Below are 72,089 nucleotides of genomic sequence, written 5' to 3'. Positions count from 1 at the left end.
TTATAATATACATTTGTGGTCCGAAATGAGGTGATTTCATAGCTTCGCAATTGGGCGGTGCTTCTTCGTGCACGAAGCTGTCCCGGAGAACATGAGCATGGTGGGCGCTCCCGGAAATTCCGATAACAGCATATCTGCATTGCAGACCCCCTGAATAATGATCGAGTGAAATTTCTTCCTGTTGTAATAACTTTGCTCCGACTCCGACGGCCTAGAAATGCGGACGTGACATCCATCGATGGCACCGATAACGTCCGGGAGTCCCGACCTGCGACGAACCAACCCCAAGAACGCCCGCTTGCTCCGCTCCTTTTCGTCGCGGTCAGGCCAGCAGACTTCTCTCGCACTTATGGAGATGATGAAATCCAAGACGGTTAATTGCGGCGTGGACGGTTGATTCGCTGACACCCAACTTGTCGGCAATATGATACATAGTTTGTTGCGTGCCTATGTACGTTAACGCAGTAAGAAGCGTTTTCTCGGCCGAAATTCGGGGACGTCCTCGGATACCTTCTGGGTAGTAGCTCGACGCCTCGAACTCCTCGATCAGGACTCCACACGTGCTTCTTGAGAGCCGGAACAACTTCTTGAACTCAAATTCAACGTACATTGGCACGACACTTTCAACGTACAAAGGCACCCTTTGCCGATCCTACCTTTGCAGCTTCGTTAAATGGTAAACTAATGCGAGCTCATCACCGATGAAATCTTCGTCGGCGTTGTCACTACGGGATGATCTCGCGAAAAGCAGGCTGAACAGCGATGTAGTCACTACGAGGAGTTCTTCGGCAATCATGGTTACACGCGAAGAACGCGCAAGCGAGCAGACGACGCCGGCGCTCCCTCCACAGCATTCGATTTTACGAACTGCGGCTCGCCTTCAAATTTCAGCCCACCTGACAATGACGCAATTTGCTCTCAGAACCGGAACTAGCTGGCTGCCAGCGGGCTCCCAGAACTCCGAAAATCGAAGAGGCCCAGTGTGCAAGGGCGTCCGGGGGAGTTGCGCCCAAGGACGTTATATAATTTTCTTTAACCTCCTTGGTTGCGCCGTCCTCCTCGCCCTTCTTTTTTTCTCTCTCGCGTATGGAATCTTCCACGGAAAGCAAAATACGCCCCCTTCCCCGCCGCTGGGAAAAGGCACTACGCCTCTATCTCAGTAGAAGAAACGATGATGAAACGTTAACGACAAGAACGGCCTTTCCCATGGAGGAAGGAAACTGAGGAGAGGCCACGGAGGAAGGAAACTTCCTCCGTGGGAGAGGCCCTACCCCCTCCGCGCGCTAGGAGAAAAGTGTGGAGGAAATGACGTTGTAGGTTCTCCTCATTTCTGCTATCTTTTATTTCTTTGCCCTAGCGGCCACGCCTTTCGGGCCACAATGGCGGCTTTGTTTTGGTTCTGTGCGCTCACACGTGTTGCTCCGTAGGTTTCGTGCCGTGGCAAAGGCGCCGTGCGGGAAGGTTTGCGTTGGTCTCCGTGTTTTGTTGCGCTGCGTTATCTAGACCGTGCTCTACCGGATGTTGCTGTTGCCAGGTGGGACAGGAGGAACTGAAGTTCGTGAAATGAACGCGCATGCAACGCTGTACGCAATTTACCGCGCCACGGAAATGGCAACGGAAGAAGGAATATCCGTGGGAAATTTTGCCCTCGCTAACGTGCCATGCAAGGCCGAAACCGATGTGTTTCACAATCTGTACAATGAACGCCGTGCAGGTCAGTGATTCCTGCTTTTGACAGCGCATATGATGCATTCGCGGCACGTAGAACGTACGTTATCAATGCATAGTTCGTGTTCAGTAACAACTTGCTTTTGTGCATATTAAAACACATGTTGCTTAACTGCTGCTTGTTCCTCGCGGTACTCGCGACAGCACGAAGTCTTTTGAGCAGAGCGCGTTCGAGCTTCAGGCACACCTGCACAGGTGTACCTGAATACAAGTGATGATAGAGCGTTACGCAGAATATGTGCATTTTACTGCGATCGGCACCGTGCGCCTGCCAGCCGACGCTTCATCCTGGAAAACGGGAAAGAAGCGGCTGCTTTGACTTAAGGAACGAGTCCTCCCTACCGCAGGCGTATCTGTGCGCGCGAGAAGTGCAGGGAAGTGGAGGCTAGCGGATGCGCTGCAAGAGTCGGCAAGGCTCCACAGAACGTACGCCTGCGAACACATCAAACGGCTGTTCCATGGTCGCATATGTAGGCCGGTTCTACGCGCGTACTGTTCTGCACCGTCCGCCGGCTATCGCAAAACTTTGGTTCCGTGAAGCTTCACTTACCGTGGCAAGAAGGCACCTCAGGCCGCAGTCAATGAGTCTAAACACGGAGTCAGAAATTACATTCCGCCTCCTCGCCGGCGCGCTGCCGTAGTGATGCGCAGCCACCCGGAGTTTGTTCAATAAACACAACGATTCCTCAAACGAGAATGTGTTTGTGCTCATAAACTCCCAGTGGATCGCAAATGGGTCGGTGTGTCGCACGTGTCTCCAGTGCGTTCTTGCAGTGCAGTGAGAATGCGTAAATTTTTTTCGTATCGCCAGACGTCTAGCTCGCAAGACCGACTGAGAGCCCGAGAAAGCCCAAGCAGAGAAAAGCAAGTATAGAAGGCAGCGATAGCGTGACCATTTTTAAAAACACGCAAGAACTGCGCTGCGGCCGGTACCTGCGGTTGATGAGAACAGTTCAGTTGGCTGGCCTTGTAAGACATGTTTATTTTTAGAAAAGCCGGTAAAAGCAGCCGATTCGACCTCACGGCTCAATTTGCGAAATCCATTATGAACTTCTTTCAACATGGTTTTGGCAACGCTAATGCAATGACACATCGCGATTGTTCAGTATTGCTGCGGAGTGCGCGCGTCCGAGCAGCCCGGTTGCGAGCAGCGCGGGGTGGTTTCGCAATAAAGGTAAACAAGAGAGGAGAGCTGGCCCGATAGGCGGGGCAACGCCATGAGCAGCGCCAATTTCCGGCTTCACTTTAGCTTCACAAAGAGTGACGTTAGGGCCACTCCTTAGTTTCCTTCCTCCGTGGGCCTATCCTAACGCGTTGTCCCATGGCCTCCGAAATTTGCATGCGAAGCTGACGCATGCGAATCTGGGAGGCCATAATTGACCACTTCTTCGCATAAAAAGACAAAAAAAAAAGTAATTCCAAGCGACACAGTAAAAAATGTAAACAACGAACTGTTTTTTTTTTACATTTTGTACTGTGTCTCCAAACCAAAGAACCATACTGTTTGAGGAAAAGAAATGAAAATATTAAACAGCCGCAACACACGCCACTAAAGCCACCACCGCCGGCATAACGCAGAACCAACAGTTGGCAACGTTCATTAGCGCTTTTCCGCTTCATCTCCGCAACAAGAGCCGCCATTATAGAGGCTAGAAGATTTGACTAGTGTCTTGAGGAGGCGCCCTCGCCAGCCGCCGCGCCGAAACCTGTTTCGATGCTAGCGTAGGTGGCGCTGTTCGCGGCAGGCGGGTTAACGGCCAGTGCTCATTGACGGCGCCTGACGCACCCGCCTATAGACCGTTTCATCGGGCGAGGAGGACAGGGCGCGCGGAGAGCCTTTCCTCCTCTCGGGCTTGGGCGATCCGGCGCGGCGCTGCTTGAAAGTATTGGTGTCGCGTGCTGCGGAACGATTTCGAGATGCTTTAGATCTTACTTTGTGAAATTTATGCCATGTTCGTTCATACAAGGTCGTCAGGGAAGCCTTTCGGTACATCGATAACTACTGCAGGCAGAAATATGTCTTGGGGGCGCAAAAATGTGACACGCATAATCAGCCACGGTGTAAGCGCATTATCAGTCACGGTGCGTGTATTTGTTGTGTACTATATTGCTTATATCGATGTTAATTCAACAAAGAAAACCGGCATCTCTGTATTACCAGCATTAAATGGTAAATCAGCTCACTGTCTGATCGACTGGCGTAGGGAGTAAAACATAAGAGCGCATGCTCGTGCACGGCCAACCTAACCCTATCGGAAAATCTAGCATGGTGGTGTTACGTTTCGCCTAAGACGCGCGGTATAGCCGGCGCGGATGCAACGGACGCCGGGGCTTCGTTCCAAGCAGCGGACATTTTGGCCCGTTCAGCGCCGCCGATACGCCTCCCCGCCAAGCGCGTCCAGGCGTGTTTCAGTGCCACGTGTCTTCGTGTGTGCGTGTGTGTGTGTGTGCCACGCTTGTCAAAGCGCAGCAGCCGGGGAGAGGAGCTCCCCAAGTGTGAAGCGAGGAGGTCTGTCCGGCGCCCGGCCGGCGGATGCGTCACTACACTCGTCTCAACTTGTCTCTCAGCGTGTCCGTGCCCAATCACGTGCGCATCTGACGAGACGTTCCTCCTTGCCCTCAGCTGCGAGACTATAAAAGCAGCTGCCCCCGGACGCCAGGAGAGAGGCTCCGATTTCTTCTGTCGAGTTACGTGCTCTCCCGTCTCTCCCTTCGGTCGACCTGACCGCCCGCTCTTTTGCGATGTTAGAATAAACCAGTTGTTCTGTTACCAGTCGACTCATGCTTTGCCGGGACCTTCGGATGCTTCCAGTGCCCCAGGCCGCCAGGCCAACGCTACCCTTGGGGCTTGCGACCCGTTTGCAATAACGGGCGTCAGCGCTGAGTTTGCAACAACTCGTGCCAGCGGTGCGATTCCAACAACTGGCTGGTAGCGGTGAGATCGCGACAACGGAGGCCAGCAGCGAAGATATGCGGTTGACTGTATGCTGAGCAGCACAACGACCATCCGGGAGCAGTGCAACGAGCCCTGTGTGATGACTGGTTGCCTGCAGCGGAACGACTGCGCTGAATTCTTGGCTGCGAGGTTTGGTGAGTGCGGGACTTTCTTCTACTGAGTTTTGCCAGGCTTTTGTTAGTGTCAGAAACAGAGCTGGTAATTGTGGTTGTTGTTGCTGCCGGGTTACATTGCGGCAAGACAATAGTAGGCAGTAGAGAAAGCAGCATTCAGAGCAGCCATGGATTTGAAGTCGTTGCGCAAACCGATATTGCTGGAGCTTGCAAGAGAGTTGGGTCTGGATGTCTCAGACAAACTCAGAAAACCGGAACTGCTAAGGGCTATTCTTGAGTTAGAGGCTGAGGATGACGAGCTGTCGGAATGCCTTGAGACCATTGAGGAGCGGGCAAAAAGACAGGAGCGCGAACTTAAAGAGCAAAAAGAAAGACATGAGCTCGAACTTAAAGAGAAAAAAGAGAGACAGGAGCGTGAACGTAAAGAACAGATAGAGCGAGAGCAACAAGAAAAAGAGCGCGACCGTCAACACGCTTTGGAAATGAAGCGTCTCGAGGTAGAGATGGAACGCGCTCGTAATGGAAGTCAGGCACACGGTGCAGGAGAACGAGTATCGTTCAAAATGACTGACCTGATGCGGCCGTTTAAGCTTGGAGAGGACATTGGTTTGTTCCTGGTTAACTTTGAGCGAACGTGCGAGAAGCAGGGGTTCTCTCGGGAAACGTGGCCACAGCGCTTGCTCACTTTGTTACCCGGCGAGGCGGCCGACGTAGTCGCTCGCTTGAATAGAGAAGAGGCAGAGGATTTCGACAAAGTGAAATCGAGTCTGCTAAAAAAGTACAGGCTGTCAGCGGAGGCGTTCCGTCGGAAGTTTCGGGAAAATGAGAAAGGTAAAAGTGAGTCATATACAGAGTTTGCCTACAGGCTTATGTCAAACATGCAGGAGTGGCTCAAAGAAGAAAAAGCGTTGGGTGATCACGAGAAAGTTCTGCAGTGTTTCGGGCTGGAACAGTTTTATAGTCGGTTACCTGAGAACGTGCGGTACTGGGTCTTGGATAGGCCAGACGTTAGTACGGTGGCTAGAGCCGCTGAGCTAGCCGAGGAGTTTGTGACGCGTCGGGCTCGCGGAGCAAAGGACGGTCAAAAGGGTGAATTTGGCTCGAAGTTTGACAGGCCGAAGTCCACACCCATGAGAGCAAAGGGGGACACACGTAGTGCGGATGCGAGTGAAAGCAGTCCGACCGAACGTAAGGAGACGGCGGCAGCCGAAGCCGAACGCAGAAAGCGGTTCGAGACGAGGCAAGTGCGCGTGTGTTATACGTGTCAGAAGCCGGGTCACTTTTCGGCGCAGTGTCCAGAAACAAAAACAAAAGTCGTGTTTTTGTCATTATGCAGCACTGACGAGAACATGAAGCTTCTCGAGCCTTACATGCGAGACCTCCTCGTAAACGGGAAAGAGTGCCGAGTGCTTCGCGATTCCGCAGCTACGATGGATGTAGTTCACCCCTCTTACGTAGAACCCGATATGTTCACGGGCGAGTGCGCATGGATCAAGCAAGCCGTGGAAGCTCATAGCGTGTGTCTGCCCGTAGCAAAAGTGCTTATTGAAGGACCTTTCGGAGCGCTTGAGACGGAGGCCGCAGTGTCATCTATGCTGCCCCCCCAGTACCCGTACCTATTTTCGAACAGGTCCGATCACCTCCTGCGCGAGAAGGGGCTTTTGTTTGGTGAGGCTAGCGTTCAGGCCTTAACCAGATCGAAGGTTCGGGAGCTCGCTGCAAAGGCGGTAGTTGCGGGGCCGACGTTGTCGTACGATGAGAAAGGGTCAGAGGCGCAGCAAGCTGATATTCAGAGCACGCCCGAACTGAATAAAATTGAGCCTGTAGCGTTGAAGGCACCAGATACTGGAGAGGAAATGCCCGACACGGGAAAGTTAGAAGAGCTATCTGCAGATTTGCTCATCGCGCCTACGTCAGATGGACTTAACAGGTTGCTAAAAGTCAGCCGGTCGGCTTTGATAGCCGAGCAAAAGAAGGATGGCAGCCTAGAAAACATACGCTGCATTGTCAAGGAAGGTATCGCCAAGAAAAATGCTCGCTTTGTGGAAAGAGGTGGGGTCCTGTACCGGAAGTATCTAGACCGCAGAGGAGTGGAGTTCGATCAGCTGATCGTGCCTCAGTGCTACCGTCAGGATCTGTTGCGCTTGTCGCATGGGGGTTCGTGGTCCGGACACCTAGGAGTTAAGAAAACTAAGGACCGTCTCTTGCAAGAGTACTATTGGCCAGGGTGTTTTCGGGACGCAGACCACTTTGTGAAGACATGTGACACCTGTCAGCGGGTGGGCAAACCAGGGGACAAATCGAGGGCGCCGTTAAAGTTGGTACCTATCATTACGGAGCCTGTTAGACGGCTCGTTATTGATACAGTGGGACCTCTGCCGGTAACAGCCACGGGGTACAGACACATTTTGACTGTGATCTGCCCAGCGACAAAGTTCCCTGAAGCAGTGCCGCTTAAAGAACTAAGCTCAGTTGAGATAGTCAATGCACTACTGTCCATATTTGCGCGAGTTGGTTTTCCTGCGGAAATCCAGTCAGATCAGGGCACGGTGTTTACGAGCGCTTTGACGACAGCCTTTCTCGAAAGGTGCGGGGTAAAGCTGTTACACAGCTCAGTGCACCACCCCCAGTCGAATTCCGTTGAGAAGCTCCACTCCGTCATGAAGCGCGTGTTGAGAGCCTTGTGTTTTGAACAACAAACTGACTGGGAGCTGTGTCTGCCTGGGGTGACGTTGGCATTAAGGACCGCGCCGCATGCGGCTACGGGGTTTTCGCCAGCTGGGCTAGTGTACGGTCGCTCGCTGCGTTCTCCGCTTCGCATGCTTCGAGAATCGTGGGAAGGCAGGGGCGACGACCCAGTCGTGGTGGAGTACGTGCTTAAGCTCCTCGAACGCTTAAGAAGGGCACAGGAGTTGTCAGGTGAAGCAATGGCAAAGGCCTAGCAGAGGGCCAAGGTTTATTATGATCGGACAGCCAGGGCCCGTCGTTTTGAGGTGGGCGATGAGGTCATGATATTGCGCACGTCGCTAAAGAACAAACTCGACGTGCTGTGGGAGGGCCCAGCACGGATTGTTCAAAAACTGTCGGACGTTAACTACGTGGTCAGTCTGCCAGGAAAACGGAAAGCACAGCAAGTTTACCACTGTAATCTGCTCAAACCCTATAAGCAACGGGAAGCAGTAGTGTGCATGATGGTAAACGTTCCCGAAGAATCTCCGGTCGAGCTTCCGGGACTAGGCTCAGTGACGAACAGGAAAGACACCGATCAAGTCATTAGTGACCTAATCAGTAAAGCATCGCTGTCGCCTGAGCAGAAAACCGAACTACACCAGCTCTTACAAGAGTTTCAAGGTCTGTTCTCTGAGAGGCCTGGTAGGACTTCTGTCCTTACTCATGACATAGAACTTACCTCCCCAGAGCCAGTACGATCCAAGGCGTACCGGGTGTCACCCCGCCAGAGCGATATTATGGAGGCTGAGGTAAAGAAAATGCTACAGCTCGGTGTTATTGAGGCGGGTGAGAGTGATTATACCTCCCCTTTGATATTAGTTGAGGTACCGGGCAAGGAACCTCGTCCTTGCGTCGACTACCGCAGGCTTAATTCCATCACTAAGGATCAAATTTATCCGATCCCTAACATCGAGGAGCGCCTTGAGAGAGTGAGTAGCGCTCAGTTTATTTCCACCCTAGATCTTGTCAGGGGTTATTGGCAGGTTCCACTTACAGAAGAGGCTAGTAGGTATGCGGCGTTCATTTCACCAATGGGGACATTCCGTCCTAAAGTTTTGAGTTTTGGTTTGAAGAACGCGCCATACTGCTTTTCAAGCCTCATGGATAAAGTGTTGCGGGGACAGCAAGAATTCGCTTTACCGTATCTAGACGACGTAGCGATATTCTCCGCATCCTGGCCTGAGCATATGGCCCACTTGCGGGCAGTGCTAACCCGCCTGCGCGATGCGGGCTTGACAGTCAAGGCTCCCAAGTGCCAGTTAGCACAGGCCGAGGTTGTCTACCTCGGTCACGTGATTGGTCGGGGTCGTCGCCGCCCCTCTGAAATAAAGGTGGCCGCTGTGCGAGACTTCCCGCAACCGCGCACGAAGACCGATATTCGGTCGTTCTTAGGTGTCGCCGGCTACTATCAGAGGTACATCCCCAGGTACTCTGATATCGCGGCTCCCCTGACGGATGTTCTAAGAAAGACAGAGCCGCAAACAGTCGTCTGGGATGAGACAAAGGAAAGAGCTTTTAGCGCCCTAAAGAGCGCCCTAACAAGCCAGCCTGTGCTACGATCGCCCGACTACACAAAAGGGTTCGTTATTCAGTGCGATGCTAGTGAGCGAGGCATGGGCGTTGTACTGTGCCAACGGGAAAATGGAGAAGTAGAACACCCCGTCCTGTATGCTAGTCGTAAGCTGACGAGTCGTGAGCAGGCGTACAGCGCCACCAAGAAAGAGTGTGCGTGTATCGTGTGGGCCGTTCAGAAATTGTCATGCTACCTAGCCGGCTCGAGGTTTATCATTGAGACGGATCACTGCCCTCTCCAATGGCTGCAGACTATCTCTCCCAAAAATGGCCGCCTCCTGCGCTGGAGCCTCGCTTTGCAACAATATTCCTTTGAGGTGCGTTACAAAAAGGGGAGTCTCAACGGTAACGCCGATGGCTTAAGTCGAAGCCCCTAACGTGGGAATCAGCCTCAAAATTGTTTGTTACTGATGTTTTTCTTCCTGAGGCAGGATTTTTAACATATTGCTTTTGTGTAGTGTTTCAAAGTGATGATGTGCTTTCTAGTGCAATTTTCCGATTTGTGGACGCGTTCTGAGTGCTGCTAAACTACTGTAAGGAACTAGGCAGTAGTAAAAAAGGGGAAAGAGCCTGGCAGGGCTTAGTGAGGGTTGTGCCGTGCTTGCTGACTGAGCGGTTGAGTTTCGGCGTAGTTCTAACGCTTGCCGGGAACGAGAACAAAAATGTCAACTCTCCCGAAGTCACTTTGCAGTGTCCTGTGTGAACCTGAACGAGAGAACGAGGCCTTCTCTGTGCGCTGCGCTCAAGAAACGCCGAAGGACGACCGACTTCGGTTATGAGCATCATCAAGCGACATCCCTCCGGACAGCGGATGCAGTCCCCTGACCATCGGGATCTCCTTCCCCCGGCGGGGCGGTCTGTTACGTTTCGCCTACGACGCGCGGTATAGCCGGCGCGTATGCAACGGACGCCGGGGCTTCGTTCCAAGCAGCGGACATTTTGGCCCGTTCAGCGCCGCCGATACGCCTCCCCGCCAAGCGCGTCCAGGCGTGTTTCAGTGCCACGTGTCTTCGTGTGTGCGTGTGTGTGTGTGTGCCACGCTTGTCAAAGCGCAGCAGCCGGGGAGAGGAGCTCCCCAAGTGTGAAGCGAGGAGGTCTGTCCGGCGCCCGGCCGGCGGATGCGTCACTACACTCGTCTCAACTTGTCTCTCAGCGTGTCCGTGCCCAGTCACGTGCGCATCTGACGAGACGTTCCTCCTTGCCCTCAGCTGCGAGACTATAAAAGCAGCTGCCCCCGGACGCCAGGAGAGAGGCTCCGATTTCTTCTGTCGAGTTACGTGCTCTCCCGTCTCTCCCTTCGGTCGACCTGACCGCCCGCTCTTTTGCGATGTTAGAATAAACCAGTTGTTCTGTTACCAGTCGACTCATGCTTTGCCGGGACCTTCGGATGCTTCCAGTGCCCCAGGCCGCCAGGCCAACGCTACCCTTGGGGCTTGCGACCCGTTTGCAATAACGGGCGTCAGCGCTGAGTTTGCAACAACTCGTGCCAGCGGTGCGATTCCAACAGTGGGTACTGGAAATAATAATGGGTATAATGGAAATCATAAGGGGCATGATGGAAATCATGGTGAAAATAGTGGGCAATGCTGGGAGGCTGTGCCCACCATGGTGGGCAATGCTGGGAAGCAGCAAACAGTATGGTGGGTGTAGTGTAAAGGATGGTGGGTAACGTTCTACTATGCTGGGAGGCTGTGCCCACCATTGCAGGCCCCCGCAGGGGCGTCTGCGTAAGCAGGCGTTTGGTGTGTTGCGACACCACGTACCCGAGCACACGAGGGTTGGACCCTCCCGCGTGTAGCCGTGCGCGGCTTAGCCGTGTCTAGGGAAAAGGGGATCCTGGGGGTTGAGCCGATGCTGGGTGTCTGGACCTTTAAGGCCCCCCGGCGGAGGCAACACACCTCTTCGGCCTCGGCTTCACATAGACGGCACCTCCAGGCTGACCCACCTGGAGGACATCGGCAGTCGCCTTTTCCTGTCTCTCCCTCCTCGAATCTTCGTCTTTATCTCTCACTTTTTGGCCTTTCCTGTCTCCTTCTCTCTTCTTTTTACTTCCTTTCTCCTGGCGGCAAGGGTTAACCCTGTGTGGCTATCCAACCTTGGGTACACCATATTCGGTTATAGTGACGGCGTACGACTGGCGTCGTGCAGACTTGTACGCAAGCTCTGCCGCGTCCCCTCGTTGGGCTCCGTGGTGGGCGGTCGGCGCTGTTGCCGAACGCATACATTTTTTCATGGAAACTTCTTTCCCCTCCCTTACTGATCGCCCTCAGAAACGAGGGCGCACCGAAGATGTCTTCAAGTTTTTCGGACGCCAAACCCAGAACTTTCCCCGCTTCCATGTTATTCATTCCGAAAAGCCAAACAAAGCAGTGCGAAACATCTCACCATTCCTTGTTTCAAAGTCCCTAACTGATATTATTGGTCCAGGTTACAAAGTGTCGAGGATGACAAGCGGCGACCTCCTCTTGGAGCTCCGCGATGTAAAGCAGTATGAGAAACTACCGCAACTAGTGTCATTTGGAGAGACCCCCATAACAGTTACCCCGCACCGTACAATGAACACCACCCGTGGTGTTGTGTCAGATGACGATTTGCTTGAGCTGACGGAAGCGGAACTACTGGAGGGCTTCAGCGAACAAAATGTGATCAATGTCAGAAGAATTAAGATGAGGCGGGATGGAAAAGAGATTCAGACGAAGCACCTAATAATTACTTTTGGATCAAGTATCTTGCCCGAAACAATCGAGGCCGGGTACATCAATCTCCGTGTCAGGCCGTACGTGCCAAACCCACTCCGATGTTTCAAATGCCAGCGCTTCGGCCACAGCTCGCAGAGCTGCCGAGGCCGCCAAACTTGTGCAAAATGCAGTGCCCACGAACACGCCTCTGAAGCCTGTGACAACGCTCTCCACTGTGTCAACTGTGACGGGGAGCACGCCGCATACTCGCGGTCGTGCCCCTCCTGGAAAAAAGAAAAAGAAATCGTAACGATCAAAGTGAAAGAAAACATCTCATTCAAGGAGGCACGTAGGCGGGTTGCATACCTTCCTAAGGCCAGCTTTGCCGAAGTGGCGCGTCAGGGGGCAGCGTCACAACGGCCTCCGGCGGCTGTCCGACCCACAAGCCGTGAGTCGGCAGTCACGCCATCTGCCCCCGCGGCGGCTGCAGCTAGCGCTGCTCCGTCAACCGAGGAGAGGGGACCACCGACCCCGAAGGTGGGCGCAGCCGAGGCTGCCTCAACCTCCCAGGTCCCTTCCAGCGCTGGCAACAGCCGGCGCAGCCAAATCCCGCAGGGTGCCCCATCGACCTCCGGGCTGGTGGACGCAAGGGTCTTGCCTTCCGAGGCAGGACTCACTCGGAAAACTTCTCGCTCTCAAGAGCATGTGTCCGGCGCCTCACAAGAGGCAATGGACACTACACCTATCCTCAAGGCGCACCAAGCGCCTAAGGAGCGGCGAGGCTCCCTCGAACGCTCCAGAAAGGGCAGAACTCCCGTTACAGGGCCTCGAAAGGGCTCTGTAATTTAATCTCTGTAATCTCTATAATCACTACTTCTGTTTCTGTACACACAGCACTTATTGACCTCCAATATGGATACACAAATAATTCAATGGAACGTCAGAGGCCTTCTTAGAAACCTTGACGACGTGCAGGAACTCATCCACAAACACAATCCAAAAGTGCTGTGTCTACAGGAAACACACTTAAAATCTAAACACACAAATTTCCTGCTACAGTATGTTACGTTTCGCAGAGATCGCGATGATGCTCTCGCATCATCGGGCGGTGTTGCCATTGTTATTCAGAAAGGCATAGCGTGTCAACGTTTGCAGCTACAAACGCCCCTTGAGGCAGTGGCGGTTCGTGCTGTTCTCCTCAACAAACTTATCACTGTCTGCTCGCTCTACATACCCCCCCATTACAAATTAACTAAACATGAATTTCAGTCCTTCATAGACGAATTGCCAGAACCTTACGTTGTGCTTGGGGATTTCAATGCGCACAACAGCCTGTGGGGAGACTCTCGTATCGATGCGCGAGGTCGCCTCGTTGAACAGTTCCTTTTTTCGTCCGGTGCGTGTCTGCTGAATAAGAAGACACCCACATATTATTCTCTCGCAAACAGAACATTTTCTTCAATTGACCTCAGCCTAGTTTCCCCTTGTATGCTGTCTGAACTCGAATGGGAAGTCACCAAGAATCCTTACGGAAGCGACCACTTCCCCATACTGCTAAAAACACATAAAGAAAAAGAATGTCTACCACAGGCTCCTAGGTGGAAGATCGATACAGCCGACTGGGAGAAGTTCCGAAACTTAACAAATATCTCATGGAATGACATGTCTTGTTTAGGAATTGATGCTGCTGTGCAGTATCTCACAGCCTTCATTATAGACATGGCATCTAAATGCATATCAGAAGCACATGGCTTGGCATGTAAACGGCGGGTCCCGTGGTGGAACGAAGACTGCAGGATCGCTCGTAAGAAACAAAACAAAGCGTGGGGGTTGCTACGCGCTTCTCCCACTGCAGAGAATCTAGTCAACTTTAAGCAAGTAAAATCCCAAGGCAGGAGAACCCGCCGACAGCCAGAAGAGAAAGCTGGCAGAAGTATTTATCGAGCATTAACTCGTTTACAGACGAGGCCAAAGTCTGGAACAGGGTAAATAGAATTAGAGGGCGACAAACATATTCACTCCCTCTGGTAAATACACAAGGCAATACACTACAAGATCAGGCAGACTCACTTGCGGAGCACTTTCAGAGCGTGTCAAGTTCAAACAATTATTCGCAATCTTTTCTCATACATAAAGAAATAGAAGAACGTAAGCCTTTAACAAGAAAAAGCCGAGAGAATGAGCCTTACAACCGTCCTTTCAGTATTGCCGAATTGAGAGCTGCCTCGAGCGCATGCAAGAGCTCCGCACCAGGATCTGATAGAATCATGTATGAAATGCTCAAAAACTTACAAAATGACACCCAAGTTACACTACTTACACTTTTCAACACTATCTGGGACGCAGGGTACCTTCCGACCGCATGGAAAGAAGCCATTCTGATCCCTGTTCTAAAACAAGGCAAAGATCCTTCATCAGTGGCAAGCTACCGCCCGATAGCCCTCACAAGTTGCATGTGTAAGGTATTTGAAAAAATGATAAATCGGCGAATGATCCATTTCCTTGAAGAGAACAAAATGCTTGATCCCTGTCAGTGTGGCTTCCGAGAAGGGCGCTCCACAACCGACCATCTTGTACGTATTGAAACAAATATCCGGGACGCATTTATACATAAACAGTTCTTCCTCTCGATATTTCTCGATATGGAAAAGGCGTATGACACAACGTGGCGATACGGCATCTTGCGAGACTTATCGGAAATGGGCATTCATGATAATATGCTCAACGTAATAAAAAGCTACTTGTCCAATCGTACCTTCCGGGTGAAAGTCGGCAATGTGCTGTCACGTCCTTTTACACAAGAAACTGGTGTACCCCAGGGAGGCGTGCTCAGTTGCACACTTTTTATTGTCAAGATGACAATGCTTCGTGCTTCCTTACCCCCGGCCATTTTGTATTCCGTCTATGTGGATGACATTCAAATAGGCTTCAAATCCTGTAACCTCGCAGTATGCGAGAGACAGGTACAGCATGGTTTGAACAAGGTGTCAGGGTGGGCAGAGAAAAATGGTTTTAAAATCAATCCTCAAAAGAGTTCTTGTGTGCTGTTCACAAGGAAGAGAGGCCTGGTCCCGGATCCTTGCTTGGAAATGTGTGGACATCAGATACCTGTAAAGAAAGAGCACAAATTTCTAGGTGTTATACTCGACAATAAACTTACTTTCGTTCCACACATTAAACATCTTAAAAGTGTCTGAAAACAATGAACTTAATGAAACTTCTATCCCAGACTACATGGGGTAGTGATAGGAAGTGTTTAATGAACCTATACAAGAGCCTAATTCGGTCTCGATTGGATTATGGTGCCGTTGTGTATAACTCTGCCGCCCCGAGCGCGCTAAAGATGCTAGACCCAGTCCACCATCTGGGAATCCGACTGGCCACTGGCGCTTTCAGAACGAGTCCCATACAAAGTCTATATGTGGAATCAAATGAATGGTCTCTCCACCTACAGAGATCATACAGTAGCTTTAGATATTTCCTTAAAGTACGCTCCAATCCTGAACATCCATGTTTTCATAACGTTACCGATATGACGTGCGCTACACTTTTCAGCAATCGTCCCTCCATAAGACAGCCTTTCTCGCTGCGTGTGAAGCAGCTTAGCGATGAAATGCATGTCCCGCTCCTCGAGCATCGCTTAATGCACTTAACCAAGCTCTTACCTCCTTGGGAGTGGCAGGTGATACAATGTGACATATCCTTTATAAAAGTTACAAAGCACGCTCCTGAGGCTGAAATCCGAATGCATTTCCTAGAACTCCAGCAAAATCACTCCTGCGCAGAGTTCTACACAGACGCTTCGAAGTCAAATGCCGGGGTATCCTATGCAGCCGTCGGCCCATCGTTTTCGGAATCCGATGTACTGTATCCGGAAACAAGTATCTTTACGGCCGAGGCCTACGCACTACTCTCTGCTGTAAAGCACATAAGAAAATCGAAACTTCCAAAAGCAGCGATCTATACAGACTCTTTCAGCGTCGTGAAGGCCTTAATGTCACTCAGCAAACATAAAAATCCCGTATTCAATGAACTGTATTCGGTATTGTGTAAAGCATACTCATCTAACCAGAACATCATAATATGCTGGGTACCTGGCCATAGAGGTATCGAGGGCAATGTACTGGCTGATAATATGGCCACATCACTCACATCACTAAACACTTCTTCTGCAGTTGCTGTCCCGTTCACAGATCTGAAGCCTTTCTTGCGTAAGAAACTGCGACAACACTGGCAACGCATGTGGAACGCAGAAATAAACAATAAACTGCACGTTATAAAGCCACAGCTAGGTTTTTGGCCCTTCCCATCCAAATCACGGCGAACAGATGTCCTATTCTGCCGCCTCAGAATAGGGCACACATTTGGTACACACAATTTTCTTCTTACTGGAAACGAACCGCCAACCTGTGGTCGATGTGGTGAGAGGCTGACCGTCCTCCACGTCCTCTTGGAGTGTCGCGAAGCCGAACCTGAAAGAAAGAAGCATTTTCCTCTTGCATATCGTCATTGCATACCTCTTCACCCAGCAATGTTTCTTGGTAAGGAACCGCTTTCCAACACCAAGGCAGTTCTCGACTTCTTAAAGGATGTAGTTCTACACGTTATAAGCCCAATAAATTCGTAGAGCATCCTCGCTCCAGAGGATGCCGCTGCGATAATTGTTCTGAATAGCACATGCCTCCAGGCCCTTGTGTTTTCAAGGGCCATATGGAGGCAGTAGTGCACTAGCATTTCTTATAATCTGCTATATTTTACCTATCGTATCATTCTTTTTAAATGCATCTAAATGTTCATAGTACAAGTCATACGTCATCGCCATAATTTTATTATACAGATTTTACGCACTTTATTGCGTATATTTTAAGGCCCCTTTACAGCCACGTCACACCAACCTCATAGTAATCATAAGTACATTGCAAACCCATTAGCACAGACATGGAGCTCTTTGGCCATACCTGGCCCTTGCGCCAAAAAACCCCCATACATCATCATCACCATTGCAGGCATGCTGGGAGGGAATGGGCAGTAGATGGGTATAGTGTGAAGGATGATGGGCTGCAGTGTGCTATGCTGGGAAATAGCTAGAGCCAGATAGTGGGTCGGAAACAACAATGGTGGGTGTACTTTAAGGAGTAGTGGCTGTGATGGGTGACAGTGTGTAGCAGCAAGCAACATACTGGTCATGAAAATTGACAGTACTTGTATCTGGGAAAAAGCAACAAATTTTTGGTACACCAAGTTTGACTGCTTTAAATGCCGATTTAAGAACATTTAACTGAAAAGCCTACAGCTAGCAATTTTATATGCTGGAATATGAAGCTCAATTTTCATTCAGTTGTGAATAAATCAGGAAGCCATACAATTGGAATATTAAGCGTAATTATGTTATGAATAACATTGTTTTTCATTATTTGATGGCTGAAAATTAAAACTGAACCACATAGTTCAAATTTTTATGTAGAATGATGTTCTGGATTTTTGGCATTCAGCAGTATTATGCGGTACGTATGTTAACGTGTCCATGCATGCCTTTTGGTCTAACCCCCAACAAACACACTTCGACCCCACAACATCTTTGACTTCATCGAATGGGGTCAGCACCCACTCGGGTATAGTCACAGCACATAAGTAATGCTGTTCAATGTAGTGTAATGAACAGCTACAATTGCAACACTGCTGCACACGAGGTGACCGAGCAGATGCTAAAGGTCTCCCAATTAATCACAAATCACCAGTAGTGTCCTGTATCAGGACTACTGTTACAAGAGGGTGCGTTACCTTGTGCTTATTAAAACTAAATTGTGCTGGAGTCAATGGTGCTGTCACTAAAGAATACCAACAACGCAAGTTTTGTTGTACCCATTTTTTTCAAATGCATTAATAGTACAGGCTTTTCTGGTCAAGGCTCTTCAATACTACAAAGGTGACACGAACATTGAACATTGATGTGTGTGGTTTAGTGGCGCAAGGGCCAGATATGGCCAAAGAGCGCCATGTCCATGTTAATTAGTTTGCAGTAAAATCATGAGTACTATGAAGTTGGTGTGCTGTGGCTGTAGAGGGGCCTTCAAAATGGTAGCGCTAAAGTGCGTAAAATCTGTATAATAAGATTATGGCGATGACTTATGAAGTGTACTATGAACAATAAGACACTTAAAAAGAATGATATGATGTCTAAAGATAAATCAGGTTATATAAGATATGCTAGAGCACTAATGCCTCCTTAGAGCCCTTGAAACACAAGGGCCTGGAGGCATGTGCTATTCAAAACAATTATCGCAGCGGTATCCTCTGGAGCGAGGATGCTCTACGAATTTATTGGGCTTATGACGTGTAGAACTACATCTTTTAAGAAGTCGAGGACTGCCTTGGTGTTAAAAAGCGGTTCATGACCAAGAAACATAGCCGGGTGCAGAGGGATGTAATAACGGTATGCTAGCGGAAAATGCTTCTTTCTTTCAGGTTCGGCTTTCCGACACTCCAAGAGGACATGATGATGATATGTGGTGTTTAATGGCGCAAGGGCCAGGTTTGGCCAAAGAGCGCCATGACAAGTGGTGATGTTGACGATGTATTATGGAGATGTGACTTGGCTGTAAACTGGCCTAAAAATTGTCGCTGTAAAGTGCGTAAAATGTACGTGCTATAAAATTATGACGATGACTCATGACGAATACTTTGAACATTAAAATCCATCGTAAAAGTATGATGCAAAATAGAAGATATATGAGATAGTAAAATTACCTGGAGCACTGCTGCCTCACCGGAGCCCTTGAAACACAAGGGCCTAGAGGCGCGTGCTATACGAAAGAGCTATCGCAGCGGCATCCTCTGAAGAGAGGACCCGCTACGAACATGTGGGGCTAAAAACATGCAGGACAACATCTTTCAGGAAACTTAGAACTGCGTTGGTGTCAAATAAAGGTTCTGGGCCGAGTAGCATTACGGGATGTAGGGGGATGTGCTGCCGGTATGCTAGGGAAAAATGTTTCCTTCTTTCAGATTCGGCTGCCCGACACTCCAGAAGGACGTGGAGGACGGTCAGCCTCTCCCCGCATCTACCGCAGGTTGGAGGATCATTTTCAGTGAGTAAAAAGTTATGTGTGCCAAATGTGTGTCCTATTCTGAGGCGACAGAATAGGACATCTGTTCGCCGTGCTTTCGTTACGGAGGGCCAAGAACCTAATTGTGGCTTTATCACGTGCAGTTTGTTGTTTACTTCTGCGTCCCACTTACGTTGCCAGTGGTTTCGCAGTTTCCGTCTTAAAAAAGGCTTCAGGTCTGTGACAGGGACCGAAGCGGTAGGATTAACTGTATGCAATGAAATTGATGTGGCCATCTGGTCTGCTAGAACGTTACCCTCGATGCCCCTATGTCCAGGCACCCAGCATACAACGACATGCTGGTTAGACATATACGCTCTACAGAGAATGGCATAAAGCTCAGTAATTACGGGGTTTCTGTGTTTACAGTGCGACTTCAAGGCTTTCACGACGCTTAGGGAGTCTGTAAATAAAATTGTTTTTTGAATATTTGATTTTCTGATATGTTTCACAGCCGACAATAGTGCATGGGCCTCAGCTGTAAATATACTTGTTTCAGGGTGCAGTACACCGGATTCCGAGAAGGATGGACCAATGGCTGCGTAGGACACCCCGGCATGCGACTTAGAAGCGTCTGTGTAAAACTCTGTGCACGAGTACTTGTACTGGAGCTCCAAGAAATGCATTTTGATATGTGTCTCTGGCGCATGTTTAGTGACCTCTAGAAAGGATGTGTCACACTCTATCAGCTGCCACTCCCAGGGCGGTACTAGCTTAGCTGGAGGCATTAGGCGTTGTTCGAGAATTGGGACATCCATTTCCTTGCTAAGTTCTCTTGCACGCAGTGAGAAAGGAAGTCTCATAGAGGGTCTGTTATTAAATAGTGTTTCACACGTGAAGTCCTTAATGGTTGTGAAACACGGATGTTCCTTATTAGAGCGAACCTTGAGAAAATACGTTAAGCTGATGTTGGTTCGCTGAAGATGGAGTGGCCACTCATCCGACTCTACATATAAACTTTCAACAGGGCTTGTCCTAAATGCGCCAGTGGCCAGACGGATACCCAGATGGTGTACGGGATCTAACATCTTAAGCGCGCTCGGTGCGGCAGAGTGGTATACTACGGCACCATAATCTAACCGTGATCGAACTAGGCTCCTGTAAATATTCAATAAACACTGTCTGTCGCTACCCCACGTTGTGTGGGATAGTAATTTAAGTAAGTTCATTGTTCTAAGACATTTTTCTTTAAGATGTTTTAAGTGAGGAATGAAAGTGAGTCTGTAGTCAAGTATGACACCTAGAAATTTGTGTTCTTTGTTTACAGGTATTTGTTGTCCACCCAGTTCTAAGCAAGGGTCTGGGATCACTCCTCTCTTTCTTGTAAAAAGAACGCAAGTGCTTTTGTTAGGATTGATCTTAAATCCATTCCTGTCTGCCCACATTGAGACTTTGTTCAGGCCATGCTGTACCTGTCTCTCGCACACTGCGAGGTTACAGAATTTGAAAGCTATCTGAATGTCGTCCACGTAGACAGAGTAAAAGATGGCCTGAGGTAATGAAGCGCGAAGCGTGTTCATCTTCACGATGAAGAGCGTGCAGCTGAGCACGCCTCCTTGGGGTACACCCGTTTCTTGCGTAAAAGGACGTGAGAGTACATTGCCTACTTTTACCCGGAACGTACGATTTGACAGATAGCTTTCCATTATGTTAAGCATATTACCGAGGATGCCCATTTCTGACAGGTCTCTTAAGATTCCGTGACGCCACGTTGTGTCATAGGCCTTTTCCATATCGAGAAATATCGATAGGAAGAACTGTTTATGTATGAATGCCTCCCGAATATTTGCTTCAACACGTACGAGATGATCGGTTGTGGACCGCCCTTCTCGAAAGCCGCATTGATAAGGATCAAGCATTTTGCTCATTTCAAGGAAATGGATCAGTCGCCGATTAATCATTTCTTCAAATACCTTACAAAGGCAACTTGTGAGGGCTATCGGGCGGTAACTTGCCACTGAGGAAGGGTCTTTGCCTTGTTTCAAAACAGGGACCACAATAGCTTCCTTCCATGCGGTTGGAAGGTACCCTGCATCCCAGATGGTGTTGAAAAGTGTGAGTAGTGTAACTTGCGTGTCATCGTGTAAGTTTTTGAGCATTTCATACATGATTCTGTCAGATCCGGGTGCAGAGCTCTTGCATGAGCTCAAGGCAGCTTTCAACTCAGCAATACTGAATGGGCAGTTGTAGGATTCACTCTGTGGACATTTTCTTTTGAGTGGCTTACATTCTTCTATTTGCTTATGTTTCAGGAAGGATTTCGAATAATGTTTTGAACTTGACACACTCTCAAAGTGCTCCCCAAGTGAGTCTGCCTGATGTTGCAGCGTATCACCCTCTGTGTTTACCAGAGGGAGTGAATATGTTTGTCTCCCTCTAATTCTATTTACGCGGTTCCACACTTTCGCCTCATCTGTAAACGAGTTGATGTTCGATAAAAACTTTTGCCAGCTCTCTCTTCTGGCCTGTCGGCGGGTTCTCCTGCCTTGAGACTTAACTTTCTTAAAGTTAACAAGATTCTCCGCAGTGGGCGAAGCGCGTAGCAACCCCCACGCTTTGTTTTGATTCCTACGTGCGACTCTACATTCATCGTTCCACCACGGGACATGCCGTTTGCATGCCGAGCCACTTACTTCTGATATGCATTTTGACGCGGCATCTATTATAAATGTTGTAAGATACTCCACCGCAGCATCAATTTCTAAACAAGAGATGTCAGCCCATGAGATGCTGGTGAGAGTTCGAAATTCCTCCCAGTCTGCTGTGTCAACCTGCCACCTAGGAGCCTGTGGTAGATATTCGTTTTCTTTAAGTGTTCTTAATAGTATGGGGAAGTGGTCGCTTCCGTAAGGATTGTTCGCAACTTCCCACTCCAGTTCAGGCAGTATAGACGGGGAAACTATGCTGAGATCAATTGAAGAAAAGGTATTATTTGCAAGACAGTGATAAGTGGGTTTCTTCTTATTCAAAAGGCACGCACCAGAAGAAAAAAGGAACTGTTCAACAAGACGACCTCGCGCATCTATACGACAGTCACCCCACAGGGAGCTGTGCGCATTGAGATCGCCAAGAACAACATAAGGTTCTGGCAATTCGTCTATAAATGACTGGAATTCATGTTTGTTTAATTTGTAGTGTGGGGGTACGTAAAGCGAGCTAATGGTGATGAGTTTGTTTAGGAGGACAGCTCGAACTGCCACTGCTTCAAGAGGCGTTTGGAGCTGTAAATGTTGACACGCAATGCTTTTGTGGATTACTATAGCTACACCTCCCGATGATGCGATAGCATCATCGCGATCTTTGCGCAAAGTTATATACTGTCGGAGAAAGTTTGTGTGTTTTGATTTTAGGTGTGTTTCCTGTAAACACAGCACTTTTGGATTGTGTTTGTGTATGAGTTCTTGTACGTCATCCAGGTTTCTAAGAAGACCTCTGACGTTCCATTGAATAATTTGTGTATCCATATTTATTTTAGATAAGTACTGTGTCTACGGAAAGGGAGGTGATGCCTTAGGTTACAGAGCTCTTTCGAGGCCCTGTAACCGGGGTTTTGTTTTTTCTGGAGCGTTCGAGGGAACCTCGCCGCTCCTTAGGCGCTTGCTGCGCCTTGAGGATGGGTGTAGTGTCCATTGCCTCTTGTGAGGCGCCGGACACGTGCTCTTGCGAGCGAGATGTTTCCCGAGAGAGTCTCACCTCGGAAGGCAAGACCCCTGCGCCCACCAGCCCGGAGGTCGATGGGGCTCCCTGTGGAATTTGGCTGCGCCGGCTGTTGCCAGCGCTGGAAGGGGCCGGGGAGGTGGAGGCAGCCTCGGCTGCGCCTACCTTCGTGGCCGCTATCGGTCCTGCGGGATCGCTGCGTGTAGCGCAGGATGCCGCAGATAACTCTTGTGGGGCCGGCAACCCAAGGGTAGCCTGGCCTGGTTGCTGGTTGGATGGAGTAGGCTTACCTACTTGCACCCTGGGGGCAGGAGCCAAAGGTGCCTGCTCGCTGCACGCGGGCAGGGCACTCGGCGATTGCCGCTGCGACGCTGCCCCCCGACGCGCCGCATCAGCATAAGGTGTGTTGTGGAATGGAGAGCACCTTTTACGGGCTTCCTTAAATGAAATGTTTTCTTTGACTTTGAGGGTAATTATTTCTTTTTCTTTCTTCCAGTTCGGACAGGAGCGTGAGTAGGCTGGATGGTCACCACTGCAGTTCACACAGCGAGGTGTGCCACTGCAGTTGTCGGAGGGGTGGCCCTGGACTCCACACTTTGCACAAGTTGTTTGACCACGGCAGCTCTGCGAGCCATGGCCGAACCTCTGACATTGGAAACACCGTCTAGGGTTGGGGATAAATGGTCGAACATTTAACCTGATGTATCCTGTTTCGATGGTTTCTGGCAGTACGCTGGATGAAAATGTTAGGATAAGATGTTTAGTGGGGATTTCCTTGTTGTCTCGTCTAATTTTAATACGTTTTACGTCAGTAACATTTTGTTCTTTCCACCCTTCCAGGAGTTCAGTTTCTGTCAAGTCTAGGAGGTCTGCCTCTGACACGACTCCCCGTGAGCTGTTCATTGTTCGGTGTTGTGAAATAGAAATTGGTATGTTACCAAATGTCACAAGACTGCCAAGCTTCTCGTACTGATGTTTCTGAGGGATCTCAAGGAGAAGGTCACCGCTAGCCATTTTCGTTACCTTATAACCTGACCCTAAGGCTTCGGTCAAAGATTTTGCTACTGTGAATGGAGAAATAAATCTAGCTTGTTTTTCAGGATTCTCACTGTGTACTACGTGGTATCTTGGGTAGGTCTCTTTCGTGCGGTTGAAACAAGTGCTTAAGTCTTCGGTGCGTCCCCTCTTCTGAGGGTGACGATCAAGTAGGCGGGGAAATGCGGGTGTTCCCATAGTAGTTTGGTATGTTTTCAGCAGCAATGGCGGCCACCCACCATGGAGCCCAACTTGGGGACGCTGCAGGACTTAAACGGGTAAGGCTGCAGGCGCCAACCGTACACTGCCACTATAACCAAATATATTATACCCAAGGGAGGGCACATACACAAGGTTAACCCTTGCCGCCGTGGAGAAAGGAAGTAAATGGAAGAGAGAAGAAGACAGGAAAGATCAAAAAGGGAGAGATAAAGACGAAGGTTTGAGGAGAGAGAGACAGGAAAAGGCGACTACCGATTTCCCCCGGGTGGGTCAGTCCGGGGGTGCCGTCTACGTGAAGCAGAGGCCAAAGAGGTGTGTTGCCTCCGCCGGGGGGCCTTAAAGGTCCGAACACCCGGCATCGGCTCAACGCCCAGGATCCCCCTTTCCCCGGACACGGCTAAGCCGCGCACGGCTACACGCGGGAGGGTCCAACCCTCGTGTGCTCGGGTACGTGGTGTCGCAACACACCAAACGCCTGCTGACGCAGACGCCCCTGCGGGGGAACATTGAACATTCTTAAGCAGAATTTTTCAATATGCAATCGCAACCATGTCTGTTTTCTATGCTGTAAACAATGATAGGCAAATGCCATGGCAATTTACACCAGCATTTATGGGAAGCTGACTAGAGCGACCTTAGCCATAAGAAATAATACTGTTTATCAAGTCAATGTTTATGAGGTTCATACTCGTTTAACTATTCAACTATTTCTGCAATAGTAACATTGATGTGCCTTCATGGTTTCCTGTCCAGCTTTGGTCATATACAAGTCAAGCCATGTACTCTCTAACAAAAAAGCTACATTTTCAAATGCGAAATGATGCTTTTACTACAGTGAACTGTACTTTGACAAGTGACGCGCAGTTCAGCATGTTGCCATGCAGAAGCACATCGTCTCTCGAAAAGTTAAGCGACCTGGAGCAAAGAATTTTACCCTGACTGCGCTTAAGCACTTACATTTATAAGAATCTGCAAAACAGCATAATGCACATCTCTACGCAAGGAGGCATGCCAGTTTTACTATTGCATTCGCTGCCACATAGGCGGCACAGCTTCTAAGCACGAATTTCTTTTATATCACAGTATGCATGGCATAAAACACAAACGCCTAAAAAATATATGGAATACCACTTAAAATAATATGTTGACTATAGAAGTTGCGTGGTAAGAATCCAGCCCTAGCACTGTTTCAATGTAAAGTGTCACAAAATCCCATTTCTCACTACTTTTCCTGGCGATCTAAACTTGGCAATTCCTATATGAACCACAAACAATGTGTTCGATTCGATCACTATAAATTATGGTCTTTTAATTTCCACCAAAATCTCACTTCAGGTTCTGTGCAGTTTGAAACTATTTATTAGATCTTTTGTCAGAAAGTGCAATACGACAGGTACCAAGATTAGGAAAACGCATACACAGTGCTATTGCACTGTGTATGTCACTTCTTAATGTTCGTCCCTGTCATATCGCACTGCTCCGTGTCCATTATGAATACAAACCAACTAACCCGCCAACATGCCCTAGCAAATAAAACAGTGGACCTATTTTAGAACAGAATGGTGCGTTTCAATATCGGTGACTTGAGGCCATGATCTTCCTGTCTATGCTACGTCATTGTTTTGGTAAATACATGTCTTTCAGTAAACACCAACTAGGCGAAGAATAAGTTCTTCAGAAAGTTTGATCTTGTCAGCATTGTTTATTCAACATTACATACACTCAAAATACATATAACAGGTAAAACATTATCTTTTCAGTTTAGGCAAACAAGGAATGTTCCAGGACTTGAACTGTTTTAGACCTTAATGCTACAATGCAATGATAAAAAATACTGTAGAGAAACAAGCTCACTAATCATGTGCTTCGCAGTGGACCAACAGAATAACATGTAAGAGTACCTTAGGTGCATTTAAAGGTGCTGATGTTCATTCACAGAAAGTGCCAATATATTGTTACTGTTGAGAATTGACAAAATATCTTAATCAGAAAAGTAGACGTGTATGCTGAAGTTAACAGCGGAATATAAATTGCTGCAACACTGCATCTGTAGATTTTGGATGCATTGTCAAGAGACACAAAAGAACCAGAGCAGATTTGTTTTCTCACAATGCACAGTAAAGCAGCAAGTAGCACTTGCAAACCATTGGTCACATTGACAGGCCTGTTATGTTTCCCATGCGCTGAAATGCTTGCAAGCTGAACCTTTACAAGAACTGTAAATTCAGCTTACCATTCAGAGCTTAACACATTGACAAGCCGCTAGACACAACCTGTGGCACTTGCGACACGGATGAGCTAGCCCCAGCCCAGCATTTGCTATCAAACTGCCCTGCCCTCTCCTTACTGCAAAAGACCTTCCTTGCTGGGATACAGAGCTCAATTCTTACGCTAAGTGATTATCCTTCCAAGAGGTACCCTTACCCACCAGAACGCCGTATACAACAGCTTGATCCTATACCTGTTGATTGAAACAATTCACATAACATGGGCACTTCATCACAAGTTCTATAGGGGTTGCCTTTCATTATTTATTAATTAACATCTTTCTTTTTATCTCTTTCTCTCTCCCTCCCACAAAAAGTAGACTGTGCAGATCACATAATGTGAGACTAAGAGAATTGGATTAGGCTGCCACATTGCAAAAAGTTCTCATGGAATTCCATTTTGTAAGCTCGTCAGTGCCCACTGAAATAAAATACCATAAAATGAATGCCGAAAATTTTGAGCATGTTCATCATAATTAGCATGTAAACTGCATTGCAGCGGCATATAACAGGCTTGTCACATGAAAACTGCTACCCTATAGGGCAGCAGTTTAAGCCGACACAGGGGCACCAAGTAGGAAATTCATCACAAATGAACTACTGTAGCCCACTAAGTCTAGGCGAGCTAAGTAAAGGCCATATATTTAGATCATGTTCTCACGCTTCCCGACTTCAGCATGGATGTTTCACACTTGGAACTGGCACTATCCTCTATCGACAGAACCTATAGTAGCTAAATGTGATTGTTTGTTATTCATACACTTCTCAAACTTGCACCAACCGTACATGACATGCGATCGAGGAAGAGGCATTGATGGTGCTCATGGCACTGAAACATATTGAGAAGGCCAGCACTTCAGACTGTACTGAAAATCGTGCGAAAATGTCATATGGTAATAGCACAAACTTGTTTGAGCTCCAACTTCATAAGCACAAATGAACTTCATATGCCAGCATTCCAAGAGGCTGTAATGTAATGACTGCACTGAAAGACAAAATTTAGGAGCGCACATAGCACTAAACTGCGCGAGAAAAAAAAACTGTTGTTTCAGTTTCCTTGCAGGCTTCCTGAGAACACCAAGCATATGAAGCAAATTAAATTACATTATGGCATTTTACATGCCAAAACCACGATCTGATTATGAGGCACACTATAGTGGGGGACGCCTGAAATTTGGACCACCTTGGGTTCTTTAAAGGGACACTAAAGTGAAACGATAAATCAGTTTAGACTAATGAAGCATTGTTTGAGAACCCTGCAGACAGTCCTTTCAAAAAAACAGTTTGATTATTAAATGAGAAAATGAAGGTCCAAGTATCAGTATTTGAATTTCGGCCGAAACCCCAGCGCCTGTACGTCAGCGTGACGTCAGGGATTCCAAAGTATGTTTTCGTATTTGGGCCGCGTTGGCTGAATAAAGGTTCCTAAAACTTGCCATGTTTAATATTCGGTTCCTTTAGAACACAACGTAGTCAATCTGTACCGCTATATATAATTAGTAGGCCCTAGAAGATGCCATCAAAATCCATGACGTCACAGTCCCTAGGAGCGAGAACTTAAGTAGGCGTCGCCACCCGTATATTGTTCTTGCGCTTTTTCTGGCTAACCAAACGCCTTATCGTTGTAAGAGTGGTGTTTTGGGTGTTGTAGAACGGTAATTTACTGATACAGAAGAAATAGTTTTTCCCTTTAGTGTCCCTTTATTGCGCACCTAAATCTAATAAGTACACGGGTGTTTTCGTACTTTACACCCATCGAAATGCAGCCACCATGGCCGGTATTCGATCCCGTGACCTCATGCTTAGCTGCCCAACACCACAGCCAGTAAGCAATCATGGCGGGTAGCAAATAAAGCAGAATAAAAGCATATGTGACTATACTGCCAGGTACTTCATAATACCACTTAGTGAATCACATGGAAATTACAGGACCAAGGAAACAACCATGCTTAAAAAGTTATCTGACAAATTTTTTAGCACTTCAAAAGAAAGTTTTATACAAATTCAAAACAAAAATCATGGAATGAAGACAATGGGCAATGTTTGCTATTACAGTACTCCTACATACATGCCATTTTTACATACATGGAAATTTACATACATGGAAATTTTACATACATGGAAATAAAAACAGGCAGACAGCAACACAAGCTATTTACAATGCAAGCAAATGAAATGCAGATATGACAGCTTGAACAAAATTTAGGGAAAACTACTTTTATTAACATAGGTGAAATAAAGCTGCCTCCTATTTACAAAAGAATGTTTTTTTTTGTTGCGCATAATCAAATTGTCATAACTATCAGCACATTGTTTATGCCCACCGCAGAACGAAGGCGTCTCCAAGTGATCTCCAATTACCCCTATTGCACTAGCTTACTTCAACTGGCAGCTGCCAATTTCCTCATTTCACCACCCCACCTTATTTTCTGCCATTTTCGACTGCACTTCACTTCCCTTGGCACCCACATTCTTTAACTCCTATGGTCGATTGGTTATGTGCCCTACACATTACATGGCCTGCCAAGCTACATTTCTTTCTCTTAATGTCTTTTGGAATATCGGCTATGCCCGTTTATTCTCCGACCCAGACTGCTCTCTTCCCATTTACAGTTACACCTCATATATGTTTGATCACATAAACAATATCAAAGTGTCACTTATCACCAGCAATACAATATCTTGATGAAAAGTTTCTTTTTTATGCTTTCACATTATGTAGAATACAACAAACATTTACAGAGAATCCCTAATTAGCATTCCCACCTTCATTATCCTTCTGTCTGTTGCTATATTTGTAAATCAGGTCATTGGTCAGTTGCCTCTATGTTGCCCTCTCAGCAACCCAGTCTTCCTTTAGGGCCCTAATGCTTAAAGGTTTGTGCATAGTGTATTGCCACCTCTTAGGCAGACCACAGTCCTTCTTCCCACTAAAGCTAGTTGTCGATATCTCTTTGCCAATATAAGAGCTGTCATGTTGATATTTAGGTGCAAAAAGGGCAAAGAGAACAAAGTAAGCACGGATACCAATGTCCACGTGTTTGCTGTTCTAGCTAGCCCAGCTTTCAGTTCTTAAGCAGCAGCTACCATTTTTCAATACCTGGCCAAACCGTCAAAGCCGATGGTTGACATCATCGACATCTTTGCTAGAATGTCAGTGAATCTCTCAATTGTAATTAATCAAAATCCATGAACCATCACGTCCATTTCTTCACATTTCTTCGGAATTCTGGTCTTGTTATTCAGGATTGTTCAGTCCTGTACAGCAGTGCAGATTTTACGTGTTATTCTTTATACTTGTCTCACTTTGTTGCAGAGAAATCTTTGAATTTCCTAGATGTTTTCATTCTGCCTGCACCATGCTGGCTACTTTAACCACGCTGCTTTTTCCAACACAACATTTTAAAGCTACTTGAGATGAGGCCTAGACTGGGCTTTCAATATCTCTAACGCGTCATAGCCACATTTTCTGGTACAAAAAATGCTGAAGCTGCAATGGCCTGAAGTAAAATCATATCTTATCACTATGTGTGCACTGTTCAGTACAATGTTCTACCAGCTCAGAGGCACTATCCAACCACTTGCATTAGCATTCTTGTCACCGACCTCCTAAAGTATGCTGCATTTACGAGACCTAAAATGAATTAGAATTGCTTTTTTTTATTCGCACATTTAGTGAAGCATTGCCAAATATTAATTACCTACAAAGAACTTTGCCCGAAACACAGTACACTTTTCCGAGTGCCCTCAGTGCTTCATTTGTTTTCCTCTTTAGCGCCTGTATATTCTAAAGAGGCTTTCTCTTAACCCTTTTTGTGCAAAGGACAAGTTTCACTTTCATTTGTCACAAACAAACGAAAAGTGCAATTATTTTGGTATGAACGCAGCACCTCTAGATTGTCCCAGGTTCACAAGAACTATAACGTTATTTTTGGGGGGACATTTGTTGGCGGGAACAAGCAGAAATCTGGTTCCCCTGGATTTCTAATATGGCAGCACAGAGTTGCAAGATACAACGAAGACCTGCACATTTTCAATTGCTGGAATTGTGTTTTTGATGTTTGTTCCAATCAATTAAACAATTAGACCAGGCAAGCTCTAGCATGTCATGTTCGGAGCTTTTCCAAGCAGTGCTGATCATAGCGAGTAATAATGTGAACCTTTGCCAACCTCCCTTGCAAGGATACGGCTCAAAAGAAACACATTGTAGCATGTGCCTCAGCAATTGCCATTCTTCAATGCCAGTTACCACATGGAGAACAAGAAAAGCACCGTTTGGCTTCCATGCCAAAAATAAGATGTTTCATATAGTTTTTCTGTGGCCATGCATTGATATACTCAAAAACAGGAAAAAAAATTGACAGTAATTGGCAACAGAAAATAGAAAACGCACTGCTATTTCAAAAATGAAAGCTGTTAACAATGAATGAGTCATTAAAAATATCAAACATTTGCTGCTTTGCAGAAAAGGAAAAATGACATACAAAAAGCTACGCACTTGCTTTAGCCTAGGAAATTAGTTGCAGGGGGCAAGATCTGAGGAGCAGGGACGTTGTACGGTTGTCATCCCACATTTTGTCAAAAAGTGCCACATGCTGAGTGCTGTGTTGGCAAAGGTACTGCTGTGGTGCACAAGCCCACTGCACATTCACAGAGTAAGGCATTTACTTCTAACCACATCACATAACTACTTGTAAATACTGTAAATATGCTGGTCGACTACCTGAACTTGTGGTGCAAATTTAAAATTAACAAGCCCTTTTACGTCAAACAATTTCTCAATACAGAAATGAACTAAACGCACAGATGTTATGTCCACCACAGCAAAACTGATGCAGTCAATGGAGGCTTATAAGAAAGCAATGCAGTGAGCAGACATAACTTTGCACAAGGTCACTGCTTGCCTATGGAGATGACAGCGCAGCATGTCTACCTAGTGACGTGCATCGGTGTTAACGTCCCTCTCCCACCTGAGTGAAAAATTCTCGTTCCTTTATGGGCCCTCTCTCATAATGCATTCATAACCAAATTCAATCTCTTTCAATTTTGTTTGGCAAGTCACAAATGAATGTTTTTCCTTCATTTGTGAAATTGATATACATACAGGTGTCAGCCACCTTCTCTGGAAGCAATAAATCTAAATTTCTGTCCGGTGACAAGAAGCATTCCTTAATGTGAGGAGGCACTGCAGTTGCATCTGCAATAATTAGTGGCCTGCAGAAGAGAGCACAAATGTCTGCCTGTTTTACAAAGAATATCTTTTCGATGCATTTGTAGCAGCCACTGTTTGTTCTGATGAATCTTGTGTCAGATTTTGTTGCCCTTTGGTAGGCAGTGCTGTGAAATACTTGTTTCTTCATAATGAAACGCTCATACTCCACTGCCCTTGTTATGGATGTCCCACAAGAATGATGAAGTTTGTCCTGTTCATTAGCACTGAGAGCTGTAACTTTTCCCTTTCCCAGCAAAGTCAAATTGCAAACATGTAATGCCTTTTTTATGGGTGGGTACCCAATGAACTCATTGCAAAGCTCTCTTTCTTGAATAGATAACAGGGGACTTTCTATCAGCTTATTCAGCTTTTGTGCCATGATGACTCGTTCAGTTATCTGCCGTGGTAGCCCGTTTGCAGCTGACACGAGGCGCACAATGCTTTCATTCCCCCCCTCAAATACAAACGCTGAATGTGCCCAAAGTGGTCCAAGTGAGCGAGCACAGTTTGCCAAGTGTTGTAGGGCATGGACATTGAACGTCATGAATGCTGTGCCGTATAATGTCTTGCAGCGGCAAACGAAATTGCTCAGGAGGGCCTCTGAAAAAGAAAGCATTGCCTTAAGTTGTTGCAAGTGTTTGACAGCATTTCAAAAGAGCATTAACACACTCCAATAATTATTTGTCTAATCTAAGTTCTGTTAACATTAAACAGAATTTGCAATTAACTTATGGGTTTTCACATCCACCAGCTGCGCTGTAGGCTAGGAGGAATGCCAAATGTAGGGCTCTCCAGATTAATCGTGACCATCTAGGGTTCTTTATTAAAGTGAAGTTCCCTTTGCCTCTTCCTTCGACTTTCCCACTGCTCTCTGGCACACCGTGTCGGGCGGTGTTTCAGAGCGTGTGTATGCATGGAAGTAGCGTGGCACGAAGAAAAGAGATGTGAGAAACTTCTAGACTACATCGTGTCAAATGTGCACAATGTCCTCTGAAGCTCCCTGGGCGTTGCCAATTTGCCTCTTGACAGCTGTAATTATCCATGACCTCCCGTGCGCTTACTTTTCTACTAAAGTGCAAGTCTGCAGAGGGAAGCTAGATAGAATGGATGAGAGGAGGAGGAGAGGAGGCAGAGAATGGGTAGAACTGACGCAGTCGCGAAATCAGTGAATAACAGCATTGCCACCCTTCGCTCACAGTTCTCATACAAATACAAGGAGGATGATATAGGGAAAAGGTGACATGAGAGGGCAAGGAAACGCTACTACTATAGACCATCTTTTTATGGGCGCTGCCATACTGCGTATGCAGTGTCACCATCTATGGACAGTCGGCATGTTGGCTTGGGCGAGCACTCTGTGTTGTATGCCAAGCGTACAATCGCCGGCAGTTTCTGGTTGTTCTCGTGCTCGCGCTATCTGCTTTGCATGACCTGGCATCTGCTACATGGGAAACAGTTCTGTGAGACGTACTGAAGCAATTGAAGTCAGCGTGGCCAGAGTTTCTGCAGCGCTGAGGCGGACGTAGCACCAAGCATGATGTGTGCGCGTGTTTGAGCCTAATGTCAGCATCGGAGATGAGTTTTGTATTTCTAGAAATTTGTTTCATTAAAGTGACCTTACTGCGGCATTCTCACTAATTTTAGGCTATGGTTTAGCAGCAATGCATAGTTTCGAAGCATACGACTACCCCAAAAGCGTGGGTTCTCTTCTGTTACAGAATAAGTTGTGCTGTTTAATTTGACAGGTGTTCAAACTGTTATTTGCAGATAGATTTCACGGCTATATACCTCTTTTGTTGGACGAGGCTTCTGCCCACGAATAAACTAGTTCTGTTTAATAATAACAGCATACTGTACAATGTGAATTACACTTTTCAAGTGGTTAAGTGATCATCTGCAGACTGCGTGATTTTCTGAAGCAGTGGTAGATGCTGGGTTATAGATCGCTTTGTTCTGTATAACACATGGTCCAAGCATGCGGCATGACCATGCGAGGTTTTATTGTAGCGTTAGAACATTTTCCCTTTTTTTTTCTTGCAAAAGAAGAGAACAAGAGCTGATTTTTTTTTTGTTTTTCGTCTCATCCTTGCAACCACCTGTCATATAGAAATTCTGTTCTAAGAAATAGTTGCCAGATTCATTTTATTCGATCCGCTTTGGATATTACTGTTTTACAGAGCAAAAACACAATGCCAAACCAAAAAGCTTATATGGTCTACGAAGTTTTACGAACTGCAGTGATTGCTGTATTGAGAAAAGCCATCAGCCTCAGACAGCAGGCTAGCATAGACACTTCACAGTGATTTCAAGTCTAGTAGACTTGAAATCATCCTTCTCATCCGACATCCTTCTTGTGGATTTCAAGTCTACTAAACTTGAAATCCAAGAGAAGGATGCTGGTGACTGACGCAAATATTTCATAACCATTGGCGCTTAGACGGGTCGGAGATGCATTGGGTCAGCCGTACACAAGCAGGCACTTTTACGTTTTAATTCCCACACCAAGCGATCAGACAGTGAGATGATTTCTCTTTGTCGAATGCATATGGATATAATCAAAATAGTTCACAGCACGTGCACACACCGCGGCTGATGATGCACGTCGCTTGTTTGTGCACTCAAGAGAAGTTTCCGCATATTGTAGTTACTGCTGTGCCGAATGGCTACAAAGTGGTTCCTCGACGACCTTGTATGCACTGACATCACATACATTTCACAGAGAACAAGCTAAAACATCTCCAAATGGTTTTGCAGCACGCAATAGCAACACGTACAAGCTGCGCCGCGCCGACTCGCACAAGCCAGAGGAGGAAAGGCTCATTCCGCAAACTTTCCTCCTCACCTGATTAAATGGTCCTTAGACACGACAGCGGTTGCAAGGAAACTAGATAAACTTAAGTTCAAGGCATGGTAGGGTGTGCTTCTGCTATATCTGAAAAATAAAATAATCCAAATATGTCTAGCGGACAACTTACGCACGGCGTGCAGAAGCAGAGCCACATTAACTAAAGCACACCGGAGGGTCTTGGTGACACGACAGAAGCGGCCACACGTCAGATCAACACTTCTGTGCTCGCCGTGGTAGCTTTGCGGCTATGGCATTGCTCGAGGTCATGGCTCTGATCCCGACCGCAGCAGCTGCGCTTTGACGGGGGCGAAAGAAAAAAACGCTTGCCCACTTAGATTTAGGGTCACGTTAAAGAACACCACGGTGTCAAAATTAGGCCAGAGTCCGCCACTACAGCCTGCCTCAAAATCTGATTGTGGTTTTGGCACGTACAGCCCTGTAATCCTGAAGTTTAATGCTTCTGCCACGATACGATGTGCCATGTGTTATGTGTACTACGCAGACAAACAGCAGTGGAGTACGCAAGGTATTGTTTAACATCAACTCCAAACTCTCGTGTTGGACTAAAGGTTGAAGTAATTAAGCATTCACCGTAAAGCACCACTAATTATCGTCGATCAAAGGAACCAGCACAGAAAGCTTCGCTTACATTGATTCTCACAATACATGGGATCTGCACAACATCATGCACATGTGCCTAAGCACATAAACACACTGTGAAACAGCAGTGCTTCAGAATTCAATGCAGTATTACTAATAACATGGTCAAATGAGAATTACCTGCTCTGTCAATGTCACGGGCGCCCAATTCTTCCTGAAGAAGGATGTGGATGCCTTCCGAAAGCCGAGACAGGTGCTTCCAATACTCAGGATGCAGAATACCATCAAGGCAAGGGAGTGCATAAAACAATATCCATTGCCTCCACTCAGATGCCTTCCAGTGGCCACGATCTTTGAGCGGGCGCGGCAGCCTGGTCACCCAGTGTGGGGGCTTTATGGCAAGCAGCCGCGACTCTATCCTCGCAGCAACTGAAGGCGCACCTGCAAACAGCAATAATGTAGAGTTAGTCACCTATAACAAAAAAATAATTACCAAAAACACGTCTCAACAAAACCAAGGAAGTACATCGTGATCTTCATGCTTGCAGCGACATTTCCAGATGTGACTCTAAACATCAAGCTTACCTCGAAGATGAATTATGACCCCCTTTTTTAATATTGCATGTGCATTTGTTACTATAATGCACGGCTGAACTTGAATTCACCTCATGTGAATGCATGTCATACGCTATGCAGCCACAAATTGTGCTCAAGTAAAAAGCAATCGTGTCACAGTTACAATTAACAGCACCTCAAGTCATGGCATTTACATGACTATGACAATGGTTCATTGCATTGCATTTCAAACACATCTCACACATGTAAATGGTGGTAGAAATGCGGTTCTGGCACAGAAAAACTAAGTGGAAAAGCTAGCAGAAATCCAACTAGCCCAACGTCGAATTCTGTTGTAAATGGTGGTGATAATGCACAAGGAATTGAATGCAGCACCGACAATGCTCTGCATTGTGAATGGTAGCTGTGACGCTGAAGACAATTTACTCAACTAAGTTCCATTCAAAAGAAGGGTGGCGGACTTGGCTAGTTGGCATTCAAATAATTTTGTTGCACGAACTTATGGTGCAACACCAAAAAATATATATATATCACGACAAAGAGACGGACTAAAGACCTAACAGGTTTTGGAATGAACACTGAAATGCTCTTGTGATAATCAACATCAACAAGGGCATGCAAAACAAGGAAAAGCATCACACCATGTGCACAAATAGTTTTTTTCCTTTGTTAAGTGCAGAGAGCAAAATAAATATGGCACTGCCAAACATGTCTCTCTTGTTTTTAGTTAATTTTTTTATGCCTGACAAGGAGCATTTGTACAAATAAAACGACACGTGACTTGCAAATTGCTCTTTGCTATTAGATGTACCAGTGAATTTCGCCAATTTAAATATGCTGATATCCAAAGAGGTCATCACATGTGTTAAATCGTTTGTGACAGTTACCAGGTACATCCTGTACTTTGGGCTGCCAGGTAGCCAAAACCCCAATTTCTGTGTGGTTTTATTCTTAAACTAAGACACTCTGCGGATTTCCACTCCCTGCCTCCTTCCAAATTTCACAGAAATATGAAACCTGAAATTAAAAGACCCTGCCTGTAATCAATAAGCAACTAGCTTTATTTAGCCTTTGCTTCAAAAGAGTGCCTATTAGGTTTCAATTGAGCGATGACTAGTCATTCGATGCAATGATTCACGGTGATGAAAAAAGCACATGGAACTACATCTAAGACAACAAATTCTACATTGAAATTGGTGCAGCAAGCTGCAAAAAGTACACATGGTGACATGGTGACACAATGTATATCATGAAAACCATTACATACCACACCTCACAAGTACTACCATCGTCATCATAATCAGCCCACTCTTATGTACACTGGCGGAAGGACAAAGGCCTCTCCCAGCAATCTCCAATTACTCTGTCTTGTGCAAGCTGATTCCAACTTGTGCCTGCAAATTTTCTCATTTCATCACCCCACCTAATTTTTTGCATTTCTCAATTGCACTTACCCTGGCAGCCATTCCTAATTCTAATGAACCACCACTTAATCTGTTTCTATTCTTTGGCAAATTTCCTTCTTGTGTTCAGTGTCCCCTGTCAGTAATTGACCTAGATAAACATACTCCTATAAACACGCTTCTAAACATACAATCTAATGCAAAAGTTTACAGAACGCTGGATCTGGAAAAATGCTGAACGTCTTCGGAGCCTCGGAACACAGCCAGTTTTAAGTTCAGGTGTACAGTTAGATGGTGCATCACCTTCACAGGGCCAGGCCTAACCCAACTTGCACTAAGCAGGATCAACTTTGGTTCAAACTTCATGTGCACAGCTTGAGAGGACTGAAGCTTGTGCATTTCAGGTTTGAAGGCATGTTTCAACTAATTTTTAACATGATATATTATTTATACAAACAAAGGTGCTGTAGATATCGCGCTGTCGGTTCGGTGGCTGATCGCTTAGGGTTCAGTTGAGCGATCATGGTAAACAATTTTGTCAGCCCCATCGACAAGGACAGTCATGCTATGAGAACTCGTGCCTGTCGGTTGCGTCATTGTTGGCCTATTCTGATAAAATCGTGTCAACGACATACTGTGCTGAATAGTTGGCGTCGCAGTGCCTTGTCAATCTCTTATCGTCCCAGTGTTACCATGCCTTAAACGAGCTCATGAAAGCAGGCACCCGCTGCCATCACCAGCAAAAGGGGGCCAATGCTGCAAGACGACTTTGTCAGCAATGTGACGTTTTTGAAGTGTCTCCCAAGTGTAACGCAAGGGTTTATCAATGAATTTGCTAGCCATCAATGCAGTGTAGCAACTACATGTTTCACGTTACAATCCGGACGAAGCCCTGGCTGCTATTTCTAAGTGGAGTTACAGTCTTACACTACAGATATTATCAACACGGCACTGACGTAAAGCTACACACCAGTGGAGTTCCAATGCATTACAGAGCACGAGTGTCTGCTGCAGTGCACATCTGTGCAGGTCCTTTTTTTTCGGGGAACTGTTCCCCGATATCAGGCTGCACAGCTGCTGAAACATGCATTCCAAATGTTTTGCGATTAATCCGCAAGGGCAGGGCGCATGCACCATCGCACCATGAGAAAGGTGGATTGTTTAAAAGACTTTTACATCATTTTAGAAAACAGCCACCGTGTCCTTAGGTACCCTCGAGGATATATTCTGCACTTTGCCACAGAAAAGAAGCTCCTAAAGATCACTTTTTTATCCCTTTAAGTGCATGAACAGTACTTCCTTATGATTACATACAGGAGGATGTGCTAGTGTCCGTGACTAACTGGGACCTCAAGTTGTGTTCATAAGAAGCAGTTACTGTTGTTGTAGCCAGCTTTTTGTTTTGTATACTGGACACCCAATGCATTTTTGATGACTGCTATTCTGCTGTCCTCAATGTAGGCAGTCATGCTACACTCCAAGCTATGCACCAGAATATCCAAATGACACGTGAATGATCAAACAACACTGAAATAAACTGCATACAACTTCAAGTTGCTACATTACCAACATAGAAGCGCTGGTTGCTGTTCGTAGAAGTCAAGATCGCCTCAGTCAGTTGTTTAATGACACCTTGAAGTACACAGTGCATGTACTCAACACTTTGACCGTTCACGAGATCCAAACCTATAAAGAAAGTATGCATTGTGCAAGTCAAGCCAGTTCCTAGCATTGTTAGATCAAAGTAGCATACTGTGCGAAAAACATGCAAATAATATTTCAGAATATGAGCTGCAGGTATTGCATTCATCCAACTAACCAACTGCTAGCAGAAGCACAGGCATTTACTTGTTAAAATGGTGAAAGTTGGCCAAGTTGGGTTCGATTCAATGTGAAGCAGCAGCAACTTATGAAAACATTGAAATTTGAGTAAGGTTTTTACAATTCACTGTGAATTGATACCACAAGTGATAATAGTCAAAAAGGGAAGTGCTGTTTTCTCCTTCTGTCTTTTGTCATTTTTAGCAGCAAAACTTTTTATTTCGCTTAAAATTTAACAGTCAAAAATATTCTGAAGTTAAGAGCACTGCATAGCGCTCATGCCACTGAGGTGCTGTCTAGCTCAACGGAAATTTTATTTTTGCAGTATACACTACAAACAAACACTTGACTAAAAGCAGCCACAAACAGCTTGACTGGTCCACAAGGCACTGTTCATAACAGCGCAAGGACACTTCGTACTCCTTGAAGGGCACATAATCAAGAATACTAACAAAATAATGCGACTGAAGACATACTAAACAATGACAAAAAGAAATGTAAAAAGAAAAATGTCAACACTGTCATAGGTCACACCAGTGACAGGATAATTAACACGCATTTAAAAGGGTCTGAACTAGAGCTTGTGTGTATGGCTTCATTACAGGGAAACAGCACCAAAAAATGGACAGCACTTGTCCTGTACGTCTTTCTTGTCTTGTTTCTTTGCACTTTTTCCCCGTAATGCAATATTCACATGACATAACAACACAACAATTGCTTACTAAGAATAAGAGAAACGCATTAGACCTTTTTCACCTTGCATACAACCCACAAGAACATGTGACTGCACCAGAGGACACACTTTTTATAAAAGTAAACAAACCGACACAAACACCCAATGCAAACATTTGTTACACAATTTCATTTTGCCAAAATTAGGAACCAATGAGAATTATGCATGTGCCAATGATAGCTCATGTTTAGCTAAATATAGTGCCAACAACATATCTGCTAACTTGTACTTCCTCAGCCTAAGCATACATACCATAGAATTACAAGCAAGCACCGCTATCCATGCAAGTGGCCACCTCCACTTTTCCTGCGACTTAACTTGGTACCAACTACCAAGAAATGCCTCCTTCCTCTCTCCACCCTGTTCACTACTTCACGAGGTTCAGGTCCTCCTTTATTAAATGTGATCTTTTTGTGAAATTAAAGAAAACTGTAATTTAATGAGGATGACAAAATGTATTGTTCATCGGCATGTTTGCTGCTGCCTGAAGTGGAACCAGCTTAGCCACTTTTTGCATAACTTTGCATGGCCTTTTACAGTCATTAGTTATGTCAGAGGCATCAGTTGCAAGGTGTCCCGGATCCCGATGTAGATTTGGTGTGCAGTGCTTTGGTAGGTGGTCTGTACTTGACAGCCGGGCAGCATGCACTTCTATACAGTGAGGAAAATTTTTTAATGTTGAGGCTGTGGAGCGGCATCGGCGAACTAGGTGAATTGTGAACTGCTGCTGGTGCTGTAGTCAGAGGATTGCACGCCCCTACAGCCCGAGTACAAGGAACCCAGTTTTTTTATCCAACTCAAACGTTTCAGTCATTTGATGGGTTTGGGAAGAATGGCGCAGAATAAGAAAAGTAAATTCATGTTAACCAACGCTCTTTAGTAAAGGAAGTACTGACAAAGAAAGACATACACCAATCAAGTAAAGCTTCTTGTCTTAAGCCGTAAAGCCCTGCTTTAAAGAAAAAGCTTCCGTATGGAAGGCGCAATGTATTGTTTTTTTCTTTTTCAAGTTTTCCTTGGTCGGTGTATGTCTTTGTCATGTTTCATCCCGACAAGACGGGCTTTTGCCAAACTCTCGATTGCAAAGGAAAGGCTGTGCTGTCTTTCTTTTTTTTTCTTTTCATCAGAGGTGTTCCACCGCTTCTTTAGGTTTGGTCGGTGACCAAGCGAATTGAGGGCTATGGTTCAATTTATTATGAATGAGCACAGTAAGTACCATTACGCACTTGTGGTAAAACAGATAAGATAAAATTTTACGGTGAGATTCACTAGGACACTGCAGCCACAAAGCATGCCCATAATGGTAGCTCTTGGCAAGCTGAATGGCAACTATGGTAAGAAGGATTTTGCATATGTTGCGTGACAAATTTACCCCTCGACATCAATAATCAGGGAAGCGAGAACAAAAATATTCTTCAATTGAAGTGGGGCAGAGCAGAAGCACTGCACTCTCCCAAATACCCACTGAACTGCACCAGCAAAATCCCCAATGGCTTTGCTCTCAGCATTCACCTTAATGTTGCCTTGAACTTAAGTGTGTGAGAGCGCCAAGGATTGCTGTCATCATGGTGCTGACAGGGCCCTGGTAAATGTGCTCTGAATGTGGTGAAATCAGTGTATCGGCTAAAACATAAAAGTAGCCACTGCGATCTACTCGCACATCTAGTTTGATGGACAGCTCTTTTGACACCATGTCAAGAATGTCATATGCAATACCATGTTCCTTAGATAACACACAAACGAATAGCAAAATTAAGGCTGGGCATTTTTGTTTGCGACAAATCCAGATCTCAGTGCTTGACTGCAATTGATTCTTGCAGCCTATGCACAGAAGGTAATCACAATCAAGAAATTAGATGCCGAGTAGACTCAATTGCAATAAGAAACGCTCCGTGCAGCACCGTACCAGTTAATCAATCAGTTAAGAATGATAAGCAAATTGACAGGACAACAATTAGCTTTTGCTACCTTTCAAGCTCATCAATGCTGATGGTCCTTTCACACCATTGATGACATCTTTGTAATCAAGTGCCATCTTCATATCTCTCCTGGCGAGGTCCGAAGTCCGTGCCTCAACTGGCTCATCTGTGACGTATCTCATGCTCCCTAAAGAAAATAAGAAGTGTGAAAATTGTATAAAACACCGCAAAGAGTGCATCTCTTCCAACACGCAGAACTCCCTTTTGCACATAGTTGGTTCTAGAGAAGAGTGCAAGAAAGTGGCATATACTACTCACCTTCCACATGCTCGCCCCTTACAAGGCACCAGGGGCATCCAAAGTAGCCGTTGAAAGGCACCATGTTTAGCACAGCTGCCCTTGCAGGCGCATCCACAGAACAACACAGCACGAAAGGCCAAGACGCATGGACCCTGTTCTGGTAAGTCCATGTCACTGGTTTCGTGCTGTTCACTTCTTGCACAAACTTTTCAAGGAAGAGTTGCATGTTTGGATGCGACTTGCCAAACCAAAGTCCTGCAAGTACCGGGTGCTTGAACCGCAAGTGTGGTGGCAGTTCATTAACAATGAACTGAATAGGCCACACAGATGTTTTTGACGACTTGAAGACTGGGCTGCCATCGGTGTTTGTGGTCAGCGTCAAGTCATCATCCGCAAGGCTTCTTGCCTTCTTCAGTTTAGCATAGCACCGAGCATTTGTTATATCACTTATTTTCGATGCCGGCAGTCGTGCTTTTACCAAACTCGACTCTAACGCAGATTTAGTTTTTTCTGTCAAAAAGCTGAGCTCTTTGTGGAAGTCAAGGATGATAAAAAATGAGCCTTGCTCTTTCAGGGCCTGAAGTCTTTCAGTATGCTCGCAAATTTGGCACTGTGCCATTTTACCTTGTGGCGCCATTACTGCGCTGCATGTTTCGCATACATAATAGTACCGTAGCACTTCTGCTTCATTGCTCCTAAGCTTGTGAAACGTGTATTCGCTGCGCGGCAATACACTGGCACGAAAGAGAAAGTTAATAAGCTTTGAAAGATCACCTAGTGCCGCCCAAGTGAGACCGTGGGCAATTGCGTACGCCATAACTGCTGCAATTGCGCCAGCTTTCGTGACTTGTGAGCCTGGCAGGGTTTCCTCGCTAAAGCCAGAAAACTGGCGATTGTCTCCGCTCTCAGATTGTGCCTCCTCAAAGCCGTCGCTCTCCTCACTACTATCTTCAGAGCTCCCTTGCTCGTCGTCACTTCGTGTGTGCGTGCTACTGGACGCAGAACTGCACGGAACTGTACCCGCACTGCCATTGGCACCGTCGTTATCGTCGTCGTCGCTGTGTGCGAAACACGATGCGCTGGTTTCTGCCGAAGCCGGAGAGTCGTCGCCGTTGCAGCGACTTGTGCTCGCGACATTTGACGCTGCTGCGGCGTGGTCCTTCAGTCGCTTGTAAAGACTTGACACAGGCACCTGGAAGAACTTGTCACGATCCAGGTACTCCTTGCGCCGCTTCAAGGGGCGGGATGCCGACATAATTCCGCGCTGCTGCACCGACTGGGCCGACTGAGCGAGCGTAAATAGGCGTACGATTATTGACGACGGTTAGCCACGTGCGGTTAGCCGGGTCAATTGGCCGGGTTAGCCACATTAAACGTAGTGGATTGATGAATGGATGAATGTGCGTATGGATGTATATTATGAACATCTTCATCAATAAGAGGTGGGGGGGGGGGTTGGCGCTCGTTATATAGAATCACATCAGTGCTTATTACCGTCATTGAAGGCCTGTGGTTCCGGCCAACAAACCACCGAACACGATAAGCATCTATTACAACAAAATTAATTACGTTCCTTGTTTTTGCGCCACCACTATTCCAGAGGTACACTGTATTCTCAAACGATCACCAACTCAAAATTCTTCCTCTACTTTTTTTTCTAGTTGAATACAGCGCCATCCCTTGAGTAAAGAATACGCTACGATTCCAAAGATTTTGCGCATAGTGGCAATCAAACACAGTGATTATTTATGTCGAGGGGCGGCGCTGCCATCCCCTTTTCTGGGGGGGATTTTCAACTGTGCTTCACAAGGCATTTTCACCTGTGCTCAAAAGGAATGGTCGAAACTAACTCGAGCGATGGCAGCAAAAAATTACAAAGGAATCGAAATATGTATGTGAAGCGGAAAGCAAAAAATATAGCACGCACCGCTCTCATCTCCCGCTTACATCGAACGAATTCTTGGACGATACACCGAAATTGACACATACAAGAACCCGATACAGTCTCAAATCAAAATGGTTTTACCAGCGAAACAAAACGCAAAAGAAGAAAATGACAGTGCAGCAATTGAACCGTACTTATTTGCAACGAACAAGCAACTCAGGAATGAGCAAATACTGTGCAGCAGCTGGCAGTGTTGGAGCAATTGAATGTTCCTTTGGGCGTGTATGTGCGCGGTTTCACGTTGTGCTAATTAACAACGATGTCCCCAACTACGATGACTTTCTCAACGGAAGAGGCACAGCGCATATCGGGGACAAGAATTATTCGCCACTATATATATATGCACACACAAACTGACAAAACTGTACCAAGACATTAATTAACATGTAACAGCTCACTAAAACACCAGAAAACAAACTGAGTGCAAAGATTCCAGCTGTTAACGGGCGTTTATTTATTTATTTTGTTAACGGGCGTTTATTTATTTAACGCGGTCGCTTTCCGAATAAAAACCCAGGAAGGAACACACTGCAGAATTCTTGGTCACGTTTGTTTATGCATAACACTCGTCTAAACGCGTACTTTAGTCAATGCTTGCTACACTTTGATAATATTTTGCGGCTATGTTAACATACTTACAATTCGTTAAGCGATTGCGTTTAACATAGAATACACATTTGTACGGCACCACCATATAGACATTTCGCTTGAAAATTATGTCTGTAGACAATATGTAGCCTGTGTCACCTAATTTTGGGCGCAGACGAAAAAAAATGAATTGATGACTTTGCTTCTCGTTGAAGATCGGCAAGCGAACTTCTTGAAGGCACTTTCTCGCCACGGAGTTGTTTTCTTTCGCCCATACGCCATGACGAAGCCGGTTGTAACGTGGTGCTGTAGCCGAACGTAGCCGAATCAATCCGAGGTCACTGCGGTTGGTACAGCACGGTTGGGCCACAATAAGCTACGATGCTGGCGTACGTGAAGGACCACGTAAATATCGGGCTATTTTGCCCACCCGACTGATCAAAGTTTTTTCCCCGAAATCGGAAGAAGATTTCGACAAAGCCAAAACCGTCCAGGCGTTCTGGCGGAGCGAGGACGGTGACATTCAAGGATACTACCCAGCCTTTATTGTCGCTCTGGCAGGTGAGTGTGCCCTGCAAAAGTTTCACCTCTCTTGATGGTTTTATGTTGCGGATATGGTCAAGTACATTTCTTGCCGGCTGGATGTATGTGAAACGTAGATTTTCGCTTAGTTGCCGTCGCGAACTGACGTGTGCTATGTCGTGTTCCTTGCACGTGCCAGTATTGTTGATCTAGCCGGCGACGCATGTCATTTGTAATGCGGGTGTGACACGGGCACTTTCGATCGCTATCGAGCCCGATCGGGGCTGAAAGTGGCCCGTGTGCATTAAGTATAACATTCACAATTTATTGTTTGCACACGCAACTGTTCTTACGCCAGCACGTGTGCATGCATGAAATACATGGCCGTGGGTCTCGACAACGTTGCACCTGCGTGCTTGTCTAAAGAAACGCTACCTGCCCTCATATTACCTTATGTACCATACAATTCTAGCAGTCTGTGAAGGCCAGCTTGCCAACTATACTTTAATTCTTTATCATAGTTTTTCATGTTACTAAATTGGCCTTAACTGAATTCAGTTATTAGCTAATAAGTGTCAGCATCACTGTACTGTTCGCCGACGCTTGTGAATAACTTGTAATGTATTAAGTTGCTTTTCCGCGTGTGTTGGTGTCATTGTAATACCGCTTCCAGCTGGTAGTAAGTATTCCAATTGTATACTTTAAGTTCGCTGCTAGTACTTGTTTCATAAGTTCCTTGCAAATTGATTTTTGTTTGGTAAAGAGCAATATGATCGAAATGAATGTCGCAAACGCGCTTGCTGGTTCAAATATTTAATTTCTTTTGCCTCTGTGAAATGCCTTCGAGTGCCTTTGTGATGCAACAGCATTTTCTCAATACTGCTACAGAATTTTAGTGCTCACTTTAGTTTTGCAAAAGCTGTTGCTCAGAAATGAACTTGAACAAAGATGTGTTTAGGAGCAAACAGAAAAAAAGAAAACATTTTTGCCCAATTTCCTTACCTGGTGGTCTTTGTTAAGCATAGCCTACGTGATATGTTTGTCATAGCTGCCCTTTCTCTTAGTGTCGTCACAGCCACTACAGTGCTCCGTATGTTTTCATCACTGTGCACCACTACTGTGGAAGATCCATCGAGGTGGTGTAGTTGCTTCATCATTGGGATGCTGATCCCAAGGTCACATGACATAATACTGGCCGTGACAGTTTGATGGGGGATGAAACGCAGAAATGCCCTTAAACTGTGCATTGTGTGGATGTTAAGAAAGCCACAGTGGTCAAAATTAACCCAGAGTCCCCTACTATGGTGCGCCTCACAGTCATATCCTGGTTTTGGCACATGAAACACCAGAATTTCATTAAAGCGCCCCTGAAACGGTTTGGACAAATTTTGTAGATGCTTAGGGTACAGCTATAGTAAACCATTCGCGCCACAGTTTGTGTGAAGCGTATCATATTAAGGGAGCTACGGATGATTACAAGTTACCCTCCTCCATGGCCATGCATTTTCTCCAACTTGTTTGCCGAGGCATCGGGGCTAAGCTCCACCTTCACTGGTGCTGCGTCATGATAGCACATCGTGTCGTCTACTTCCGGTTCTCTAAAATCAAGTGCATGAAGCCTCTCCGCCAGCAGCTTGGCAGTCGACCCTAAGGGAGAGCTATCGAAGCAGCAAAGCATTGCGAGCATTCTGTCACAGCACCAAGTGTGTCCAGTATTCCGGTAACCACAGGCGTGATGGGCATTTCGACGGATCGGTGGAGGCATACATTGAAGCTGATGACGAAACTTTAGTGTAGACGTACGTGAGCTGCCTGATCGGTCTGCATGGTCCAGCCACCTGGTGGCACAGAACTTACAGCAAACAAATACCTAATATTTCTCTAAACAAGTGTAAAATATTTACAAAAACAATGTGTTCACGATTACGCACCTGAGGAAATATTACACCAACAGCAAAGTAGAATAGAGTACATTACAGCTACTGTGTTTGTTTGAGCTCATGCTACCAGGTGGCTGCACCGTGTAGACCATTCGTGTTTGTGCCTCTGCTCATCCGGTAAAATGGCACGATCAAACGGCCTGACCCAGTCTGCTTGCGCTTGCATTTACCCAAACACCGTACACGCGAAACACTATTAGCCCAGGGAACGATCTACAGGGGCTCTGCGAGCACCGCTCGTGTGACGTCAGGGCACGGACTCGCGCCTGTCTGCTGTAGTTCGGGCAGTGTTCGGGTGCCTTCTGCGGTGGTTTTGTTTGTTGGCTGTTGTTCCTTCTGCTTGTACACTCATGGTGGTAGTCTCAAATATATTTTTATGGCATCTTAGTTTGCGAAAATTTATTCAAAGAGCTTATTTCTTAGATGACAGTACAGTTCTCAAAGGCAACGCTACAATGCCAGCCGAAGGAGCACAGGCTAGCCCATTGCGGGTTTTTCATGTGCGGATTGACAACCGCAAGAACATAGCATATAAGAATCCAGTTATGATACCATACCTCTAGCGGTTCAGCAGGTATGTCACAAACGCTGGCCTTGTAGGACTTCAACAACAGTTACCTTGATTTTAATTCGCTAAAACAGGTTTGCTCATGACGAGTAGTTCATGGTATAATATTGAATTTTTGCATTTCTTCACAGGAGCACTCGGCAGTAACACGAGGACTTAACAGTGCAGTTTAGATTCTACCAGCACCACTTGCTTCTTTAACTGCTTCTGAAAATTAGGCGGTTCTTCACACGTTTATTTTAAGGGGCAGTTTTTTTAAGTAAAGCTAATTAATTGAAGCTTACAGCTGTTTGCAGAGTACGAAAGGGAATGCACCAATGTATATTTCCTTTTCCATGGTGCATGTTCAACTCACTTGAGCAATTTACTGGTGTTTGCTGCTTGACGAATATACACGATGAATCTGTTTGGCGAACTGACACAGGTTGCGCAGTCCAAATTTTTTTAGTGAGATGTACTTTTCGGACCAAGTGGCTGCAGCTAGAAAGAAGCTGAAGCATCATTCATTAGTAATATGGGACATATTGAATTTAATTCCCCGGTGCAGGGTCAAAACTCAAGTGAGACATGTAAGACTTGTGATGCCTTGCTTAAGAAGGTTTGCGAGATCTTCTTTTACATACTGATGAAGCGAATAGTTCTCCAATTAAACAACACTCGATCGAGACATAGTGAGGTGGAAGGTGCTTGACTTTTGCTTTTCTAGGCAGCCTAAGCTGCACTTATGTACCTCGAGTATGCTTTAGGCATTACATTTGACGCTGCAAAGAACTGCCTCATGGTTTCAGTTCGAACTTGTAGTGAACTGATAGGTTTCGTGAACAATGCGTGCTTCGCCATAACGACAGTGGGTTGCTTCTGTTGTGCGAGGGGTGTGCCATATTGTAGATAAAGGCCACTGAGGGCCACCATGAAACATTTCATCGCTTGCAATTGATTATCTCTCGATCTTAAAATGCGAAGGTTGTGGGACCGTTCCCCACCTGCGGCAAGTTGTTTTTTCATCCACTTTCATTTCCATTAATTTATTGTTTCTTTATTTCATTCACTAAGCACAACTAATTTCCCCTATGTTGTCCTTGGTGTCAGTGTTTGTTGGCTTCTTGTGAAATGACAAATAAAAATCAGGCCCCTCGGTTAACCCCTTTTGTCTTGTTTAACCAAATGTTCGGGCATACATAGCTGCAGTTGTATCCGCAGTGATGATCACAGAGGCACACATTTAAACAAATAAAGCTGCAGACACTGATTATGCGGCTATCTAATAGATGCACATCTGCCTCCTGGTCCTTAACCACTGGGTGTAGCCAATTGTTTGTGAGTAAGGTTCCTGTGCCTGTGCTTATTTGGAGCTGCTGTATGATGAGAACCGGGCGTTGTACAACAGCTGTAAACGAGCACAGGCAATGGAACCTTAAAGCCATCATACAATGATATACAATGGTTATTATATAGGTTGCGCTTTTAGTCTAGACTTTGCTGTGCACTTTATCATTTCATTTTTATATGTTCAAAATATTCCGATACATGCCACTGGTAAAAGTGTATTGCTTTTTACCTAGGTGGTCTGGACTCCCTGCGACTCAAAATAAAAAGCATGCGGGAGCCATTTCCGAGGCTAATTGAAGCGGATGAAGAGGAGACATCATCGAGGAAGAAAGAAGTGGGTTTTACTATGTGCTAAAGCTATAGATTAATTTATTGTAGTACACAATATGGTAGAAAATTTGGTGTAGCACTGAGCATCTATTGAATCCTTGTTTGTGATAAAATAAGCAAATAACTTGAATGTCACTGTAAGTCTTTATTTGTTGAGTGATTTCAGGCAATGTCATTAGGTGACCTTGGTAATGACCTTGGTAGGAAAAGAGCTCAGGGTGACTGACAAATTTGGTTGGTTTGTGCATGAAAAATTATAGGTCATGTGAAGGTGGTGTGCAGCATTTGTGCATTATGCTATTTTTCTAAGTTTGCTTGAAGTTTAGGGATGTGTATCACAGTAAAATTGAGAAAGATGTTTGATGATATTGCTGCAAACTTTATGCACACAGCACAACATGTCAGATAATTTCTCTGGCCATCAGCCTTCTGCGTGTGCATTGGATTTTATAATAATGTATGTTGGGCCTGCAGGGGCACATTCTTCTGCAAACTTTGTCTACTTTGACTGGAAGGAGTTGCAAAGTGGAATGTTATAAGTTAATTATGTGGTTTATCAATCACTTAATATAGTGTCACTGGCTCATCACAGCAAGAGTGACAGGACAATGGGATAATAACCATTTCATTGCTACATGCATACCTGCCCACTCTCCAGAACTTTTCTTAAGGTTGACCTTGGGCTCCTGCTGCATTTTTACGAATGTCTGATCAATTCTACAGCATCAATGAGAGGGTAGCAGTAGTCGTAATCAAACTCAATAAAAGGTATAAATTAAAGGTAGTACAAACATAAGCTCCAACATCCAGTCACGACGATGAGGAAAGTGCAAACGCAGTATACAGTAGGAATGAGGGACTTCAATGCAAAAGTGGGGAAAAAGCAGGCGGGTGAACAAGCAATTGGCAACTACTGTGCCGATTCTAGAAACGCTAGAGGTGAGATGCTGGTAGAATTTGCAGAAAGGAATAAGCTGAGAATATATAATGAACACTTTTTTCAGGAAACATAGCAGCAGAAATAGGGGGGACCTGGAAAAGCCCTAATGGTGAAACAAGAAATTAAATTGATTTCATACTTTCTGCCGATCCCAGCATAGTGCAGGATGTAGAAGTAATAGGTAGGGTAAAATGTAGCGATCATAGGTTAGTGAGGGCCAGGATCCACCTCAATTTAAAGAGATAAATAGCAAAATTGGTCAAGAAAAAACAGGTCAACTTAGAGGCAGTAAGGGTAATAGCAGACAAATTTAGGCTGGTACTTGCAAACAAATATGCAGCCTTAGAACAGAGTGATGATGACATAGAGGTAATGAATGAAACCGTAACGAGGCTGGCTTCAGAGGCAGCAATTGAAGTGGGAAGCACGGCACCAAGGCGACCAGTAGGCAAGCTCCCCCAAGTAAGAAAGGACCTAATAAAGAAACAACAAAGAATGAAAGTGTCAGGGCCTTGCAGGACATGAAACGGGGAAGAGCAGCAGGAGCAAATGGAATAACAGTCGATTTAATCATAGATGGAGGAGACATAATGCTTGGAAAACTGCCGACTCTCTGTACGAAGTGTCTATCGACTTCGAGTCCCAGAAAACTGGAAGAATGCAGACATTGTGCTAATCCACAAAAAGGGAGACGTTAAAGAATTGAAAAATCATACACCCATTAGCTTACTCCCAGTATTATATAAAATATTTACCAAAATAATCTCCAGTAGAATAACGACAACACTGGACTTTAGTCAACCAAGGGAGCAGGCTGGCTTCAGGAAAGGTTACTCTACAATGGATCACATCAATGTTATTAACCAGGTTATCAAGAAATCCGCACAGTACAATAAACCTCGCTATATGGCTTTCATAGACTACGAAAAAGCATTTGATTCAGTGGATACCAGCAGTCAGAGGCATTGCATAATCAAGGAGTACAGACCGCTTACGTAAATACCCTGGAAAATATCTACAGAGATTACACAGCCACCTTAATTCTACACAAGAAAAGTAGGAAGATACCTATAAAGAAAGAGGTCAGACAAGGAGACACTATCTCTCCAATGCTATTCACTGCGAGCTTGGAAGAAGTATTCAAGCTATTAAACTGGGTAGGCTTGGGAGTAAAGATAGACGGCGAATACCTCAACAACCTTCGGTTTGCCGATGACATCGTTCCATTCAGCAACAATGCACACGAGTTACAACAAATGATTCAGGACCTTAACAGGTAGAGTGTAAGAGTGAAGTTGAAGATTAATATGCAGAAGACAAAGATAATGATAAATAACCGGGCAAGGGAACAAGAGTTCAAGATTGCAAGTCAACCTCTAGAGTCTGTGGAGGAGTAAGGTACTAATCACAGGGAACCCCAACCATGAGAAAGAAATTCACAGAAGAATAAAAATGGGTTGAATCGCATACGGCAGACATCGTGAGCTCCTGAACGGGAGCTTACCGTTATCATTGAAAAGGAAAGTATACAATCAGTGTATTTTACTGGTGCTAACATACGGCGCAGAGACTTGGAGGCTGACAAAGAAGCTTGAGAACAAGTTAAGGACTGCGCAAAGGGCGATGGAACGAAGAATGCTAGGCGTAACCTTAAGAGACAGAAAGAGCGCAGTATGGATCAGAAAGCAAACGGGTATAGACAATATTCTAATAGACATTAAGAGAAAAAAATGTCGCTGGGCAGGTCATGTAATGCGCAGACTAGATTACCGTTGGACCGTCAGGATAACAGAACAGGCACCAAGATAAGGGAAGCGAAGTAGAGGACGGCAGAAGACTAGGTGGTGCGACAAAATTAGGAAATTTGTTGGTGCTGGTTGGAATTGGTTGGCGCAGGACAGGGGTAATTGGAGATCGCAGGGAGAGGCCTTCGTCCTGCAGTGGACATGAATAGGCTGATGATGATGACATTATGCATCACCAAACCTTGACATAGCTTAGTGCACAAACACTGCACTTCACCTTTACCTATGTTTTGTGATTCTTCAGTATTTTAATAAGATTTGGTAGGATGCATTTCAAAATCAGGGGTTCAGTGGCATTAAAAGCATAAAAAAATTGCTACTGTTTATTACTGTTTGGTCAGCCTTACCCGAGATTACCCAAATATTCCACCATCAAGTTGCAGGAGCAGCCCACAAGCAGGATAACAAAAAGGAAGAGGCTAGAAGCCGCCAGAATTTTGCACGAGCGCATAATTGCTCAATCGGACAATGGAGCAGAACCACAGGTTTGTACCCGTTGGGATCATTTTGTTGGCACTCCAATCTGGTTAGCACAGTATGTCTAAGGGGACATGCAGCATGGTTTAAAAAATTATTTTTTACACAGATGTAAGTAATGGTTGGTTTTGCTTCAAGAAGTGTCATTTGTTTTGCCTCGGGAATATTGTTCATGATTATTCAGCCATGTTTCTAACTATTGGTTTTCTTATTTATATATAATTTCAGAAACCTTAGGTAACATTTGGAAGGACAAGTTTCTATAAATGAAAACACCTATTTCATGTCCAGCATACTTGGAAAACACGTCTGACGCAAAACAAGCCGAGAACAACGTAATTAGTAAACATGCATCAAGACATGCTTGCACTGAGAGCAAGCTTTAAGACATCTGCTTCACAACTCCTTTTACGGATGCAATGTGCACATTATTCAAAGAGTTGGCACATGTGCAATCAGAATATTTTTAAAATGTATGTGACATATGTTATATTTTTTGTCTGCCATTGTTTCTTTAGCACCGTCTTCATGTGCACCTGCAAGGGATATACACCCAAAATTCAGCAAGCTGTTGCAAAGCAATCTCGGCAGGAACCTTCGATGTCAGTCCCATTGTGCAGAAATCAATGGCAGAAATGCACTTTCAATGTGGTTCACTTCAAATTTATCCCATGCCCTCTGTGTTATTATACCAAAAGCCTTATGTATGTCATGATCAGTGGAGAGCTTTCGTTTGGAACACTATGTGGAATCAATTTCTAAATATTGAACTAGTTGTTAATGTAAGCGAATTCTGCTGAACACATTACTTCTTCACCTAATTTATAAAAATAACCACCGATTTCTGCTTCGACGGTTTGTTTGTTAAGCCTAACTGGGCGTTTTCTTGAATATCATGTAAATCTCTCTGGGATAATTAATTTTCTTGGCGTTTCAGGAGAACGAGGAACCACAGGTTGAAGATGGATTAATTGCTCAACTTAGAAAAGCACTAGAAAAGAAAGACCAAGAGAATAAAAGACTTAAAAAAGAACTTCGGAAGGCAGCATCTTTAAATCAACGGCTGACAAGTGCTCTGCTGGACAAAATTGGTGAGGATGGGCCCTTTCCTTTTTTGTCTATAAAGATAACAGATTTGCTGGGTTCACCTCAATAACATTCCAACACAGATGAGTATCCTGGGTTACAGTAACGCTAATTACCTTATTAAAAAATGAAAACTATATTGGCAGGTTTTTATGCAGTTTCGTGATGAAAATGTGTAGGATTGAAAAACTATTCTAAAGTTTCCTTGAAACTGACGCATATAGGTGTCTTTTTTTTTCTTTTCATGAGTATAGTTAAACCAACTTATAATGGTGAATGAGTCGTACTTTGGAACATGAGGGATGCATTCGGGGCGGTGAGATGGCTGCAGCAGCAGAAATATCACTTGATCATATTTCTTTCACCAACAGGAAAATTTTGCAGTTGTGCGGGGTAGAGCTAATATGCTGCAGCGTGGACTCTAGTTCACGGTAACTGCCATTTGTGGGCAGCCGGTGTGTAGAAAACTTCGCAGCAAGGTGCTGTGCCGCCAGTTGTACGATTATGTGAAACTTTATGTATTTATTGATGTACTTCGGCATTTTTCATGTTCTTTGGGATAACAAAGAACAAACTCCCCACTTCAAGCTCTTTTCTCTTAAATTACACCACATCTTTTCCAAAGAGAAAGCAGCTCGATGTGGTCCATGGGGAGGTAATGAAGGAAGTGGCAAGTTCGTTGCAGGTGTCAGCTTTTGTTTCTTATTGAACTCATGTTATCTGTTTACTTGCCTTAATATTTAGAAATGTATATGTTGGCCAAAGCGAAAGCATATAAATGAAAGCCTGAAGAAGCATGCGCAGAATGTAAAATCAAGAGAAGTCCAGTATATCAGGATTGTGTTAATTGAGGAAGTAAATGTGTTCCAGAACAGTGATTGTGTTGAAAATAAAGGCACTTGTGTTGGATAGGGGCTTTCTACATGAGAGAATTGCAGGCAAATGTGTGTTCCAGAACACAATGATTGTTTTGAAAAATAAAGGCACTCGTTATGGATAGGGGCTTTCCAGATTGAAAGAATGGGAGACAAATGTGCCAGTAGGCCCTAGTTACACATGCATGAGAAGGAATGTTTATACATTTATTGAAGCTCTCACTGACTTGAGCAGTTAGGTTCCAGCTGCGGTGGTTGTATGTCTTGCTTTTATTGTCTGATTAACCTTGGCCTGCAATTTGGAAACTCCTCAGCATGGATCATGTAGTATAAAGGTTGTGAACAAGGATAAAGTGCCTCAGAAAGGCTGGCCAATGTTTCAATAGGATGTATGTTCGTCAAAGGTGGCCTCGTCATCCTAGACAGGTAAGTTTTAATGGGGTAATGGAGTGACGTCATGTGCAGTCAGTAGTAGCTGGCTGGAAGGAAGAGACTGAGAAGAAAATGGGCACTGTCATTTGACATCTCTAGGCGTGGTTTCTAAGATGAGGGGACAAGAGTAAGAAAGTGGGAAGGCGGCAAAAAAAATTGAAGGATTTAAGACGGTTCAGTGTTGGGGCAGTGAGACTTAGTGAGCCTTCAGAGGTGTCTTAGGTGGCATGCGTTTGTGGTTATAGAAGAGCAGGTCAGTGTGTGAGTAACAAAAAGACACGAGTTGAAAGAATGACTTGACTTGACTTGCATAGCAGCAATGTGTCAGGTAATTTTTAAACTGTTAAGATGGCGACACGAAGTTTGGGGCTATGAATTTCACTCTCCCACTCTTGTCCCCTCGTCTTAGAAACTGTGCCTAAAGACATCAAACGACAGTGGTCATTTTCTTCTCGGTCTCTTCCTTTACAGCCAGCTGCCAACAAAAACGACCACACCTAATGTCACTCCACTAACCCGTTAAAACTAACCTGCCGAAGATAACGAGGGCACCTTTGATGAACATAGGTCCTCCTATTGAAAGGTTGACCAGCCTTTCTGAGGCACTTCATCCCTGTTTACAACCTTTATATCGCATGTGTGCTTCTCCATCTGTCAGCCCTCTTTTTGATTCAGCATGTAATTTTGCATGTATGTATTTAACCCTGAAAAGCCCAATGTATTATTTTTAATACTGAATTGGCTGCCTAAAAACTTATGCACTGGAAACTTAGTGTGGAGCCAAAACTAGTGTTTTTGATAAGCTGCAGGGAGTTTTCAGTTTGGACAGTCTTGCAAATCAATTACTAATCAAGTAATTGTAATTGTGAATAGTTTTTGCTGTAAATTGTTTCATGGTTTCTTTTGTACCAATTTATCATCCGTGTCCAGAAATGAATGTGATCAAGTTGTTTTGATTTTCTGTAATGTGGAATGGTGCTCAGGTCTTCTTGGAGTTCATCTTTTCTACCTCACCTTTAGTTGCAGGTTCAGTGAAATGTCATGTGTTTTTCACTTGGTTTCTGTCTCTTTGCACTGGTTTCCTACAATGCATACATACCAACTTGCCCAGCTTACTGTTTTAGAATGAAGTGGTATATAGAGTTCTTTCATGCTTGCATGGGCAGTAACATTTACGTGAATGGTCCCAAGAGGCTGTTTATAGAATAACAGCTAAACTATTTGATGGCTATCTCTCCATGAAGGCTTTTTCAAGGGACAGAAAAGCTTAGAATTATATTATTATAGAGGGCTGTGTTATTGTGAAATAGTAATGGGGTTCTTCCTTTTGGAATTTTTTCTTTAGAGGTAGCCCGGGCCACAGCAGAAAGGCTAGATGGTCAAGTCATCGCAGAGTATTTGATGCCCTGCTCTTTGGATGCAGGTAATGCTTTCTTTCTGCCCTTGAATGTCCCAATTTCATAATATACTAGTCACTCAACTGTGTTTTGTGCCATTACAGGCACTGGGCTACCCAAGGAAATGGTGCCAGAGAGGGCAAATAATGTAGGTATGTTCAAGTGTTCTGTTATTGGCTGCTACTTGGATAGCTATATCTAGTTGAGCTGTAGTCCACTATACTTGGAGATGGTGAACAGTATTTCTTTTTGCTTTGTATTTTCTAGAAAAAAAAAGTTACATTGCTCACTCGCATATCTATTTTCTATGCAGGCATTGATGCCTTTGACATGCCCTGTAGTGAGCAGGATCTTGCTGCATCTTCTGGTGAGTATTGGCTGCATTCTTCAGTGTTGCAAGGAAGGATGACATAATTAGTACTATCTTTGTTTTTCACATATTTGGATGACTCTCATTATTTGTGCAGGCATTGATGCCCCTGTGGAAGGTGGCCCCATCGCGGGACATTGTTCTGCATCCAGTGGTGAGTGTTGAGCGTGCTTTTTTGTGTTTTGGAAGTGGATGCTATTACTTGACACCACATCCTTGTTTAGTGCATGTACTTAGACAAAGCAGAATTGCAGTTATACTATTGCCTTTGTTCCATCCTATTGTTCTGGATCAACAATAACATTATGTGGGTGTAATTTAGCAACAAAACAGCAAATCCAAAGGCAAAAAATAGCATACGTGCAGTTTACAATGTCTAGGATGCGCAATAACTGCAACACATTGCACATCCTAGATGTTGGGCCAATCTAAATGTACTGGGCCTGTCTAATCTAAATTTACAGCTTGACAAACTTAACAAAAGAAACCTGTTTTCAAAGGTTTTTGAAATGAAGGTTAAAGTAAATCAAGATTGACGAAATCTCGTCTAGTCTGAAAGTCCCCGCATAATAGGAATAAAAACATAATGCTGACCAAAATGGGGTTGTCTAAAAATTCTTATGCATTTCAGCTTCCACACGGAAGCCTTGTTCATTGAGCTGAGAGGCACAAAACCTTCAGCTTAAATCCACATAAAAAATCGTTTCAGGCATCTTGCGCATGTTGGCGGGAGATTGCCATCATTTCGAATAAGCGTGTGTGCGGTTGTTTGCATTGTCAGGGATTCCAGATAGTATCGCTTCGTCCAGTTCTTTTCTTGGGCGATGACTGAAGCTTGGCTCCAGTTGAAATCGTGTTATGTGGACTCTACGTCTTCAGCAAGTGCACTGGAAGGGACTTTTTTTTTTTCACATCATTCATGTGCTCCTTTAGGCACTGCTAAAAATTTCCGCTTTCACTAGTGTAGACATAATTGCAGACTGCGCACAGTATCTTATATATTGACAATCCCATTTTGGTTGCTGTTTTATTCCTATTATAAAGGTTAAAGTACTTCTTAGTGCTTTTTGTGGCAAAGAATGGAATTATACTACTTGACCAGGTGATGCAACAGGTGGCACTTATGTAAAGCCTATCAATGAATAAAAATAAGGCCATCAATTAAAGTTTGGCACTTCTGCACTTACTTTTTGCCATTCTCCCCCCACACCTCCAGCTTTTTGCCTCTTTTGTCATCTTGTGACATTGTGCGGCTTACATTTCATTGCTTCTATGATCAGAAGTGTGTTATTCATAGACGACTCTCTGCCGCTACTTCTGTTACAGTTGCATGTATACTTAAAAGGGTAACTGACACAAAATTTGTGTGTCATAGCCACCGACTTTGTAATCAGTGGGTGGGACGCAGTTCCTTAAACGTGCCATTCCTAAATAACATATTTTAATTCGATGAATTAAAAGAACGCATGAAATGTTTTGCTGAAGGGTTCGCTTACAAGGGACCTTTGTATGTCATGAACATTGGATGTGATCACAAGGTATCAGTGATGCAGTAGTAACAGCTGAATTGTGATCATCCTTGTAAAAACCTTCAAACAGGATAATAGGAGAGAAAGGTGCGAAAGATAAAAGGCGCTGTGCATTTTGGCAGAATCAACAATAGGGGACCAAGCTCATCATTCCTTGTTTAAAGCCGGGAAGCGCAGAGTGAAAGAGCGCAGTGGTTTATTCGGCACTTAAGCTTTCTGAAATACATGGTCATTGTGTAGCTTGCAACCAGTGGACTTGACTGATGAACATGTGAACCACCGTCTCTTAATTTCATGACATGCAAAGATGCTTTGTAAGCAGGCCTTCTTTGACAAGAAACTGCCCTCCATTTGGTGCACATTTTGAAATGGTCATCTTAAAAAAAGGTATAAAGGGTGATGTTTAGCTTATTCAAGAAATTATGCCATGCATAACTTTTTTGCATGAGTCGACGGCTGTCTAATAAACCAGCCATGGTTGCTTAGTGGCCATACTGTCGTGCTGCTAAGCACAAGGTCAGGGGATCAAATCCTAGCTACAGCGGCCGCATTTTGATTGGGGTGAAATGCAAGAACACCCATGTACTTTGATTTAAGTGCACATTAAGGTACCCCGGATGGTCCAGATTAATGCAGACTGTCAGTATGGCTTGCCTCATAATCAGATGGTGGTCTTGGCACGTGAAACCTGACAATTAAAAAATTTTATCTATCTGATAAAGCAAGAAAAATTGGATCCACAGTTGTTTTAGTACTCTTTTACGTGAATCCGCAGCAGAAGTGTCGCATGCTAATAGAGCTTGCGAGGGCCACATTATTTCTTCAGAAATACTCTTAGCCACACAAACTAAATGTGGCAGCTGCTCTGAAAAATCAGCTACAATGAAGTATAAGACATGTATCATCTTCTCAGTGCCTTGTGCAAACTACAACATTGTCAACTAAGCTTGGGAACATCCCATTATGTTCTGTACGATTTTAATGCTTGCATCAAAGCAGTCACACCTTAGCAGAGTTCTCTCAGCGACTTTGAGGATGCTGGGATGTTGAAAAGCTAGTTAATGCATATAGTTGCATTCAAATGAAGCACAATATGCGTACAAGCACATAAACAGGAGGGGAAATACATGAAATTTGCCGACTAATGGAGTTCACCCTAATGCCACAATTGGGCTATGCTTTTACACTGAAACCTCATTAAACCATAGTTGGTCGGAGCGTGGAAAAAGTATGTACTAAACGGTAGTACTGCTTAACGAAAATAGTATGAGATTGCCCACTTAGCTGTCAAAAACGGAACTCAGAAAGAGTGTGATGAAAGGACAAAAACATGCAGTATTTATTCACTTCGCACGACAAAAGTCTGCTATTTTCATTTTCGTTTGATGACCTGGCCTAGCAGCGACGACAGCAGCCTGAAGCTTGCTGAAGCTGCGAGTCACCTTTTCAGCCAGCCCCCTTTTCTCGGCAAACACTCACATGGCAGATTCCTTGTTGGCGCTGCATATTCTCCCTGCACGGGTGCTGTTCTTGTCAGTACGATTGCATTCATGACGCTGACATAACGTGCAGCTTCTGCTACTGTCAGGTCTGAATCGCTCACGCTGTCGTCCTCATCACTGTCGTTAGGTGACACTTCGGCAACGATGGCGAAAAACTGAACCTAGTAGCCGTCATTTTTTCACAACTTCTTTGCATTCCAAATGCCACACACCGTAGTCAACAGTAGATGCCTGTCGCGTGCCAGCACCAACTTCGTGCCACGTTTCATGGCACGATGTCCAATTTTTCTTCTATGCTGAGCACCCGGTATTTTTTATCTGAGCTTCGGCATGACGCGAGTCCTCGCTTGCACGACGCCGAAATTATGTTGATGTGGCTTCACGCGCCAATACTTAAGGCACTTGGAGACTGTTCTGACCTCTGAGACTTGTTGTTCTAACGGGCCGTCCAATGAGGACGACGCACCGCCGTGATTGCACGACGAAAAGTGGAAACACTACGCACTAACCGATAGGTACGCAATAAGCTGGTACGGTTCGTGCAGATACAAAACGCAATGTGTTTAATGGCCGCTGAGTCAGGGATTTGATTTTACTACTTTCAAAATTAAACTACTGTTTAGGCAGGTACAGTTCAACGATGTTTTACTGTATTTGCATTTTTTCACAATGTAAGTGTATGCAATTTGCTATGAGTGGGTTCAACTGTATTTGGTTCTAAGGGCATAATGCTCCCACACAGTGTCCTTTAGCATTGCACTTGAGCTCAAGAAGCACTATGGCGACTATTTATTTTGATGTAATGCTACCAATTTCGCAGAGAAACAACAGCCTGCACTTGCAGCGCCCCCAGACTTCACAAGCTCAAGCCAGGCACCAGAAACACCCCCACACTTCACAAGCGCAAGCCAGGCACCAGCAGGCTTGTTTGAAGAAGTCAATGGCCAGGTGACACTGCTTATGATTTATTGTGATTGTAATTATAGTGCGGACAGTCAAACTTTTTTTGCCAAGGATTAACTGCATGTTGTAAATATTGTCCAGTATTTGCTGTTTCGCTTATTTGGTGTGGTTTAATAATATTTCATAAGTTGTGGGAGTTCTGTGTTGTATACACACCAGTGAAAATTTAGTAAACCTTAAAGTGGGAAAATCCAAAGCGTGCTCTTTATGCATTTGCTTACACATGGGCATAGTGCACAGTAGTACTGTGAACTTGTGTTTTGTGATCAGAGTTTGGTAAAATAATATTGTAGGGGCACATTCTTTTTTGTGTACACTAGACATTTAAAGATAGCTGCTGCATCGAATGACACCACCGTTTCAATCTGCCCATTATGATGTCATATTTCTGCTGATAATGATTTCTAGGATCAATTTAGCAGCAGAAAAACAGCAGACTGCGACAATTTCGCTTCGCTTTAGTATTAATTATCAAGGAACTGCGGAAGTTAAATCTTAAGGTGCTACATATGGCATACAGGGAGTGATATCGCCCTTTTAAAGCAAAAAATCCTGTTTTTGATGGGTGTATGATGAGGATTGGTGTCCGTATACCTCCTCCTGAGACTAAGAAGAAACGGGGTTTAACTGAGAAGCCCTTCTCATCATATCATGAGAAATCAACAAGGACACCAAGGAAAACAAGGGAAATTACTTGTACTTACTAATTGAATTAAAGAAATGATAAATTATTGGCAATGAAAGTGGATGAAAAAACTTCCCACAGCTGGGGAGCGTCCCCACATCGTTGCATTATGCATCCAATGCTCTAACCAATTGAGCTACTACGGCGCGCGGCATAGTAGGCCAGCGCCACCACTCACAAACCTTAGCAGCGGATGTGGAGCATCCTTTCTGTCGCAGGCGTCACGAGTACATGATCTTTCTGGGTGAAAGCAACTGTTCAATAAACCCGCACATGCTATATGAAGGCATCAATGCTGCCGGATTTGAGATCGTCATTATGTAAGAACGAGAAGAAAGGGAGTTAACTTAGGGGCCCAATATTTATTAATCATATCATGAGAAGCCAGCAAACAGAAAACATAGGGGAAATTACTTGCACTTACTAATTGATTTAAAGAAATGATAAATGAAAAAAAAAGCTAATTGTGACAGGCGGGGAATGATCCCACGTCTTTGCATTCTTCCTGAGGCTGTTGCTTACAATGGTGTGTGCAAGTTTATTTTGCTGATGACTGTTTTACATTACTAGGCAGCGAAATTTTTTTCTTGTCTTGTGGGATATCTACTTGACTCCTCCTTTATAGATAGTTATATTTTAGCAAAAAAATAATTGTTACTTTTCATCACTATCTTTATGAAGGTAAAAGTTGGTGAAAACACCTTCATACCATTAGACAAATGGCTGTTTGTCATGAAAAACATATCGGATGCCAAGTGCGGTTTGGAGCTGGCCAAACACTTTGGCTACCTTCCGAGGCTGCCACACGCAGCCTCACAGGCCAGGCGTGCCGCAGCATGGCCACGAACTCAACAAAGCTGCCGGCCACACCAGAGAAGGTGGAGATGGTAAAGAGTAAGTATATACTACAGCAGACATTTCTTCACACTATTACGCATATTGCCCTGCAGTGGCTATGGTGTTATGCTGCTGACCATGAAGGCTACAAGCTTGACTCCCACTCGCTTCCAATATGGGAAGAATTCAAGAACATTGGGTTCTTCAGGAATTCCTGAAGAACCCAATGTGGTCATAAAAATCGGGAGCCCTCCACTACAGCATTTCTTGTAGCTCAGCTATTTTTGCTATGTTAATTCTCATCAGTTAACCAATTGGTCTACCCAAATAAGTCTGTAGAACCAAAGTGTATACACTTGACTCCAGTGATAGAAAACTCACCTCAGTGGAACTACTGTATAAACTTATATAGGGTTGCGACATTGGCTGGCTGCCTATTGGAATGATAATGATATGGTATATTTCCGTTAACTAGTCCGGTTAATTCGATCCTGTTCTGAAAGCTTCCGCTGGCGCTCATACATTTCCATTGGCTCAAATGCATTATTTCTATCTGAAGTTGGCCTTCGCTAGATAATGCAAACTTCGGTAATCATAATCAGCATGCATGATCGCACTCCTGAATTTTCTCGTCAGAATTCTTTTTTTTTTATTTCCCGTGTAATGATCGCACCCCGAACTTGCCGCAGCGATATGTCGTGTGCCAAGTGTAGCTAATGTTGATCGCATTTACCATCTGCCGAATGCTCTGCGAACGACTCTTCAAGACAAACCAAGCGGTCTGCACGCACCAAACATTCTTAAGTAGATGCCTCATTTCATTACTTTCATAACTTTCTGCACTTCCACAACTAAAAAAAAGCTGCAACCAAACTTGCCTTTATTATGTGTAGGCTTTATAATGGTTGTGGTCAACAACAACAAAAAAGGCGCCTTTCAATTCTTCTCATTTGCACTCGTGGGCATGCAACAAATCGCGAGTGGCAACGATAGTAGCCACGTTTACAGTGATACGTTAAAAGTGTACCCTGTTCATACGCCGACGCTTGTAACACAGCTAAGATATTCACCCACCCTTAGCGAAAACGTGCCGTATTAGGATAGTAGTGAACACAGATGCCGCAGTATCTGCAGGATGCCGGCCCTGTGTTTTTATGTCACTGGTAGCTAAGCGCGCCCATCTGCTTCTGTCCCCCCAAAGTGGACATGGCTATGTTATTGCCGCAAACTTGCCAATATTGACACGTGTACTTATCTTTATCGCGCGACCACGTTTCGCCGCTTAACAACTGTAATCGCACAGCGAGGGACGCATCCGACGTTTCTGGAAAGTTATCGATGCTTCTACCCGGCTGTCTGTTGTCGCCGAACCTTGTGTTATCTGATTTCATCGCGTAACGCGAATGGTGTAGAACTTTGTGGAAAGCACGCGGGTCCAAACGATTAGTCTGGAACATTCGACGACTGCTCTATAAAAGCCGACGCACTTGACTCGCTGATCAGATTTTCGACGACCGCCGAGCGTGTTCGCCGCTATCGTTGTGCTATAAGTGTAGCCTGTTTTATGGGCACAGGTTCGCCCAATAAAAGTTAGTTTTGTCGTTCACAGTATTGCTACTGTGTTATTCAACGTCACCACCACGTGACATCTGGTGGAGGTGCTTTTGGTCCATGTACCGGACGCCCCCGACAAGCCGTGATCCAAGCCCGGACCGTAAAGAGAGAGCACCAACGTAGTCACGGACCATCGAGTAAGCCGTCGTCTACAACAGCTGCCCCCGGAACACGGACTTCTACCTGAGAAGACCAAGAAGATCGTGGCTAAGACAACCCCAATGGCTGCCCCAGCGACCCCCGTTGTCCTGCAACAACCTCGGGACCCACCGACCTTCCATGGAGCACCAACTGAAGACCCGGAATCCTGGCTGGAGACGTACGAGCGAATCGCGACTTTCAACAACTGGGACTCCGACGACAAGTTGCGGCATGTATACTTCGCCCTAGAAGACGCCGCCAGAACGTGGTTCGAGAACAGGGAGTCTACATTGACAACATGGGACCTGTTCCGTACCGGCTTCGTGCGCACCTTTACAAGCGTCGTGCGCAAGGAAAGGGCCGAAGCTATGCTGGACGCCCGAGTGCAGCTACCTAACGAGAACGTCGCCATATTCACGGAAGAAATGAACCGCCTGTTCCGCCACGCCGACCCGGATATGCCCGAAGAGAAGAAAGTCCGCCTTCTCATGCGTGGCGTGAAGGAAGAACTTTTCGGCGCAATGATACGAAGTCCAGCGAAGACCGTAGAAGAGTTTCTTCACGAGGCCACCAGCATCGAGAAGACACTCGAAATGCGGAACCGGCAATTCAACCGCCGCACGAACTCTACCAACTACACAGGAATTCAGTCACTGGCCACCGACGACTTGCGCGAGACTATCCGAGCGGTCGTGCGGGAGGAACTACAAAAGCTGTTCCCGTCACCGCAGCCTCAAGTGGCTTCGATTGCCGACGCCGTACGTGAGGAGCTCCAACAACAACTCGGAGTAGCCCCTGAATCGCCGCAGCCTCAGCCGCAAGCGATGACTTACGCCGCTGTAGCCCGCCGTCACGTTCCCCCTCCGCGCCCACGGCAGGGCCCAGTGACGACACAGTTCCGTCGTCCACCACCAACCCCGCCGCCAGCACGCCAACCCGTCACCCCACGCGGCATTCCAAGGAAGACTGACGTTTGGCGCGCCCCTGACCATCGCCCGCTTTGCTATCACTGCGGAGAAGCCGGACACATCTACCGCCGATGCCCATACCGGGAGATGGGACTCCGAGGGTTCGCCGTGAACGCGCCGCGACCACAGATTGGCGAACGACCTCGCGATATCGCCGACTACCTCGCCGCCACTCAGTGGAGCCCTCGACGACCGTCCCGTTCGCCGTCACCAGGCCGTTACCTGTCGCCGCAGCGCCGACCATACACTGGCCCAGCCCGGGGCCGGTCTGCGAGCCCATATCCGGAAAACTAAAAGCAGCAACCGATGGAGGTGCGGTTGCTGTTCGTCTAACTGACGAAGATCCTCTGACGCCGACGGAGACGCCGAAGAGACCATCTCCACGACATAATAATGACACGCCGCCGTCCCGACGAAGTCAGAAAGCCAAGACTACACCGACAAAAGACTACGTGACGACGCGACGTTCCAGCTTCAGTTTAACGCGACGCAGCCGTGATCCGACACCAAGACCTAACTGCAACGCCAGACAAAGAACCACCGACAAGGCCAGCAAGATTACTACAGCCGATCGAACCTCCTCGCCGACCATTCCAGCAGATCGGGATGGATTTGTTGGGTCCGTTTCCGATATCAACATCCGGGAATAAGTGGATCGTCGTGGCGACGGACTATCTCACCCGTTTTGCTGAAACTAAAGCTCTACCAAAAGGCAGCGCAGCCGAAGTGGCGAAATTTTTCGTCGAGAACATCCTGCTGCGACATGGTGCCCCAGAAGTCCTCATCACCGACAGAGGAACGGCTTTTACAGCAGAGCTCACCCAAGCCATTCTGCAGTACAGCCAGACAAGCCACCGGAGGACAACTGCCTACCATCCGCAGACGAATGGTCTCACGGAGCGCCTGAACAAGACGCTTGCCGACATGCTAGCAATGTACGTCGACGTCGAACACAAGACGTGGGACGCGGTCCTGCCGTACCTAACCTTTGCGTACAACACGGCGGTGCAAGAAACAACACAGATCACGCCATTTAAGCTGGTTTACGGCAGGAACCCGACGACGACGCTTGACGCCATGCTGCCGCACGTAACTGACGAAGAGAATGTTGACGTCGCTAGCTATCTCCAGCGCGCCGAAGAAGCCGGACAGCTCGCCCGCTTGCGAATCAAGAGCCAGCAGAGGACCGACAGCCGACACTACAACCTCCGACGACGCTTCGTCGAGTACCAGCCTGGCGACCGTGTTTGGGTCTGGACCCCGATACGCCGACGAGGACTCTGTCAGAAACTACTCCGACGCTATTTCGGACCCTACAAGGTCATCCGACGTATTGGCGCTCTGGACTATGAGGTCGTGCCAGACGGCATTTCGCATTCACAGCGGCGCCGCGCACCATCTGAAGTGGTCCACGTGGTGCGCCTTAAACCCTTTTACGGACGCTGACGAACTTCGTCATTTTTGTTCTTTTCTTTGCTACGAGTGCTTTTGTTTATTACCTTCGTTTGTTTGCAGCATCGGGTCGATGCTTTTTAAGAGGGGGGTATTGACACGTGTACTTATCTTTATCGGGCGACCACGTTTCGCCGCTTAACAACTGTAATCGCACAGCGAGGGACGCATCCGACGTTTCTGGAAAGTTATCGATGCTTCTACCCGGCTGTCTGTTGTCGCCGAACCTTGTGTTATCTGATTTCATCGCGTAACGCGAATGGTGTAGAACTTTGTGCAAAGCACGCGGGTCCAAACGATTAGCCTGGGACATTCGACGACTGCTCTATAAAAGCCGACGCGCTTGACTCGCTGATCAGATTTTCGACGACCGCCGAGCGTGTTCGCCGCTATCGTTGTGCTATAAGTGTAGCCTGTTTTGTGGGCACAGGTTCGCCCAATAAAAGTTAGTTTTGTCGTTCACAGTATTGCTACTGTGTTATTCGACGTCACCACCACGTGACAATATTATTCATTAATACAGGAAAAACTGTTTCAATGCACGTAATGCACTCACGAGAAGAAAAAAATATCGCGTTCAGCGCGTTCGGCTTGCTCCGCCGGCCGCCATTTTTGTTTTGGTGTCCCGCAGCAAACGCGGGAGGAAAGAATTTTTTCTTTTCGCGGGAAATTTCACCCGCGTAATGATCACAGCCCTGACTTTGCGTCAATTTTTCTGACAAGAAAAGTGCGATCATTAGGCGAGTAAATACGGTATATATGCAGCCTATCCTTCACTGAAATGTCCTCAATCCATGTCCTTCACTTAAATGAAACTTCATTGAACCCCACACTTTTTCTTTCCCCTCATGTTGTTTAAGTGGATACCACTGAGCATCACTTCTGCAATATTTTTCAGACTGCCTGGCAAAATACATTGACTTCCACCCTGCACCACAGCCACCTAGGGAGCATCGCGTCAATGCTGTGAGGAAGTACTTGCGTACTTTCTTTACCGAAGCAGCACGGCAGGGCAAGAGGGTGCGCAAAGCTCCAAAGCATGCTGATATGTAATAAAAATGGATTATATATAAGCAACGGTGTTACACCGGCAAGCATGGTGTTATAGTGCCTGTTAGGCCTATTATACATGTTTGACCTAACTTGCAAGTTTTTTTTTCTCCATGGGCAAGCTGCTTTTCATGTTTCTTGGCTCTGAAATCATACATGGCAAACATCAACATTATAGGTCAGTTCGATTCACCTCAACCACTGAACCAGTTTACAGCAGGGCGCAAGTATATAGTTCAGAAATTATGCAGCTCATATTTAGTGGTGCAAGCCCAACGCTCACATGCGATACTGTCCAGACGCGAGCAGGCACAATGTTTTCTCTGCCTAAAGAGTGCCGTTCGCGTCGGTTTAAGAGATGATTTGCCAGATCCTTGCCACCGCCCACCATCTACCCTCCACACCCACCATCCACCCATCATGCCTGCTGCCCACCATTCACCCATCATGCCCGCTGCCCACCATCCACCCAGCATACCCGCTGCCCACCATCCACCCAGCATGCCCGCTGCCCACCATCCACCCAGCATGCCCGCTGTCCACCATCCACCCATCATGCCCACTGCCCACCATCCACCCAGCATGCTGCCCATTACATTAATCCACTATTATGATGGATGCTGGATTCCGCTATGCCCATCATGTTTGTTTTTCCAATAGGGAAGTCCAGGCACACTGGTGTAGCGAAGACGGCGCTACTGAAGGGTACTACGCGGCCTCTGTACGTGCCCTGGCAGGTAAGTAAGCCTTGCGTCCCTATTTTTATATTGTTACACTGGGCAAGTTTTGCGTCTTCTGTAGTCTCCGTCGATGCCTGGCTGTTTGTCTAACGCTTTCTTGGTCCACGGTTATCTTTACGAGAAACTGCGAAGCTAGCAAAAACCATCGTTGGGCTTCATAATGTGGCTTTGCAGAAATTTCGTTCGAAAGCGGCAATGTGCCTCATTTTTATGAGATTAGGGAGTGCCTGACATGCATTAGTATGTGCAGTGTTAGCATAGTATCACAGGGCATAAATGTGTTGTCACATGTGCACTACGGTATTGTATGCTTGCGTTGATGTTGAGCAAATGTGCGCCGCGTGCGTCGTTGACATTATCACATCATCACAACGGATGGACGTACACATCTTGAGCCTATTTGTGTTTTAACCGCGGCTTTTCGAAGTGCTGATGCATACGTAGACAGGTGCAAAGCAGTTGTCACAGGAAGTTACTAATTTTGCATGTCCGAGAAATCCGCGTAAAGGCCTAATTCCTGATTCTAAAGGTTGTTTCCAAACAGGTCTCAAGATCTGTTTGCAAAAAGATATTTTACATTTTTATTGCGATAGCAATTATATGGACACTCCAAGCGAATTGCCGTCGATTTCGTCGGGAGGTTCATATATATTTAAGTACATGTATCCTATATGCCATGCTATATGCCATGCTATATGACATGTGGTATAAGCGGTTTATATTGTCACAACATTCTATCGCTAAGGTTGCTTATACCAGGTCTTCCATCCGTTACAAAATTATTCCTAAAATATTGAGAATGACAGCCCGCGAAAAATTTCATAAAAGGCAATGCCGACATGCATGCTTTTTATCTTAAGCCTTCTCGGACAAGGCTGCATGCTCTCGGACTACCAACAGGCACACGCACGGATCGGCTTCTCGCCTTAGGAATCTACATTACCTTTGAAGAGCTGGATCGCGGCCTTCATGTCTCAACAAGAAAGTCTGTAGGAAGGTGCTACATCGCTTAGGGTATCCCATGTGGCCACAGTACAGCAATAAGGAACTACCAATATCCGTCCCCAAATCCACACCGCGCCTGTGCCAAAACATGAATGCCTTGTACTGCCGTACGCGTCACGATGCAATGGCCAGACGACTCGCAAAACAGTACGAAATGGACCCAGACACACTTTACACGGACACGGTCCACTGCGCACGCATGGCTTTTCATAGACCACCGTTAGCTCGGACCGTAGGCCAGGTATATCCACCTGTGCCTCAGCCAAGTCCAGCTTGGCAAACATGGCAGACGCCTCAGCCATCGCCCTCGCAATCAAAACCAAAGAAGACATGAAGCAGGGATCATTTATCCTCATGGACTCGCAAATAGCGTGCTATTATTTAAGTAGCGCCTTGATTCCTGCATGTGGCGTCTGCCCCTTAGGTGCAGCAATAAACCAGGAACACAGTATTACATGGTGCCTGGGACACATTGCAGCTACAGGAAAAAACAGTGGACAGTGCTGTTACAGCTATTGCTTACCGAGCTACTGTCCCCCATACAGGCACCTTCCTCCCACCACTGGTGCCCCTCACTCCCCAGGATGCCCTAGAACACCAGTGTAGAGAAAGTGTACCTCCCGCCACACGTTCACCTAAGTATAAGAGAAGCATATGAGTGGTACTGCCCGCAAACGAGTACATGCTGGGACACATTGCAGCTACAAGAAAAAACAGTGGACAGTGCTGCTACAGCTATTGCTTACCGAGCTACTGTCCCCCATACAGGCACCTTCCTCCCACCACTGGTGCCCCTCACTCCCCAGGATGCCCTAGAACACCAGTGTAGAGAAAGTGTACCTCCCGCCACACGTTCACCTAAGTATAAGAGAAGCATATGAGTGGTACTGCCCGCAAACGAGTACATGCCTGCACCTACGGTTGAAACTTGCCATCCACCTACCTCATGGCATGCGTGGGCTCTTGCCCGAGATGTGGAGGCCAACCAATTTTCAGCCACATTCCCTGGGAATGTGAGCTCAGATCACGAAAAATTTTTACGCCTCACGTTCTAGTGCAAGGCTGTGCAAGAAGATTGTCATAATGGTGTTCAGCTGATAACAGCATCATTCTTAATTTTTCTTTTGTACGTCTGTATGCAACTGCATGCACTTGGTATTGTTGACTGTAGTTAAATGTGACTGTTGACAGTGTGCTGCTGTTTCGGTTTTAGACACCCTGGACGGCCTCAACACAAAACTTAAAAAAATGAGGGAATCATTTCCTCGATTGATAAAAGTTCAGGGAGAGCTGCCGGCGTCACGCAAGCACAGTATTTTAAGCGCTGTAATAATATTATAGTCTAGTCATTACTTGGCCATTTTATCTCGATACCACCACTTGCATGCTGTTTATGTGGTGTTCAGAGTTAAGCAATTATACCAGTGAAATAATTGTGTACTAAAAAAAATTGTGCAGATACCATTTGCTGTGAAAATTCATGTTATGCAAAGCATTTGGCAAGGTGCCTGGCTATCCAGCATTGTTTGGAGTTCCACAAAGGGAAGCCTGGTGGACGAACATGTTTTTTGTAAATTGAGTAGTGTGTGGGGGCAGTGAGCATGTATCTGTGTATGTGTGACAGAAGCAGCATGGCGATAACCGTGTTAAAAGGATCATGAGCCAGCAATGGCATGATCGGCCATTGCCGGCTATTTGCCATGACCTTACGACATGGCGATCATTGATTTCTACATAGAGGTGGTGGGTGAACTAATTGAGAGAAGCACTGATTGTGCCATGATCAGGGACTGTGTTATATAATCATACATACTTAAGGCTATGTAATGCAGGGTCTGGAAAATTATGGTATTTGTATTCCGGCAAAGAAATGGTAAAATATGATTAGCCTAGGCAGTCATGAAGTTAGTGCAATGCTGCATAGTTTCTACATAGTGTAAGCTGGTGCAAAAAAGTACTAGGAAATGTAGGCCAATCCCAGAGAAAGTACAGTACAACAAGGCATCTATAAGTGTGAGCGGTCACAGGGAAAGAAGATGAGGAAAAGACATGGGGTGCAGGCGCCGAGTGTTTCAAGAGCAGCCTGGCTTTGAAACTTAAGAGAAGCATGCGTGTGATTGTGGCCTAACGGTTAGAACACCAGTCTGCGGGGCTCAATGGTAGAGGTATGATTCTACCACTGGTCAACCATCTTTTTATTAAAGCAAGGCGAGTCACAAACATGCATACCTAGCTACTGTAAAGTGTGCTGAATGAGGCAAATAGTGCTTCAAATTCAAGTATGCTTATAGGATTTCATCTATAGGTATTTACCTTGAGGGAGCATTTAATTTTTGCTCTGTTGCTTATCCCACCTCTGTAGAAGGAGCCAACGCCACGAGAAATAAAAAAACAGCGTGTTGCAGCCTCAGAGGCTCTCCATGAGCGCATTTTGGAACAGCACAAGGTATGAACAGAACATAAAGGACTTTTTTGGAGCCACGTTGTGTGCCGAAATGGACAGGAGTACACTGCTCAGTAGAATATAATGATGCATCTTATTTTTTTGCACTGCTTCAATTTTCAGGCCAGTGAGCCACCAGAAGACGTGGTGGCTGAACTCGGAGCAACTATTGAAAAACAAGCTACAGAGCTGCGGAAGCTCAAGCAAAAACTGAAACAAGGAGATGAGTTAAATAAAAAATTAACTGTAGCTCTGCTGGATAAATTTGGTGAGTACATAACGTATTTCTCAGTAGCCTTATCACCTTACAACAAGAAATAGTGGCCACATTAACAAATTAGTTGCCTGGCTTGCTTCTACAATTTGGTGCTTAATGGCTTATATTGAGTTTTCCCATGAGCACTGTACAGCATTAGCACACTTTCCAATGATGTCGCGCTGCTGGTACTTCTTTTCAATTAAGAAGGATATGCTCCTGCTGGATTGTAAAGAAAATCATTGTGGGCAATTTATTAATTCCCCAAGTACATGAGGATAATGAGCTATTGTTTTATAATGCCAACAAGGCGCAGCACTGCCATCCATATTGTCCATGCATTCATAAGGGATGAAATTACAATGGTTTCACAGATTTACCAAACATCATGTTGTTCCACTTGATCAAGAAAAGAAACCGAGGCGCTTGATCTTTCTTAATGACAACCAGAACAAGCTAACAGGCAAACAAGCCAATGAAGGCAAACAGGATATTTTTGCACGCTAAATGCACATGTAATGCAATGGCTGTTAGTTCGGTCCCCACCAGGGGCGCATTGTTTATTTGTCTGCTGAAATTTCCTTTTATTTCATGATTTTTATGGTGCAGTTAAATGTACAACTAAACTTCCCATATGTTTTCCTTTAGTGTCTTGCCTGTTGGCTTCTTATGGTTTTGATATTCCACTTCTTGGTCATAATAATTTGCTCGACATCCCGCCGCGGTGGCATCATGGCTTTGGCATTGCGCTGGTAAGCCTGAGGGCATGGGAGAAAATCCTGGCCATGGCGGCCCCGTATAAATGGGGTCAAAATGCAAAAAAG

General features: G+C 45.6%; 2 protein-coding genes across 2 annotated transcripts; both read right to left on the bottom strand.

Annotated features, from left to right (window-relative positions):
• Positions 1–25,479: 25,479 nt before the first annotated feature.
• LOC126535401 (uncharacterized) lies at positions 25,480–41,448 on the bottom strand. The gene is made up of 4 exons (XM_055071989.2): positions 41,226–41,448; positions 38,270–38,389; positions 34,905–35,165; positions 25,480–31,876 (listed from the first exon to the last, which is right to left on the bottom strand). Exons 1-4 carry the CDS (start codon positions 41,446–41,448, stop codon positions 31,095–31,097), a joined length of 1,386 nt encoding a protein of 461 aa, XP_054927964.2. The 3' UTR covers positions 25,480–31,094.
• A 38-nt stretch (positions 41,449–41,486) lies between these two features.
• On the bottom strand, positions 41,487–42,731 carry LOC140219803 (uncharacterized). Its single transcript, XM_072289698.1, has one exon. It carries the CDS (start codon positions 42,729–42,731, stop codon positions 41,487–41,489), a length of 1,245 nt encoding a protein of 414 aa, XP_072145799.1.
• Positions 42,732–72,089: the final 29,358 nt, after the last annotated feature.

This window comes from Dermacentor andersoni, chromosome 8 (genome assembly GCF_023375885.2).
Source record: "Dermacentor andersoni chromosome 8, qqDerAnde1_hic_scaffold, whole genome shotgun sequence".
Taxonomy (NCBI): Eukaryota; Metazoa; Arthropoda; class Arachnida; order Ixodida; family Ixodidae; genus Dermacentor; species Dermacentor andersoni.
This window is presented reverse-complemented; position numbering and strand designations above follow the sequence as displayed.

What these genes read in the sequence shown, in the direction of transcription:
- LOC126535401 (XM_055071989.2), bottom strand. Translation starts at nt 41,448, where the DNA reads ATGTGCAAAAGGGAGTTCTGCGTGTTGGAAGAGATGCACTCTTTGCGG. An exon ending in CAACCAGCGCTTCTATGTTG is followed by an intron (nt 35,166 to 38,269) that starts GTAATGTAGCAA and finishes TGCTGTTTGCAG; the next exon opens with GTGCGCCTTCAGTTGCTGCG. An exon ending in CCGTGACATTGACAGAGCAG is followed by an intron (nt 31,877 to 34,904) that starts GTAATTCTCATT and finishes TTTCTTTTTCAG; the next exon opens with AGGCCCTCCTGAGCAATTTC.
- LOC140219803 (XM_072289698.1), bottom strand. Translation starts at nt 42,731, where the DNA reads ATGTCGGCATCCCGCCCCTTGAAGCGGCGCAAGGAGTACCTGGATCGT.